The following is a 72,089-nucleotide window of genomic DNA, read 5'->3' as shown; positions in this document are numbered from 1 at the left end:
AATCAAACACTATAGAGGATGCCTTTACATAGAAGAGTAAACCCCTTGTAAAGAGGTAAAAATTATATATATATAACAAGCCAAAGAGCTTCAAAAAATAGGGACCTCAGCTCCCTTCATAAAATCATAGTAAAAATTTGAAGTAAATAGCCTCGGGCAACAGGGACCTCGACTCCATTCCTCGAAAATTCAACAAAATATTTGAAGTAGATAGCTTTGACACATAACTTCAACTCCTTCATCAACACTTCAAAGCTAAAGACTTAGCCTACTTCAGGGCTTCAGACAATGTTCACGATAGATGGTTTTGCAAATTTTTATTAAGTTATTTCATTTTTAAATCCTCATTATGTGAATATCTATGTCAGGATTTGAGGGATTATTGTGATTACTGTTAGCCTGTATGTCACATTATTGCTAGCATGCTTCATGACCCATGACATAATTTTTACTAGCATCGGTATGCATGTCAAATTACATACACTGTCATCGGGCAGATGATCTGCCATGATACATGACAGGTTTCTTGCATATTACATCTTGGAAAAATGTGATATGCCATTTATGAGTATTTGGAGGGGCAAAATGGACCCGTGCTTATTTGATTTATGTGTAGTGGACATATAGTGTTGTGTTATAGGACTGGTTTAGTCTTCCTTACAGAGGAGATACTGTTGAAATTTTGATAAAATATATGATATTTTCTAAGGCAATTCCTTTAAAGGAATAAAAGAATGTAGCAAATGATTTTTTGGTAAAATTACATTCAACTCCATTCAACATGTTATCACAAATTTTGTGATGAAATTCAATGATGCACACAATTAGATACTTGAAGATACATTTTTCTCCTATTACATGTATTTAGGGAGATACTTGTTCAGTCACAGTTAACTTACAAGTCTTGCTATGGGTAGTCAATCAATCGAAAAACAAGCGATGTTGTTTAACATAAATGGAAGATTCATTCACTTCTCAATTACTGAATTTTGTCTTGTGACTAGATTGCGGTATGCTAGTGTTGATGATGGATCCATGTTCGAGGCAAAACCTTCTCCAGTTAAGGAAAAGTATTTCAATGAATTAAAAACAATCGCAAACCATGATGTGAAAGAGTATTTCTATCACTAGATGATGGTGCTCCTGAATATGATGTGACTAAATTATAGATCATTTTTCTCATTACCAATTATTTGTTTGCCACATTGTTCGCCAATGTGGTGGATCATTATATCTTTCCACTTATTGATGATGTCGACACTCTGGAAATGTTCCCTTGGGAAAAATATCTTTTTGAATTGACATTATCGTCATTGAAGAAGGGTTTAGAGAAAAAACAAGCTACTACAGGTTGTCTGATTTTTTGATTTCCTTCCAAGTGTGATTATATGAGTGTCTACTCTGTATCGAAAAAAATGTAGCCACACGTGTGAGTAAAAAATGCCTTGACATAATGAATTGGAGTGCTCACAAACACCATTGCAGCATTATTGGATGGGAAGGTGTTTTCCAGTAAGAATGTAAGTTGTTAAATTCATTATGAATTGTCATGTAATCAAATTTAAGATATGACATATATCGAACATTTTTAAAACTCGTATCTACCAGGGTATGATAAATGATATTGACCAAACTGATCTTGAGCTCATAGTGCCTTATATTACTGGTTTGAAATATGAATTTTTAGATATATTATGACACGAAATACAATATGTTTTTGACCTATCATACATTAGTATGAAATGTAGTTTTCCGTGAATTGAACCTTGTGAATTTTCGTTATGTGAATGCAATATTATAATGTCACTATAATGTGACATGATACATAGTTTTTAATGTTAACTGAAACATGTTACTCACTATTATGTGACTTGCTATATTAATGTGACCCTAAGTATTATAATTTAAACTGTACCATTAACATGTATTTCAGATATATTTTATACCACTTTCTGTTAGATATAATGTAACCTAATTCATTTCACTGTCTAAATTGATTTAGTTTGTGTTGTATGTGTTGCACGACAGATGTGTTATACTGAAGCAACCACATCAAACACTTTTGAGCTCTGAAAATGAGGTGGGCAAAATGTAGTCGACTCTCTCCTGACACCAAGGTCATTTCATTAGCAATAATTCCATATATTAGTGTGCCACAGACAAAGGCACAAGGTGAGGATGTGCCAAAGACAAAGTTGATTCTAAAAGCCAGATGATGATTCTATGGTTCCACCACCAAAAGGACAAAAAAAAGCTATCAACTCAAGCTCTGGAGCTCAGACTCGGCCTACCCATCATTCTGACTATTCATGTGTTGAAGTAAGTAATTTCCTTGTTAACAAATTGAAGAAGCATATTGGTACAAGCCAGCTAACTATAAAATCTATTAGATCTGAGACCGATTGAAAAAGAAAATGGTTGTGGAATTAACTAAGTTTCATGTTGAGAATAAAGGGCTGAGAGATGAGATTTTGTCCATAAAGTCACATCTGACCAATATTAATGACATTGTATGTCATTTAAACAACTCTTCAAAGTTGAATGAGATCATTCGCATTTGGTTTTGAAAGATGGGATGACCAGCATTAGGTTATCTCTGAAAACTTTTGTTGATTCAACATGTGATATTTTATCTTCATTTATGGATGAGGTTCAGACAAAGTTGACTGGAAAAGGACCTTCTGATGAACATGTAAAATGATAAACACCAATAAATATTTATCATTTAAGTAAATTTCATACCATTCTTATTGAATACAATGTTGTGCACTCGAAATAGGAACAGAAAGCTAATGATATGGTTGATAGGAAAGCTAAGGGTCACGTGGAACTTGATCTTGATCCCGACATCTCCATTGATTATGATTTCCCATGTCTTTCCTTTGGTCCTAGGGTTGGCAACACAAAAAATCAGACAAATGTTGATGAAACATTTTTTGCAAAGAAAAAAGTGCAAGATCAAGTGGATGAAGTTATTGCATGCGTGTTACAGTCAACCAGAGTCAACAAGGAAGAGGTGGGATGTACAAAAACATTGTAAAATTATAATTTATACTAATTTATGATCATTTTTTATTTTAAGTTTAGGGAGTTACACCTGCTTCGACTTCTTTTGAGCTGCTCGTCAAGAGGGCACATAAGCCATCTAAAACTTTGTAGCTCCATTTGTTAATGTTCATGCACGCCATTTTGCAATTGGATCAAACTTTGATACTGGAAACATTGTTTTCTAAAACTATTTAAATGAAGTGGATCTGACATGATTTTCTTTTAAAATAATACAAGCCTCGAAACATGTATATTCAATGCATATTATAATTGTTAATGTGATTGAAAATTGTTACTGTGACCTATTATTAAATAGGGCTAAATTCAATGAGACCAATAATGTGATAAGTTCGCCATTTGTATGTGGAACAATCTCTATCCATCAAAAGACTTGGTGGCATTCGGTGATTGATTTTGATTCTTTGTTGAATAGCATGGTATGATATTGCAAACAATTTTTCACATATGGAAATATGTCACATAACTTATGCATGTTATTTTTTTAATCATGACAGCACTTGAATGCATGTTTCTATTATATAAGACAACTTGCAAAGTTGTGGTGATATTGCAAAGATGAAAACAACCACAGACTGCGTCTTTGACACGTCAATCCAAAGTTTATACCTCAATTTTGTCGAAGACCCAAGCATTGCCAATGAGAAACTTATGAAAACAATAATGGTGAAAGGTTAACGTTTAATACATCATGAAGAGATGTCTGCCCATCATTCCTACAAATCAGGCTCGTTGGATGCTAGGGCAGTTGGACATTCATAAACGTGTTCTATACATTTTCAATTCTAGTAACAAAACATACAAAGACAACATGATTCATGCAGGGATAATAACTATTGTGAAGATACTTACACACTTGTTAAAATTTGTTGGTTTGTGGATGGAAAATAGTGATGGTGGAGATGAACAATCCAGGGAACTGAATGTAAACATTGGGCTTGGTTTACTTCACTAGAATTACCTGTCTTGATTTACAACAATAACAATTTCATCTTTATTTTGTAGTTACTTATGGTTATTTTATGTAAATATTGTCAGCATGATTGTGACGTTTTTGTGATCAAGTATGCATAGTTTTTGTTACACGATGATATTGCTAAGATGTTAATGTCACTTGATATTGTGAAGTTGGAATGAAACTTGTAGCCATACTCTTCAAGAATAGACAACTAAGACAGTGTGAAAGAGACAAAACAACATCAAATGAATGAACAAAATGTTGACTAAATTGATTTTGTGGTAGATTAGTTGATGTATATTGGAAAATACACTTTGTTGACCCCAAAATATGTTGCCAACAGGTACCGGACCCACCCGCGCAACGCAAGCCTAGTCCAACATGCTAAGACACGTGGACGGTCTGAAATGGATAGATTAAGAACGTAGGAGCGGCTCAAAGGTATGGGAACACAATGTTCGAAATCTGACAAGATATTTATATAACGATTGTACAATAATTACCAATCACGATTTGTAGAATGTGTGAACACAATGTTCGAAATCTGACAAGATATTTATATAACGATTGTACAATAATTACCAATCACGATTGGTAGAATGTGTGTGAACTCGTATGTATTACAAGAGAGTGAAAGAAAAAGCGTTTGTTCTTGTATTGAATTTTGCATTAGCTTTACATGGGGTGCATGAGGGTGGAGTTATAATAATACAAGTTGAATCGTGGCCCTTGATTGGGAGTACACGTGGCCTCATCTTGTTAGTTTACATGTCAAATTCTAGGCATCACTTTTGACTACTTAGCCCGCTATATATTTATTAATTGACATAGTCGTCGCTATGCTTGACAAAACATGACACTTGTACTCCATGATGGGTGTCTCATTAATTATTCAAAGAGGATTCTTGTGTAAGACCGGATCTTTGGGGAGGAGTGATGCCAATGGTGTTCTGGAGTTCATCTTCGGCATTTGGGCCTCGGTGTCGACCACCTCGGCTAGTGCACTTTGGCCTTTAAGCAGTTCAGCCACGTAAGGGGTGTTGCTTCTGAATGTTGTTTATTCTTCATAGGCCTAAGGGCCTCGGCCACCATGCCACGTGGTTTGGCATGGGTGGGCCATGGGCTTTAGCGGGTCAGCCAAGTGTATCAACACGTAACACACTTAACTAATGATGATTTTTTCTCGTGAATGTTTTTTTTATGTTGAATTTGGTATTAATTGTTAGTCGATATTTTTCAACTTAATTGTGTATAGTAGATGAATATTTGTAATTGAGTTTTGTATTAATCATAGTACTTTACGTATTGTAAATTTGTGAATATGCTCTAACAATTATAGATGCTATCCAACTCAGAGAGTCTAAACACAACAATTAAATCATCTTCAAAATCTTCACCAACAAGTTCGGTTTGTCTATAGAACTGTAATTCATTGATATTAACAGGTCATATAAGGTCACAATTATAGAAATAATCATAGATGGTTACAAACTTTAGAAGCAAAGTAGTAGTATATAACTAAATCTATAGCCTAACAGAACCTGTAAAAAACTTGAAATGCTAAACTAAATATATTCATATACATCACAATGTAAATCTTCCAATATGTCACAATCAATATCTTATTTTACAACTCATAAATGGTAAAGTGATTGAATGAATCACTATTTTTATAATATCAGTGTAAATCATTGTAGTAAATGTTGAAAAACTATAACACGAAAATACACGTGCAATGAATCAACAATGAAAGAATTTGAAACCACAAAAAAATATTATCATATTTAACAAATTATGATATGCTGTTCGAAATCGTTTGGCTATATCTTTGCCTTCAATTTTCGGGATTTATGGTTAAATGGCAACGAGTCCTTACATGTCTTACGATTGTGACTAGATTCACCGCATATTCCACATTTCACAACTTGTGATTTCTCATGTGTTGCCTTTTTCCTCGTTTCGATAGGGCAGCTAGAACTTTTTTTATTTGGAACAAGTACAGTTATACTCTTCACATCGCTCGACAAATTCCACTCTATTTTATTACCTACTGCAATAATTATCCCTTTGTAGATATTTACATATGCATAAGTTGTGTAATAATTTGAGCAGAAATCATACACATCAAATTTTAATGTTCCAAACATTACTAGTGCCTATGGTCATGGAAGTTGATCCACCTGACAATTGCATATGCATTGAGTTACATCAGTCATGTACGATGAAGAATCATTCCACACTTCAAATAAAGTGTGACTTGCATGGGAAACTTGAAATTAAATAAACCAATAATTATTGTGAATTTGAATGGGTTATAGTTATAAACGTGACCATCATAATCTATATATTGAACATCGTATGTACCTTTCTATTTTGCACATCATGGCTCATTTCTCTCAACATCTTTTCATGCTTGGTTGCAAGCTTTGTAGAAATATCATGTATGTTGTCCTTATTCTTACAAAACTAAGATTGGATTGTTTGTCGTAACGACTCAAGAAGCGTTTCAATAGAGTAATTTTTTTGCTACCTTTGTGATTGCATTTACAAATTCAAAAATGTTCGATGTTGTAGTAGAGTATCGATTTGATAGCATGTGCAAATCTAGACCATCTTTCATATCTAATTTAGAACTACAAAATAATTTTAATTTTATCCATATTATAATAAAATACTATAACAGCACGTCACAATAAATGAAACATAGTTCATACATTAAACAAGCATGGTCACAGATAGTCACAGACACTAAATAAAGATATCATTTGATCTCTTCATTGATTTAGTCTAATTGTTGTATTCGGTATTCAAATTCATCCATTGTATACGCTCGAACAGCAGCATTGAATGCATGTGTGACATTGTGGCCTAATTTTGCGTAATGGGTCTTGAAATTTTCAAGCAAATGGTATAAAAAAATCCCATGCATTGCCTTTGGATATACGAATTCGATAGCATTTCTTATGCTATTGTGTCTGTTTGATACTATATATAATCCTTATCTCGATCCATATGCCATCTTCAACATCTCAAGAAACCATTTTCAAAACTTATCATTTTCATTGTCTTCAATCCCAAAAACTAATGTGAAGATATTTTTTGCATCTTGTTTAAAAGCCGCGAAGAGTGTACCCCTTAATGGCCATTTAAATATTGCCACCAATTACAATAACTATCCTACAATATTTTCAACCAACTGATCGATGCACCTAAAGCCATAAAAAAATATTTAGATCTATCCAAAAGACCTATTTCTATTATTGTAATTGTTTCCGTGTTCATCTGTTTTAGCAAAAAGAAATAAAAAGGTAGCAACTAAAATGATGTCGTTAGATTACCTCTAATCAATTTTTACGTCTGTTCACGTGACCTCCATATCTTCATGTAATTCACCAATACTCCATATTTATGTAACATGTCATTTTAGATATCATTTGGAGTGTATATTGTGCGTGAAAAAGTGTATTTGTACCCGATGCAGTTTGACACAGTTAAACTAGATGTTTGTCGTTGAGATCCTAAAATAATGGTCATCGAGTATGTGTGATCATTAGACATTTTCCTAATCTTAAACATTTTCATTTCTCCCAAGCGTGAAGATCTAAATATCCACTTGCAATCATTATGCGAATGCTTTATCACGTACTCTTTCTTATCCAATCTCAACACTTTATCTTTAAACTTGTTTTGTATGGCATAGAAGGCCAAGCTCATATTTAATATTTCCTTATTGCGAAAACATTTATTTCCACTACTTCTCTATCATCTACTTAAGATACTAACATCACATTTTCGTCAATGTTTCCTTTCTCAACGGTCATAACTGAGTCACAGATTTCCTCAGCTATTTGTTGTAAAGAAAATACTTTAGCTGATAACTCAAAAGAAGTAGTCGACGACTCTTGGAATTACAATGCATGTGTTGACTGCCATGAATCTGCAGTGATAACATCAATCGTGATGGCATAATTTGATACAATCCCATCCAAAAATTTTAGCTTCAAATACGTTAAAACATTATTATTGTTTAGAATTTGGATTGGAGATAAAGTAGAATCCAAAGAATACTTCAATCTCATAGCTATTTCTACATGATTAAGCCTCAATTCTGAAATAACAAGGTCAACCAATTTATCATACTTGCATGTATTATTCACTAGTATAAGTGATGTGTAACCACCGTACAACAGGCAAACGTGCAAAATTGCCATCTTTGATCACACACTGATAACATGTCACTTTTTCATTCATTAAAATAAAATATTCAGATGCAATGAAATTGATTAATACAGGCGAAATATATTCAAATACAGCTAACAAATAGTCATAGAGAATCTATTTCAATGCAATGACATTGATTACAAATTAAACCAATTCTACTAATGGTCTGTCAAGACATTTAACATATAAATTACAATCTAGTTAATTCAGTAGTCACAACTAGTCACAGCTAATAGAAACATGTATAATTGTGAATGAATCACATAAACTATCACAGATAGTTATAGATCAGCATGTTCATAACTGAAAATTGAAAATAAAAATTGCATACTATCATTGGTTAATCACACACATTAGGCAAAATGTAGCTGATTTTTAATAGCAAGTAATCTCTGATCACGATTAGAAAAATGTTTCATTATATTCGAAAACATCAATGTCTTCAAAATCATAAGCTTATATTAAGTCATTATAAACATAATTTTGAAATCATATCACAAAACTTCAATTTTTGCTTTGAAAAAATCCAATTCTTCTATAGCCGAACTTCAACTTCTTCAGAACAATGAAAATCTAAAGTACGTTGATGAGATTGTGACTTATTGATTGATTTAGCTCAAAATCGAGGATTAACAGTGAAATTTTTGTGAATTTGGAGAGTTTTCACGATCATAGAACTTCAATTTTTGTTTAGGAAAAATCCAATTCTTCCATAGCCAAGCTTCAATGTTGACAGGATTGTGACTTTATTGATTGATTGTAACTTAAAATCGAGGAATGACAGTGAAATTTTCTTGATTTTAGAGAGTTTTTAGGGAGCTTGTTGTGTAGAGAGAAAATCGTGTTTGATTGCGTGATGAAAGTGAGAAATATCTTTTAAATATGGTATATTAACTGATTTGTACGAAATCAATATATTTTAATCCAAATTTAGTGTATATTATATAATATTTATATATTTAATATTTTTAATTTATCACTTGATCACAAATCAATTTCCAACCGAAAAGTTGTACTTCGAAATTTCAGCCTCACATTGAGACTCATTTTTGACATAGCAAACGATCGAAGCAGAGAATAATATCTGAAGAAAATTTGTACTCCTTTGAGTTAGCTTTCTAACGAGTTTTGAATCACCTCAATTAGACATTGGACGAGAAAGTTATGTTAAAAATACCGTAGGACGCGCAGAAAAATTTTCCACCCGAGCCGGGCGACGTGGCGCCAATGAATCTGAATTTGACAGTAAGGGCAGCGCCGTGGTGCCGCCTATGCGGGTAAACATATTTTGATATTTTTGGATTTCTTTCTCGGCCCATTTCAACCCAAAATCGTCCAACACTTGAGGAGACTATAAATATTACCTAAAAGACCTAATTAAGAGGGGGAAAACAAGCAAGGAAAACTGGAAGCAGACGGCAAGAACACGTGATTGGAAAGAGGAGTTTAGCTGGCCAATTGCAAAAATTTGGAGACAAATCCACTGCTGGTCAATACAATTAAAGAAGAGGAAGTTAATTGAGAGAATTTGGCAACAATGGAAGAAGAAATCGAGCGGCAAAAACAAGTTTTTCTATTCCTTTTCTTCTCTATGTTCTTTCTTATTAATCTATTCATGTCAATTTTCTCAATTATGAACTAAACAATTATTCTAGGGATGATGTAGCCTACTTGAGACATGTTTGGATTCCGTTATAATTATTTCAATTGATCTTTCCTTTTTATTTATGTATGTTGTTTGTGCGCAATGCTTACAATTAACTGGCCACTAATTGACTGATTTGATGTTCTAAATTTTGGCGCTCGAGAGAGGCAAATTTAGGCGTGATCTAAGACAACATAACCTAAATTTCGTAGGTTTCGAGAGAAAGTGCGAATCTTTGAGGCTTGTTTTAATTAAGAACCACGTGCTTGATAATTTTTATATTTTTAATTCGGAATAAAGATATTGGAATTAATATATAAAAATAGATTTTATTTGGCGCTCGAGAGAGGGAAATAGAATCACTTTAGCGTTCTTGCCTATAAATTTTGGAAAGATTGATAGAAATAGTTATACGGTTGAACAATATTGTCGAATGTACGGTGAAATCATTCACTAAGTATTCATAATTTGATAAGAAACTTCATAATTTGCCCTTGTTTACTTGCATCGTTCATCTTATTTAATTTTAGTTTAGCATAAAAACATTGACTCAAAATTTGATCGTCTAAATAAAGGGAAAGCTAAAATAATTATAGTACTCAATTGATTCGAATATCAATCCTTGTGGGTTCGACATCCTAACTTCTTTACTATATTACAAAACTTGACACCGTACACTTGCGGTTTAAAAATCACGTTGCATAAATCGCGTGGCAAGTTTTTGGCGCAGTTGCTGGGAATTGATTTATTTGAATTCAATTGATATTATTACCAATTAGCTTTCATTTTACTTTAGATTTTTATTTCTATCGTAATTTTTATTTTTATTTTATTCTTTTTGTGTCTATCTTTAAGAGCTTCCTTTTCGTTAGTTTCAGTTGTTTATACGAAGGGCGAGAAATCTAGACCTACTACCTGTTGATCCTGAACCAGAAAGCACATTTTGCATTCTCAGAGGCATACAAAGAAATGAACGGGAAGCAATGGCAGAACAGGATGCTGGAGCAGCCAATGAGGATGACCAACAAAGGGCTATTCGAGACTACATAAGGCCAGTTGTCAATGACAACTATTCTGGCATCGCACGCCCAGCAACTGCTGCAAACAATTTCGAACCGAAGCCAGGACTTATACACATGGTGCAGCAGAATCAGTTTGGGGGAGCTCCAACAGAAGACCCAAATGCTCATTTGGGGTCTTTTCTGGAGATCTGTGATATAGTGAAAATGTATGGCGTTACTGAAGATGCAATCCGACTCCGCCTATTTTCCTTTTCTTTAAGAGACAAAGCCAAGACATGGTTCCAATCATTGCCGTATGGATCCATCACAAATTGGGAGGGGTTAGCGCAGAAGTTTCTTACAAAATTCTTTACACCTTCGAAGGTAGCACAATTACAGAGTGAAATTGGACAGTTTCGACAGTTAGACTTTGAACTATTCTATGAGGTATGGGAGAGATATAAAGATCTATTCAGAAGATATCCTCAGCATGGTTACCCAGATTGGTTGCAGATACAAACTTTTTACAACGGTTTGAATTGTCAAACACAGATAGTGGTAGATTCTGCAGCAGGGGGTGCATTATTATCCAAAACTCCAAATGAGGCTTATGCATTATTGGATGAGATAGCTACTAATAGCTATCAATGGACGAGTGAGCGTTCAAGTGCAAAGAAAGTTGTTGGCCTTTATGAGGTAGATCCTATTACCGCCCTTACAGCTCAAATGTCATCTCTCACTAATCAAATAGCTGCATTGACTTTACATGGATCACAAAAGAAATCAGAATCTATTACGACTACATCCACTGCATAACAAAAAGTTGAAAGTGAGAATGAACAATTTCAGTATGTAAACGATCGGAATTTCAATCAAAAGGGAAACTACTCAGGAAACAACTACTATCAAGGGTTCAATAATCAAGCGTTTGAGCGAAAGCCATCACTAGAAGATATTTTAGAAACCTTCATTTCAAAGACCAGATCGAGGTTTAACAAAGATGAGGCAAGACTTGACAGCATTGAGACACATATGACCAACTTTGGGGCTACAGTGAAGAATTTGGAGATAGCAACTGCAATACAGTCTCAACAAAAAGGACAATTTCCTAGTGACACAGAGGTTAATCCACGGGAACACTGCAATGCTATCACCCTAAGAAGTGGTAAAGTAGTTGAAGAACGCAAGCTTAGAGAGGTTGGGGTACCTACATCGAATCCCATTCTTGCAAGGGAAAAGCATACTGAAGGACAGAAAACTGAGGCATAGGCAACAAAGAAGATTTATAAGTCTTAATCAATTTCATTTCCGGACAACCCACCTATCTTGAAGCCCCCACTACCATTCCCGCAGAGGTATTTGAAGAAGGAGTTTGATGAAAAATTCGCAAAGTTTCTGGAGGTCTTCAAGAAAATCCACATCAACATTCCCTTGCAGAAACCTTGGCCTAAATGCCTAACTATGCCAAGTTCTTAAAGGAAGTAATGTCAAAGAAGAAAAAGTTTGAGGAATTTGAGACTATTAAGTTGACAGAGAAGTGTAGTGCCATACTTCAGAAGAAGCTCCCTCACAAATTGAAAGATCCGGACAGCTTCAACATCCCGTGCAATATTAGTGGTATCACATTTGATAGGGCACTATTTAACCTTGGAGCTAGCATAAACTTGATGCCCTTATTAGTGTTCAAAAATTTGAGTCTTGGAAAAGTGAATCCCACAACCTTACCTTGCAATTGGCGGACAGATCGATCACATATCCCAAAGGCATTATTGAAGATGTGTTGGTGAAGGTTGATAAGTTCATCTTTCCGATGGACTTTGTGGTATTGGACATGGAGGAGGATGAGAAAGTACCATTGATTGTCGGTCGACCATTCCTGGCTACTGGAAGAGCACTGATTGATGTGCAAGAAGGAAAGTTGACACTACGAGTTAATGAAGAGCAAATAACTTTCAACATCCATCAAGAAAAGAAAGCCTTAGAAAAAGGAAGAGTTGACACTTGCAAAATAATCCAATCGGCTGAAGTAATTGCAGGAAACGGAGAAAAAAGGGAATTATTTTATGATCCATTGGTGCAATACATGGAAATTAATTACTCAACAAGGGGTGCATCTACTGATGGTAATGACTTAGAAATGAAGAAAGCAGTGGATTTCATCTTAGCTCAAGAAGCTGACCCACCTGATAAAAAAAAGAGCTATGTAGATAGGCGTTTAAAACCTCCAAACATTGCCAAACCAAAAGAGATTTTGAAAGCCATACTAGGGTCAAAACATCCTAAGTTTGTTCACCATCTTACAATGAAGGATAATACAAAGTCAAAGATAAAGTTCAGAAACAAGAGAAATGTGTCACCTGAGGATCCACCGTAGGCGTTGCGGGTGAGTCAAGCTAGTGACTATAAAGAAGTGCTTCTTGGGAGGTAACCCAAGCGTTCTTACCTTTTCACTTATTTTATTTTATTTGTTTTGAATTATAGGAAAGTTTATTTCATTTCAGATTTTTTTTTATATAGGAATTCATCAGCCCTACCTCGTCTCCCTTAGGTCGTTGAGCAGTCTAGTTGGTTATTAGATGTTCGACTTAAGTAACACTTGTTCCATGAATTTAATATCTACATTTTGAATTTTCAGAAACTTGACATTGTGGAACAATCAAACCAATTGACGAAGAGCTGGATAAATATCAAGTTTGGGGGAGAAACTAGAAGAAGTATCAATCAAGTCTAGCATCATAGCACCAGATCATCGTTGGCAATTCAGACAATTCAGGGAAGTTTTCCTCCTTTTCTTTTAATTTTACATTGGGAACAATGTTTAGTTTAAATTTGGGGGCGTATCATAAATTTTCTAATTGATTTTCTAATTGCCTACATATTTTTTTATTTTGTGTATTTTGTATGATTTGTGTACAATTTTTTCTTTTTTTAATTTTCTTATTAGGGTGCATTGTTAAAAAAAAATAGAAAAAATCATTTTGTGTTTTGTATGCTTGTGTGAGTTAGATAGCCTTGCCGATATTGATTTGTGTAATTGAGAACATGCGTTGATTTATGGGTTATGGATAAGTTATGTGCTTGAGTTAGATTTTTGTTTATTTATGTAAAACAAAAATTATTTTTACACGTGAGTTGATTGTGGCGTTGTGCATGAGTAGGTTGATTCATGTTTATAGGTTAGATTAGAGAACTTAGATGCTAAACCCAAACAACCTTTGAACATCATATTACCTTTAAACCAAATATAGGATGTTTGGTAGATTAAGCTGTTGTAGGGAAACTTGGAGATAAATGTGGATTCCGTGTGTGCTAAATTTTGTGTGGATTGTCTGAGACTAATAGGATGAAAATTGGGTGAAAACCTTAAGTTAGAGGTCGATTTTCAAGAATTGATATTTAATAAGGGGCATTGCACTAATCATTGCATAAAAAAAAAAAGATCCCAATGAGGATAACTTTAATAACCCTCATTGTGAATCGTCTCTTTACAGCTTTTATGATTCGAGTGATTAAGTCTGTAAGGGTTTAAAATCTGGTGCCCTAAAGTCGTTTGATTTGGGAGTTATCGGTCTAAAGCTCGCTACAGAGGTCATTTAGAAAGTTTAAGGGAGTGAAGTCCACACAAAGGTGTTTAAAGAATAAATTTATATTTGAAAAAAAAAATAAGGAAAAGAAATTTGATATCACATACCCTGATTAAGCCCCGAACACTTATTTTAGAGGATTATACCTTTGATGAGAGGTTAGTAACTTGGTTGATTCTGGGAGGTTGAAGCAGTCAAATAAGGAGAATCCTCATCTGTTGATATGATGAACTGCAATAGTGAAATCTAACCAAACTTGAGCGATATAAGAAATTAGTATTAAAAAATTAACTTTAGAATACACCTTGGGAAGAGAAAAGAAAACAAGTTTGGGGGTGTGTGAATCCCACAAGCGAGGCAAGGAAATATTTAACTTTTAAGGTTGGGAATTGGGTCAATTTATTATTGTACAGCGTTGTGCTTAACTCTCTCCACACACACCCGGTGGCATTGAATAGGCAAGAATTTGACTTGTGCATTATAGCTTTGAAGTAATTCATGAATTTGACGCTATGTTTTTAATCTTGAGCTATAAAGGCAAGGTGTCTAACATAATGTGTCTTTTAAGTGATTTTGTTTGTTTTAGTTGTGCTTGTGTACTTGTTAATGATTTTCTTTAGTTTGGTATTTGCTCGAGGACAAGCAAAATATTAAGTTTGGGGGTATTTGATGAGTGCTCTACACTCATAATATTTATGTCATCTAATTTGTTATTTTGTTACTTTTGAGAGTGTTTTAGAACTTTTTATTGTGTGTTTTAATGTTGTGATGTAGGTTGATGAAATTGAAAGAAATAAGTAAAAGTTGGCGAAATTGGAGAAAATTGCCAAATTGTAAGACATCCAAAGTTCGGGGGCTAAAGCGTAAATATTGAAAAGTTGTGTTGAATCTCGTGATGAAGATCCGAGCATGCTAGGAGTCAATTTGATGAAAAAAGATGTCAAAGGGATCAAATTTAGTCAAAATATGATCACAAATCAATTTCCAACCGAAAAGTTGTACTTCGAAATTTCAGCCTCACATTGAGACTCATTTTTGACATAGCAAACGATCGAAGCGGAGAATAATATCTGATGAAAATTTTCACCCCTTTGAGTTGGCTTTCTAACGAGCTTTGAATCACCTCAATTGGACATTGGACGAGAAAGTTATATTAAAATTACCAAAAGACGCGCAGAAGAAATTTTCCACCCGAACAGGGCGCCGTGGCGCCAATGAATCTGAATTTGATAGTAAGGGTAGCGCCGTGCCACCACCTATGCGGGTAAACGTATTTTGATATTTTTGGATTTCTTTCTCAGCCCATTCCAACCCAAAATCGTACGACACTTGAGGAGACTATAAATACTACCTAAAAGACCTAATTAAGAGGGAAAAAACGAGCAAGGAAAACTGGAAGCAGCCGGCAAGAACACGTGATTGGAAAGAGGAGTTTAGCTGGCCAATTGCAAAAATTTGGAGACAAATCCACTGCTGGTCAATACAATTAAAGAAGAGGAAGTTAATTGAGAGAATTTGGCAACAATGGAAGAAGAAATCGAGCGGCAAAAACAAGTTTTTCTATTCCTTTTCTTCTCTATGTTCTTTCTTATTAATCTATTCATGTCAATTTTCTCAATTATGAACTAAACAATTATTCTAGGGATTATGTAGCCTACTTGAGACATGTTTGGATTCCGTTATAATTATTTCAATTGATCTTTTCTTTTTATTTATTTATGTTGTTTGTGCACAATGCTTACAATTAACTGGCCACTAATTGACCAATTTGATGTTCTAAATTTTGGCGCTCGAGAGAGGCAAATTTAGGCGTGATCTAAGACAACATAACCTTGATTTCGTAGGTTTCGAGAGAAAGTGTGAATCTTTGAGGCTTGTTTTAATTAAGAACCACGTGCTTGATAATTTTTATATTTTTAATTCGGAATAGAAATATTGGAATTAATATATAAAAATAGATTTTATTTGGCGCTCGAGAGAGGGAAATAGAATCACTTTAGCGTTCTTGTCTATAAATTTTGAAAAGATTGATAGAAATAGTTATATGGTTGAAAAATATTGTCGAATGTACGGTGATATCATTCCCTAGGCATTCATAATTTGATAAGAAACTTCATAATTTGCCCTCGTTTACTTGCATTGTTCATCTTATTTAGTTTTAATTTAGCATAAAAATATTGACTTAAAATTTGATCGTCTAAATAAAGGGAAAGCTAAAATAATTATAGTACTCAATTGATTCGAATATCAATCCTTGTGGGTTCGACATCCTAACTTCTTTACTATATTACAAAACTTGACACCGTACACTTGCGGTTTAAAAATCACGTTGCATAAATCGCGTGGCAACAGTCGCTCTGTAAATTTCAACGAATTCAACATGCGCGGCCACGCTACCTCATCGGGTACTGACTCCGCCATCCCTTACAGGGATAAAAAGAGCTTTGCAGATTATATACGCCCAACAGACATTGAAGGTCAAAATACTAAAGAAAAATTAATTTTTTTTTTGTGGTACAAATTACAGATATGAATATATGATACAAGTACGATGTTGGTGGAATTTGTCCATTTCAGCATGTTCTCTCACTCATTAAGTCCGTTGACCTCCGAAGTAAATATGTATATTCGTGAAAGAAGAATATATATATATATATGCACTTCGGCAGGACCTTTCAAGGCCTCGACAACACCTTTAAAGGCACATTGGCTGGCTTCTTGAGAGTCTTGGCTAAACCACTTAGGGCCTCGGTGGGTATCTTTAAAGGAACTTCGACTGGCCTATGGAGAGCCTCGGTTTGGGGCTTTTACTTGGTTGCCACTTGGACCTCCGTTAACTTCGATCAAATTCTAATGGGCCTCATCCAGATCTAATAAAAGGCCCATTATGACATGATAATTTTATAAGGATAACAATAGTACTCCCAAGTTCGAGTCGTACATTCACGTGTGGGTCGGATTTTCTTTGTATTTGCAGTTTTACGAAATTTAGTAGTTTGATTGCTTTTATTTGCTTTTCTAGGGATGTGTCATCCGCTCATTTTGTTTACTTTCTTCTTCTTTTCATTTTTAGAGTGGTCCTCTCTCAGATCTAGCTCTTCATTTGTCTTGCCTCTTCTAGGCTGATTTTTCATTTGAAGTACCTTTTGGGCTCATAATCATTGACATATCTTTTGAGCTCATATATTTTTCAAAGTGCTTCCATGGGCTGATGCCTCTTGGGCTAATTTTCATAGAAGTGCCTCTTGATTCCTACACAAATCATTATGTACAACAAATTAGTCTAACTTCAAAGCATATATAAACACCCTGACACCAAGCACCACAATGATGTGTACATATCATATATTATCCAAAAATCAGGTCACAAACACATCATATGGATCACAACAATTTGTTATATCACATATGTTCTGAATGTGTTAAGGTAATAGAAAGAAACACCAGTCACAAACTATTAAAATTAGTTCACAAATAACTTAGAATACATGTCGCAAATTTTAAAAATCAGGCTACAACACAAGATTGATGCGATAATCAGTCTACTCATACAATACAACACTTACTAGGAAAAAATGCACAACAAAACTAAAAACATAGACATCGATTTTACCTTTTTTAAAGTTTTTCTACCCAAACCTGACATCTTCACCCTCTTTCAAGTAGAATATTTTGGAACCTCGTTTTTGCTCTTTTCCTTTTCCATCTCATTCCTTTTATCTTCTACACGAGAGTTAACAACATTTTCAATATTTATAATTTTTGAAAAGAGCACGAATAAGGACGATTCACGATGAAGATTTGTGTGATAATGGCGGTGTTATCACTTGGTTCAACGACAGTGCGAGATTGAAATTTGTAAATATTGAAGGTAGTAACTTTGCAAGTTGAAGAAGATGATCGTGTGAGCCAGTATAGGGTGTGTGTTGTAGGGAGAGATTTGTTATATATTTATGGTATAAATATAAAATGTGAAAGAAATAATCAAATTAGATAAAGTGCCAAAGTGGTGGGAAATGTGACATTTGTGTGGGACGTCAGGGGTTCGAATCACTCCCCACGCAGATATTAAAATGTCTTGATTGGGGCCTTGGGCTCTTGGGCTTCCTTGACTAAAATAAATATTTTTTTCTTTATTATTTAATGGGTAAAACTAGCCTGTATTTTATGACTGTTTGTTTTTGTAACAACCCACTAACTACCATTAAAACACCCACTACTCAGTCATTAAAATTCTGCATTAACATGGTGAAGACTGTTACTACCATCTTGCCTATATAAACCCATATCTCGTTTTGGGAAAAGATACACAAAAAGAAAATAGAAAAATCATCTTGCATCAATCACTCTTTTCATATTGTGAAGTTCTTATATTTGGGTTTTTATATCTATTCTGGAGTACAATTGAGAGTTCTAGAAAAATAATTCGTGATTGCTGCACAAGTGGTTTACGATCGTTGTATTTTGGGAGTGATTGTCCACGGAGGTCGCAGCAATTATTGACGGGCAATTTCACTTTAGGACATTGTGCTGTCACGAGACTCGATCGGATGATAAATTTTATATTTCTGCATTATATTGTTCTGATCACTACTGTAACTAATTATTTTTTCCAACAATCTAAAGTGAAATTATCTTTATAATTAGTTACCATGTCTGCCATAGATATATCTGTTCCTAAGTATTCTGAAAAACCTGAGTTGTTTGATGGAAAGAATGTTAAGAGATGGTAAATGAAACTGCAATTTTATTTGACAACACTTAAAGTCGTTGATGCTATTGAATCAGATAAACCCGGTTTTACAATTGCTGATAATCCTACTGATAAGGAAACAGAGGATTTAGCTAATTGGGAACATAAGGATTATATGTGCAGAAATTATATTCTGAATTGTTTGACTTTAGATTTGTATGATATTTACTACTTGTGTAAATCTGCAAAAGAGTTATGGAATTCATTAGAAAAGAAATATGCTACAGAAGATGCTGGAACCAGGAAATTTGTTGTGGGAAAGTTTTTAGATTTTAAAATAAATGATGTCAGAACTGTGGTTAGTCAGGTTGAAGAATTGCAGATTATAATTCACGAAATTATTGCTGAAGGATATAAAATCTGTGAGGGCTTTCAAGTGTCAGCTATAATTGAAAATTGCCACCTTCTTGGAAAGAGTATAAAAATAGTTTGAAGTATAAGAGAAAAGAAATGTCCTTAGAGGATCTGATTATCGGGATTAGAATCGAGGAGGACAATAGAATGGCAGAACGTAAGGAAAGGCCAGATTTTGATACCAAGGCTAATCTTATTGAAGGAAGTTCTGGGGCTAAGAAACCAATTGGAAATTTTACAAGGGGTCAGAACTTTAAAGGCAGAAATAAGGGAAAACAATTTGTAGGAAAGAACAATCGGTCTAAACCCCAATTTAAAAATAAAATTGTTGGTGACTGTTTTGTTTGTGGTAAACCAGGTCACTTTGCAAAGGATTGTAGAAATAGGAAAGGAAAAGTTGTGAAGCATCAGGCACATGTCGTAGAGGATGGGAATTTCTCTACTATGGTGACAGAAGTGAATCTAGTAAGCAACATGACAGACTGGTGGGTAGATTCTGGAGCTACCAAGCATATTTGCTGCACGAGAGGTGCATTTTCTTCATTCACTCCCGCTAGTGTCCTTTATGTACCTGATATTAGGAAAAAATTAGTGTCTGGATCTATCTTAGTAAAAAAGGGTTTTAAAATTGTATTTGAAAGTGGTTAAGTTGTACTGTCTAAGGGTGATTCCTTTGTTGGGAAAGGGTATGCAGATGAGAGTCTGTTTAAACTCAATGTCTCTGTGATTAACAATAAAGCATCTAGCTCTTCCGTTTACTTGTTGGATTCTTATGATTTGTGGCATGCTAGACTTGGACACGTTAATAAAACTTCTATTAAAAAATTAATGACTTTGGGAAACATTCCCAAAATCGATAATTGTCCAAATTCAAAATGTGAAACATGTGTTGAATCTAAATATTCTAGAAAACCATTTCCTCGTGTTGATAGGACTACTTCGGTCTTAAGTTTGATACATTCTGATTTATGTGACTTAAAAGGATATGTTACTTGTGATGGAAATAAATATTTCTTAACTTTCATTGATGATTATTCTCGATATTGTTATATTTATCTACTTAAGAGTAAGGATGAAAGCTATTCAAAATTTATTTCTATAAAATTGAAGTAGAAAATCAGCTAGACAAAACTATTAAAGTTTTAAGATCTGATAGGGGAAGAGAATATACAGGAGATTTTGATAAATTTTGTGTTGAGAATGGTATTATTCATGAGACTACTCCACCCTATTCTCCACAATCTAATGGTGTAGCTGAAAGGAAAAATCGAACCCTTAAGGATATGGTCATATCAATGCTAAGCTCTTCTGGATTACCTTTTAACATGTGGGGGGAAGCACTTCTTACTGCATGTTATATTCTTAATAGAATTCCTAGTAAGAAAAATAATAAGTCTCCTTATGAAATGTGGAAGGGCAGAATACCTTCATATAAATATCTTAAAGTGTGGGGGTGTTTAGCTAAAGCTTCTATTCCAGCACTTAAAAGAACTAAATTTGGCCCGAAAACTGTTGATTGTGTTTTTGTAGGCTATGCTTTTCATAGTAATGCCTACAGATTTTTAGTCGTTGACTCTAAAAATAATTTGATTGAAAAGATCACAATATTTGAAACTAGAGATGCAGAATTTTTTGAAAATAGATTTCCGTTTAAAGAAAAGTCTGAAGGATCAAGCAGTTCTTTTAGTATTCCTCCTAATGTTAGAGAGGAGCCATCTGAATTAGAAGAAGCTGAAATTAGGAGAAGCAAAAGACCTAGGACCACTACTTCTTTCGGTCCTGACTTTATAAACTACTTAGTAGAGGATGATCCTAGTACCTTTGGTGAAACTATGTTTTCACCAGATTCTATATTTTGGAAGGAAGCTGTAAATAGTGAATATGATTCAATTATATCTAATAATACTTGGGAGTTAGTGGACTTACCTCAAGGATGTAAGACAATTGGGTGTAGATGGTTGTTTAAGAAAAAACTTAAACCTGATGGTTCAATTGATAAGTATAAAGAAAGACTTGTTGTTAAAGGCTATAAACAAAAGGAAGGAGTTGACTTCTTTGATACTTATTCACCCGTTACTAGGATTACCTCTATTAGGATGTTAATTGCAATTGCCTCACTGTATGATCTTATTATACATCAAATGGATGTCAAAACTGCATTTTTAAATGGAGACTTAGAAGAGGAGATTTATATGGATCAGCCTGAAGGATTTGTTGTAGAAGGCCTTGAGGATAAAGTATGTAGATTTAAAAAATCCCTTTATGGCCTTAAACAAGCTCCTAAGCAATGGCACGAAAAATTTGATACAGTTTTGACATCAAGTGGTTATGTGATAAATGAAGCAGATAAATGCATATATAACAAATTTGAAAATAATAGTGGCGTGATAATTTGCTTATATGTTGATGATATGCTGATTATGGGAACTAGTTTAGATGTGGTTAATAAAACTAAGCGATTTTTAAACAAGCACTTTGAAATGAAAGATTTGGGTGTTGCTGATGTTATTCTAGGAATCAAAATAGTAAAACATTCTGAAGGAATTATTTTGACCCAATCACATTATGTAGAAAAAGTGCTTAAGAAGTTTAATCAATACAACTGTATTCCTGCTAAAACACCTTATGATGCAAGCCGTCATTTGAGAAAACATTCAGGTCCTAGTGTTTCCGCTTTAGAGTATGCTAAAGTAATCGGCAGTCTCATGTATCTCATGAACTGTACAAGACCTGATATAGCATATGCTGTCGGTAGACTTAGTAGGTATACTAGTAATCCTAACAATGAACATTGGGATGCTCTTATTCGAGTCTTGAGGTATTTGAGATACACTCTAGACTGGGGAATACATTATACCGAATTCCGTGCTATACTTGAGGGATATTGTGATGCTAATTGGATTTCCGATACCAATGAAAGTAAATCTACAAGTGGATATGTATTTACATTAGCAGGCGGAGCTGTCTCCTGGAAATCCACTAAGCAAACCTGCATTGCTAGATCTACTATGGAATCTGAGTTCATAGCTTTAGATAAGGCAGGTGAGGAGGCTGAATGGTTAAGGAATTTTCTTATGGATGTTCCTTTGTGGTCTAAACCATTTCCAACTATTTCAATACATTGTGACAGTCAAGCAGCTATCTCAAGAGCTCAAAATTCATCCTATAATGGAAAGTCTAGACATATTCGTAGGAGGCACAATACTGTGCGTCAGCTGCTTAAGGATGAGATTATAGCTATTGACTATGTGAAGTCAAGTGATAACATTGCTGACCCACTAACCAAAGGATTGGCTAGAGAACTAATTCAACAAACATCGAGTGGGATGGGGCTAAAGCCTATTATGTATTAGATCACCTATAATGGAAACCCAACCTTGCAATTGGAGATCCCATGGTCAAGGTTCAATGGGACAACAAAGTTATTGGAGTGGTCTGTGGGGGTACTACATTGGATTTATTCCAAACCCCTCCCTATGATGCGTAGTACCAACTGTATTGATTAGAGGATGAGCTAATACTCTTAATGCTTACTATAGCTGATATTCAGTGGGGTGTTTAAATACAGTGCACCCTTGATAGTAGCACCTATTTGAGTGTGAAAGTGGGGCTGCTTCCTATGAGAATTGAGGCGAATTCTCTAGAGCACTCAAAGAAACTGGGAAAGTTTACGGCTGAAATGAACACAACCGCGAGAACTCAATGACTGTTCTAGAAATCATGTGTGTTCTATTGTCTCAGTTTGCAACTATAATTGTAGAGTTCAAGACATAGTTCATTCTACAGTTAGTAAGCTCGATAGAATATACAAAGCCAAGGTTCAAGTCGATAGACACCTAAGCCTGCATGATTTCTACCGTACTCCAGAGTAATATTTTCATTTATCTTATTTCTTTCACGTGGGGGATTGTTATATATTTATGGTATAAATATAAAATGTGAAAGAAATAATCAAATTAGATAAAGTGCCAAAGTGGTGGGAAATGTGACATTTGTGTGGGACGTCAGGGGTTCGAATCACTCCCCACGTAGATATTAAAATGTCTTGATTGGGGCCTTGGGCTCTTGGGCTTCCTTGACTAAAATAAATATTTTTTTCTTTATTATTTAATGGGTAAAACTAGCCAGTATTTTATGACTGTTTGTTTTTATAACAACCCACTAACTGCCATTAAAACACTCACTGCTCAGTTATTAAAATTCTGCATTAACATGGTGAAGACTGTTACTACCATCTTGCCTATATAAACCCATATCTCGTTTTGAGAAAAAGACACACAAAAAGAAAATAGAAAAATCATCTTGCATCAATCACTCTTTTCATATTGTGAAGTTCTTATATTCGGGTTTTTATATCTATTCTGGAGTACAATTGAGAATTCTAGAAAGACCATTCGTGATTGCTGCACAAGTGGTTTACGATCGTTGTATTCTGGGAGTGATTGTCCACGGAGGTCGCAGCAATTATTGACGAACAATTTCACTTTAGGATATCGTGCTGTCACGAGACTCGATCGGACGATAAGTTTTATATTTCTGCATTATATTATTCTGATTACTAGTGCAACTAATTATTTTTTCCAACAAGATTGTCGTGTATATAATGAAGAGAGAGAGAGAGGGAGGATAAATGTTAAAACTGACATGGGTAGTTTTGAATCTATACAATGTAGGTTTCTAGATAATTTTCTATAAATATTAAAATTGTGCCCATTAATCTTTGATAAATGCCCAAAATCACCAATCAATTCACAACAATCCGTTGCCCAAAGTCGAAGCCACAACATTTCAAAAATCACAGCCAGGGTCCAGATTCCAGACAAGCAACGAAACCTTATTCTTCTAAGTTCTACCCTACTTCGACTCTACAATTCCCGGTGTTCTCCCACCCGCCATAGTGGCCGCCACCCGCCCGCCCTCCAGTGACGGACTGCACCTCCCGCCTCAGCCCGCCGTTAAATAATTCTATTGCATTCATCTTCTTAAATGATAAAAATGGAATCTTTTGCAATTTAAAGTTTGGGAAGAGATTGATTTGAGTTATAATTTGATTATTTAATTAAGGAAATTAGATCAATTGCAATTGTATCTTGGGTCTTAAACGTGTGGACAGTGGACTAGTTGCCTGTGGTTATGCTTTTATATTCACATTTGTGTATTTTTAATTTCTCTATTATTTGTGTTATGTTTTTCTATGTTATTTGTTTGTGGTAGGGTTTTAATGCATTTAGATATAGATTGAAGAATATTAAAAATTATTTAATTAAATATTGATAGAGGACCTTGCTGTTACGGCCATTGGCTGTCGATCGTCAATGGCTGTCCTATCTGACCTTAAATTCTGGATCGGCCACTACCTATAGCTGACTATCTCTACTTGTTTGTGCATCACCATAAATTGAAATTATGATTTGAATTAAATTGTAACTTTTGGCAAATATGAGATTTGAGTATCCTGAAATGAGACCTACGAATTCCATTTTGGAATCTTGAACTGAGTAATGGAATTTGGTGCTCTAACATTGAATTTTTTAATTCTCGTGCTCAATTATGTGATACTCGAGCTTCCTTGTAGTGTGAATTTCCATGGGCATTGCTCTTTTGTTTCTTTAAATAAGTTCAATGATGGCCTCTTGTTAAGGTTTTTTCTAGTCAATAATCATATAGGTTAACGTGCCTCATAACTCTCAAACTATCATGGGTGGAACAATTATTTGAAGAAAAGTTTAGGGACGAGTTGCTATTAACCACAAAGTACCTTTAGTTTTCCTACGTTTCTTTGGTATAACATAGTTCAATTTTTCATTTGCTTTGTATGACACATTATGGCATGACCTAGTAGTTTGAGTCCTTGTGATGCATGAGTGGAACTAGACTCTTATGACTGTCAAGGTGTAACATTCCTATATTATGCTTTACCTCCACAGATTAAACTCAGGGGAGTAAAAAAGGTATTGTCAAAAGGGTATAGTTTTGTATAACACTCTATTTGACATTATTTTATATTTTCCTTATCCATAACTTATTTATCATTTGACCTCTAAAGACAACCTTGCATGCTAACTTCTCCAAAAAGATCTAAGATTTTTAAGTTCTAACAATATCACCAGAAAGCCAAACTTCAGGGGTTAGAAAGGTAAAAAAAATATCATGGGCAAAAGGGTCTAGTTATGTGAAGCATTCTATTCAGCATTCTTTTGCCTTTACCATATCCATATCTAATTTACATTTGTCTTTCTAAGGGAAACCTTGCATCTAACAAAAAGAAATCCAGTCTCATCTTTTTGAGTTCTAACAAGTGTGTGTTTTTTCACAAATTGTGTATCGTTTAATATTTAGAGGGCATGGTTGTAAGTCGTAACATCATGTGGTGATAGGACTTATATATTTATCAAGGTTTCTTCAACATCTACACATCACTAACTAGGTTTCCTCTCCTTTTAATTCAAGATAATCCTCTCTTCGAGTGTTTGATAAAAAATTGACATCTCACATATCAAAGAAAGGTGTGGTGATGTGATAGATAAAATCTATGCTTAAAGGTTCTTAAGTATAGGTTTTTGTTATAGACTGTCTTGGAATTAGAGGAACTTAATGATGAGGTGTGGAAATAACCATTGTATTTGAAAGAATTACGACTCCATGCGTATACTGATTTTTTTTTTTTTTTTAATTAGAATTTTTCTTATAGTAATAACTCATCTTGATCTATTATGCCTCGTTTGGCTAATTTTTAAATGAACAAACTTTATTTTCAACCACACACTCCAATAAATCCACAAGTACGATCCACTCATAAACCACTTATTTCTTTCTATTTATATATTAAACTGTTTGTAAATTCTTCCTAAATGAAGGCTATATATGAATGAAATGTTCTATATAATGTTAAAATACAATCATTAAGAATGTTAATTGATATAATCCAAGAAATTGATGTGAAATATAACTCAATTTTTAATGGGGTGCAACAGATATTTGCAGAAACATTTAGTAAAGATCTCCAGCTGGTCTATTCTTTGGTACACCAAGTTCCATTTCTTTGGCACTATACTCCTCGACAGAATAGAGTCTCTAATCACAAGCAAGCAAAAATGGCTGCAATCTACAGTCTCTACATCATCAGCAAATCTGGAGGTCTCATTTTCTATAAGGTAAGCTTTCCCCGAACGCACCTTCCCACACACTGACATTTCATATTCTGCAGTTTAAGTAATCAAGATAGTTGCGAAATGTTTATCAGGATTACGGTTCCTCAGGAAGAATGGACACTAATGACAGCTTGAGATTGGCGAGTCTATGGCACTCAGTGCATGCCATCTCTCAGCAGCTGTTCCCTGTATCTGGATGTTTGGGAATCGAGCTCCTCCAAGCGGACACCTTTGATCTCCATTGTTTTCAGTCGCTCACCGGTAATAAAGTTTCCTTTATTTGCCTCTTATTTTCTATTTAACATTTTTCTACACTTCCAGTAATGTTTATTGTGATTACGTTTATGATTTTTGTATTTTTGTGGGTTCTTAATTAACTTTGATAAAACTCATGTGCTCAGTAAGTGTAAGATAATTTCTTATATAAGCAACCATGATGTAGATTTTTTAAGTTAAAGAAAATCAAAGGTCTATAAGGAAAGTGGGGACAATGAAATTTCATAGGATTTTTTGAAATCTGCTCTACATGACTGATCGGTGGAAAATGACAAAGGTCTTTCTGATCTTGGGAAGCATAGCACATTGACTTCCAGATGCTAATTTTTTAACCAGTTCCTCATCAGTTGTTAAGCTGAACATCTTATATCTAAAAAAAAAAAATACTTAATGCTAACCCACAAGCTATATTCTTGTCTTTATCACTGTTTATGTTGAAGCTAAAAATGAACTTCTGGAAATATATTTACTTGATGGCCTCGTTAGGTTAGTGAGTTGTCTTTCTGATAATGAAATAGCTACTTAGCTAATTCTTAATTTGCTAAGTGAAAGGAATTATGTGACATAATGAAGTTAGCAGGAGGCTCTGACAACATGATATGTGACAATCTAATAATTAAAGGCTAGGTATATGTCCTTTGAATGCACGCATACCGTAGCACCATAAAGCTTATAACAATGTGGGAAATTGCTAGTGATAACATGTTGTTAGTCTATTGGTCAAATGAGGAAAAATCTTGGATAGTAACATCTTAATCGGATACAATAGGATCATCAAACTAGACTACATTAAATAACTGTTGATCGATGTTTAAATTTTACGCTATTGAACTAATTTGTATTCTACCCTCATTCACCCTTTTAATGCTTTTGACTTGTTTTATTTCATCATGTTAATTGATCTGTCATTCTCATCTTGTATTCTCTCCTTACACCATTATTGGTCCAAGCATCTATGGTAATTAATGTAAGCTGGATAGATTGCGTATCTTTCATTAGTTTGAAATCACCATCATTTATATTTTGGGCAAGTGAAGAACTAATCTTTCCTCTATTTTGTGTAAATTTTGACATTGGGTTTGCATATGAATATCTCCATGTGGTGATGGGACTCCAATAGAGGCTGTTTCTTAAGAATGTGATAGGAACCTAGAACAATCACGCTTCACCAAATACACTTTATGGTAATTGATGGACTTAAACAAAATTTTATTTCGCTTGCTGAACTTGATTACAAGAAGAAAAAAAGAAATGCTAACATATTGGAAAATGCCAAATAACAGTAAAAAAGGATAACAAGGATATGGACGTTTGAGAGGTCCACTTCTCTCCCAAGGGCTACCAAGTTCTGCCTGCCTTCACTGGAATTGACTCCACTATTTATAGGTTGCTCTGGTTTTAGATCATTCCCTCAACAGATTACGTAATTGTGCATGTGGCCCTTTTTCTTCCTACATTCCCTTTTCCACCCCTGCCCCTTTGTTGCGCCTTTGGTAGGTAATCTGGACTGTGGGCCTATCATTACTCCCTCCAACAAGACTTACCTTGTCCTCAAGGTGATAGGATGGAAAAATTGCTGTCTTAGCAGGTCATATGACTACTAGGTGGCTTCTAATGGTGGCCGCCCTTTCCATTGTATTAGAACATCCAAAACGTCTAATGTTGTGGCCTGTCCCCGATCTTACCCCCAGCACTGCTTCAGGTTCCACTAACATTTCCAGCTTCTCATTCAATTGACTAAGCACTTCATCCACAGCGTGCTCTACTTTCTCTGTATTGTGCAACTTCGACACATGAAAAATCGGATGGATGTTACACATAGCTGTTAGTGACAACTTATATGCAACTTGTCAAATCTTCTTTTCAACTGCAAATGGTTCATATAATCTTGGGGCTAGTTTCTCATTCTCTCGTGCAGCCAATGTTTTCCGACGTTAGGGTCTGATCTTCAAATATACTAAATCACCACTATGTAACTGGACATCCTTCCTTTTAGAGTACACTCTGCTCTTCATCTTAGCCTGAGCCTTAAGTAATTGTGCCTTCAATTCCTCCAAGACTCTATCACGTTTCACTAATTGTTGTTCCACTGTCGACACCAGGGTGGATCCTTTTTCAAACCTCAGTAAAGATAGAGGATCACGACCATATACAATCTGAAAAGGAGTCGTCTTTGATGCTGTGTGGTAAGAGGTAATATACCATATCTCTGTCCACTATAACCTGCTGAACGAAGACTTGGGTTATGTCGAAGCAAAACAATGGAGATAGGTTTCTAAGGTGTGATTCAATACCTCTGATTGTCCATCGGATTGGGGTGGTAAGCGGTACTTCGGGTGAGCTTAATACCTTGCAGTCGAAAGAGCTCTTTCCAAAAATGACTCATAAAGACCTTGTCCCTATTCGAGACTATAGAATGAGGTATCCTATGAAGTCGTACCACTTCCTTAATAAAAACACTTGCCACACTTGCTGCTATAAAAGGATGTTTGAGTTCAATAAAGTATCCATACTTGCTTAAACGGTCCACCACCACCAAAATGGTATCCATGGTTCTTGACTTCGGTAGACCCTCAATGAAGTCCATGACAATATCTTCCCAAACATGGCTCAAAATAGTTAGTGGTTGTAAAAGGCCCCCTGGTGAAAGAGCACTATACTTGTGCTGTTGGCAAACGGTACAATGGCTAACATACTGGTGGAAATCGGACTTGATCCCTTTTGATGAGGACATCACTTGTTTGAACTCTTATCTATGTCTTGGACTATTATTTATGTTTTATTTCATCGGGCTTGTATTAATGGGTTGGCCCAAGCTCCATAACCATTAGGCTTAATTTTATTATTTATATGTTTGTATTGCTTTTCCAAAGACGGTTAATGATTGATGAATTGAGTTGTGGTTTGCTACCACTGTCTTCTTCCTTTCGAGTCTCCTCTCCCCTCTCCAATTTCTCCCACTCTCTTCTTCTCTGGCTTTGTCGTCTTCTTCTTCTCTAGTTGACTTGTTTTGCTACCCATGTTCTGCTTCTTCTGCTGGTTACTTCAACTTCTGATTATCTTATAACATTTTAAGTTGGAGAATTCTCAATCCATTCTACATCGAAGTGGTATCAGAGCTAAAACTTGGATTCCATCATTAAAATGGCTGATTAATCTGCATCTTAGTACACATGCAACTCCCAGCATCATCCTCTCCAGTCTCCAAACCCGCTACTGCAAAACCTATTCACCATCTCTGCCTTCCCAGTCATGTGTTACACCACAACGCAGCCAACAAATCCAACAAAACTCAATAATCCCCGTGCCCAACCCATATCACCTAAATTACATCCAAACAAAACACGAAGGTAATCATTCTTTCCCATACAGTTAACCTACAACACACAGTTAACCCACTACATATACACGTAAAACCAAAATTATAGCCAAACAATTAACCCATAAACCCACCACCTTAAACTGACCCAGTTAATACCTTCTACTGGAAGCATCTTCATCTCCTGCATGTTCTACCATTACACCAAATCCATTGTTGCAACACCTTGAAATATCCACACCGCGATCGCCACCACAACGCGTGACATTCAAGGGACCAATCGTCGGTCGCTCCTAAATCAGTGAACCCAAGCAGTCAACTCTCTTCTTCGCCGACCTCCACTGTCGCCACATCCCACGCTGCCATCTTCGTCCAACAGTGGATTCCAGATTTTCGGTTATTTTGATTTCAGCCTCTATTAATTTTAGGCCTTAGTTGTATTTGGGTTGTGGTAATGTTGGGCCATGTATTATGTAAGAGAAATGTATATTTTTGGTCTTAATTTTTACCCTATTTTGTTTTATATGGAAGCGTAATTTGATTTCATAAATTAAAAAGGGGGGGGGGGGGGGGGGGGGGGGNNTTAAAAAATAAAAAAGGGGGGGGGGGGAGAGAGAGAGAGAGAGAGAGAGAGAGAGAAATGTGAAAAAAAGAAGAAGATATTTTTTAATCATTATTTGCAGGTGCCTCATTTATTTTGGTTGATTGACACATTGTCTCAACGGGCGTACTCTTATTTTGGCTGATTGACACAACGCCACAACAAGTGAAAGAGAAGTTACTACTATTATTTATTATTGGTTTATATTACTGTTTCGTTTAAAATTGTATCAATATTTTAGTGTACTGCTGTTATTCCAGTTTTTACCTAAACTCATGCAATTGGATCCATTAACTTCGTTAAATTCTACTTTTACCTCACTTATTTTACATGATTAGGTTTTGACTAGTATTTGACCATTACTTTGCTATTTTACATATACCAGTAGTATTAGCTTGCCGTATTTGGATTTATTTAATCCCAAAATTTAAAATTAAAAAAAGGGTTCAAGTTGTTATTTTTCGTTACTTGCACTTATTGTTTATTGATTTTTCTATTGTATGTCATTTAGCTGCTAATACAGTGCATGCATGGTGGTTGACTGGTCGTCATCACTTCTAGTCTCAATGCCTAAACATGGACGTTCACAATTTAATGCACTCACCCGATAAATAGCGCCTATTCAAACCCAGATAACTGCTACTCTTGAAGAGAGTAAGACCCTCTATGCTAATTTGAACAGTTTTAAGCAAATCCCTCATTCGATCGACATTGATAATTTTGAAGTATCCTATAATAGACACTATTGTCATCAACGAGGAGATCGAAAACATTTTCGATACGATTGTAGTGATAGGGATCAAGTTCATAGGCGAGAACGAGCCTATGACCATCACAGTACTCATTCTCTTCCTCGTCATAAAGAGAGTTTTTTTAGAGACATTAAATTAGACACTCCTACTTTTTATGGTTGCTTAGATTTTGAAGTTTTTACTTAATAGACTGCCCTTAATCAAGGAAATCAGTTAAAGACTGAGTACATTGCTCAATTTGAGAAATTTCGGATGAAATGTTATGTCATTGAGGATGAGGCCTCTCTCTCAAGTGTTGAAATGTTCAGACAGGGTCTAAGTGAGGATCTTAGGCATAAGCTTTTCCTTCAAGATATCACTACTCTTGATGACGCTTACTTTTTTGTTCGAGATTTTGAGTTATTGATTAGTATTCCATATGAAAAGTGCGATCACTATCATTGACCCATCTCATTAGTGCCACTTCATCTTAAGTCTATCATAGAGGCGTCCTTGTCTAATGTTCCTCCCATTTGGGAAAATAAGTGTAAAAGTCGTGATATTTCTAGGCTGCCTTTTTCATATAGAAGTTGTATTTACAATCATCATTTTGTTTCACCGGTGCCACTTCCCTCTGTTAAGTCCCTTGTACAACCTCCCTCGTCTGATGTTCTTCCTATTGAGGAAAATAAGGATAAAGGTCTTGAAATTCCAATGTCTTCTTCTCATTTGCACTGTTTCAATTGTAAGGACTTTGACCATATTTCTTCCAAATGCTCTAATCGAGCCTTAGTCATTGATGCACGGAAGAATGTAATAGATGAGCTATTAGCAGATCTAGTTTATGAACCTAAACGTGAAGATTCTGATGACTTGGATGATAGTGATGACATATCCTTAGGTGGTATCCAGACTCCTCTAGAGAATCTAGATATTATACTCTTTCTTCTGACACCTCTCTCTCAAGTGTTGTATGTAGTATCATTAATCAACGTAAAGGTGCTGATCAGTTGCATAATCATGTCATATTCAAGGAAAATCTTGGGAATTGGGATTTGATCCTCCCACATGTTGAAATTGCATATATCAATTTTGTGAATCGATCTCTAGGTTTGAGTCCCTTTAAAGTTAGTCATGATTATAAGCCTAGGAGACCGTTAGGCCTTATTCCCATGTCCCCGATGCTAGTGTGTCGATGTTAGCTGAAGCATTTGTACGTCATCTTCATGTCTTGTATATTGAGATCAATAAATGATTTGAAGCAAGTAATGTATCATATAAACTTCAAATTGATTTGCATAAACGAAATTTTGAATTTAATATTGGGGATTATGTTATATTGCAAACCTGTAGTGTTGGTCCTTATGAAATTTTAAAGCATATTGGTTCAAATACATGTGTCATTGATCTTTTATCACATTTTGGCCACTACTCTATTTTATTGGTTAAGGACATTTTTGCTTATAAAAGCTATTTTAACCCTTTCTGATCATTTTCTAATCTCGACATGGGAATTCCTACATTGAATCTTTTGCTATTTTTACTCCAGTATCACCTATCACAACACACAAAGATAAGATTGATGTTATTTTAGATGATAGGATTGTTTTGACCAACGATTGAAAGATTCAGTGTTTTCTTGTTTGTTGGGTGATCGACTTGATTCTGATGGTACATGGATCCCCAGAAAGAGACTTCAACAGCATGATCCAGATTCATTGGAACCTTATAGGAGTTAGCAAAATCTTCCTTTGCCCAGTTCATCTTGGTCAGATCATATACTTGGAGATAATTTGCAAATGATGTTCTCATCATTTATTGACTTCTAATATTTGGTTCGTAAAAAAGATCGCCCATGTGGTAGTGCAACTACTCGACATAGCCGAGTTTTTCTCCCACCAAGGAGAGTTGATAAGGACATCATTTGTTTGGACTCTTATCTATGTTTTAGACTATTATTTATGTTTTATTTCATTGGGCTTGTATTAATTGGCTAGCCCAAGCCCCATTACTATTAGGCTTATGATAAACTTTCCATAAAGTTCATTTACCAGTGAAGTCACAAGAAAGGTGTGTAAAGGAGTTGGGAAGGAATATTGGCTATTAGATCTGTTGAGCAAGAGTTGTTATGCTTAGGTCATTATGATGGGGTCATTTTTGTTTAGAAGTCTATAAATAGGGAATGATAGGCGTCGAATAATTCATTCAAAGAAGTAGAAATATGAGTCATTAAGAGAGGGGGTAGCTCTTGAAACTTGCCTTGTTATTTTCTTCTTTTTCAGTCGTTGAGTTTGTTATTTCATTTCAATTCAATAAAATTACTCTTAATTCAAATTCTGCGGGTTTCAATTCAGTGTTTACCAGATTATAATTCATTCGAGCAATTCAATTTCATTTTGATTCAACAGGTTCTACCAAATTGGTATTAGAGCATCTGAAATTTTAGGAAGCGGATGCCGATGACAAGGATGGATAACCGAATCGAAGTGTTGGAGAACACGATAACCCAGATTCAACCCTTGGGTACCTTCGTAATCAAGTTGAAAGGGCACATGGAACACTTAAACGCGAGATTGGGGATAGAGTTGGGTAAAATGAATGAGAAGCTGGAAGTCAGTCTCCCATTGGGCAAGAAAGAGCTGAGTGAAGGGCTGGAAGCACTAAGGAAGATGTTCAAGAAAATGGCACCACAGTCCTCCGTGGTGACAAGGAAAGGAAGTAGGATGAAATCGACCGGTCCTATAGAGGAAGATATTATATCAGAGGCCGTATTACCAGAGAAGGTAGTTGCTCCAACTGTTGAAGGAAATTACCGTAAATTGGAACTACCCCTGTTTAATGGGGTTGATCCAGACTCCTTGATATTCAGAGCTGAAAGGTACTTCAGTATGAGCAAGCTTATTGATGCGGAGAGGGCAGTTGCAATTGGGATATGCATGGAAGGAAGTGCCCTATCCTGGTTCCTGTGGAAAGATGGGAGGCAGCCCATTTGCAGTTGGATAGAGCTCAAACAATGGTTGTTGGAGAGATTTTGGGATACCCAATATAGAACACTACATCAATGATTCCTGGCGATCCGGCAGACAAGGACAGTTGTAGAGTATAGAGAGAAATTTGAAGTAATGTTGGCTCCTAAGAAAAATGTACTCCTCTAAAAAATGTAAGTTAGGATACTTTGGAGGGGGGTTTCATCAATAAGCTAGGAGAGGAAGTACAAGCCGAAGTGTTGATGGTGAAACTGAAAGTTCTCTCGTAAATCATGGACATGGCGTAGAGGGTAGAGGATACAAACAACTGAACCAACAGGGTGAGGGACAGAGAGAGACTAAGAGTTAGGAGTGTGACTACAAATCCCGCAAGGATCGAGCAGCAGATTGTTCCTTGGAACATAACGAAGGGGATGGACGTACATGAAAAAAGAGGAACCAATTTGAGAAACACAACTATGGGATTCACAAAACTATCCCAGGACGAGATCCAAGCCAAAAAGGAAAAGGGACTATTTTCGATGTGATGAGAAGTTCCATCCTATGCATAAGTATCGCAATAGGAAGCTACAAATGTTGCTAGTTGATGATGACGAGGCAGAAGGGGAGCGGCTGGAGGATACCACAGATTATGAGCTGGATGGTGTAGAGTTATCCATGAACTCATGGGTCAGGTCTCCGTGGTTCGATTGACCTCACCTAGGACCATGAAGGTAAGGGGTACAATGGAAGGGCAGGAAGTAGTAGTGTTAATAGACTCAGCTGCCATGCACAATTTCATGTCATGGGACTTGATTAGGAAGCTCAACCTGCCAATAACGGAGACCAATGGATACCGGGTGTAGGTGGGCATTGGTATGGCTATAAAGGGGAGAGGAAAATGTCGAGGAGTGGTATTATATATGCAGTTCGTGGTTGTTGTAGAGGATTATTTACCAATAGAGCTGGGCAGTTCAGACATAATACTGGGAATGCAGTGGCTTAGTACCTTGGGCACAGTTCAAGTTAACTGGAAGTTGTTGGAGATAAAAATACCCTTAGGTGATAATACAGTTACCTTAAAAGGGGAAGAAGGGCTAAGCAAATCTCTGGTTTCACTAAAGTCCACGATCAAAATTCTACAAAAGGAGGGAGAATGAATGATAGTGGAGCTGTGTTTGGTGCAGATAGATGGACAAGAAGTTGGGGATGACAATCCGCAACCCATCCAGGAATTAATTAGAGTACAGGGAGGTCCTCGAGTCACCAGTAGGATTACCTCCCGTGCGAGGTCACGAGCATGCAATTACACTAAAAGGTTGGAAGCCAACCCATTAATGTTCGATAATAAGTGTGTTTTTGCACACTTATTTAGGTCACAAACATGACTTAAAAACGAGCAAAATGATTGAATTGTGACTTAATCTTGTACATTTGTGAATTGTAGGAAACAATGATGAACATGGTGAAATTCAAGAGAAAAGACGCGAAAAAGGACTAAAGTGACACAAAGTGAAAGCTCAGGGACCAAAAGTGCAAATATCCAAAAGTTGATCCGATGAACAAGTCGAGAAATCGATTAGGCCAATTACCAATTGACGATATCGTGGGGTGATGAAATGAAAAGAATGAAGAGAAGATGCTAAGAAGTGAAGGATGCAAGTGGGAGGACCAAAACACACTTATACCATAGTTGATAGTACTATGCGACCACATGTGGTCGCATCGTACCATACCGAAACCAAAGAGGCTTGAAAAGTTTACTCTATGCGACCGCATAGAATTGCTCTATGCGGTCACATAGAGCAAATATTGAGGAAAAATTTAGTTTCCTTTTTCTTCCGAAATCTTATGGAAACAACAATTTTAGGGTCCTATAAATACAAAAACTCGACCAGAACATAGGAGACGTCATTTTTACATGTTTTTGGGAGATTTTGAAGGAGAAACGAGAGAGAGAGAACAAGAGAACAACATCGCGCCAAGTGAAGATCGAATTGAAAATTGATTCGGATGATGTCGTTTCTTCAAATATTTTTAAGTTTTGTTCTTTTTAGCATGTTAGGCTAGATTTATCACTATTAGGAGATCGATGAACCTTGTAATACTATGTTTAATTGTTGTTTTGAATTTTTGACGTATGTGAACACAAATTTCGGAATTGATTGATTTATTTCGTTTTTATTTTCATATAATTATTGTGCACGTAATTATATGATTGTGGTGACCTGTTTTATGCATTTGAAAGAAGGGAAATAGGTTCGACATAGTATAAATCATCATAGGGTCCGATAGAGGATAGAAATATACATCTACGCCTTGTGTGAATCATTGGATATTCGTGAATTTATAATGCATGTCGGTATATTAGGATTCGTCATAGAAATATAGTCGAATTATATATTGGGATAGGTTTTGGCATTGCTCGAGAGAGATTGCTAAATTGAAATAGGAATATCGATTCATCTTTTGTGGAATTGTGTGTCAAATTTGTATAATTGACAATTGAACGGGTATTGCTTGGGGATTCGTAATTCTAGTGTGTTAGAACATCCATTAATTCTATAAAATTCTAGTTAAATTGCATCCAATTTATTTTGAACTTAGTATAATCCTTCGTCCATAATTGCATCAACGATTACATTTTGTTAGTTAAAGTACAAAATTGCAATTTGGTTGTCGTGTTTCGGTTAAGGTCATATTAGATTAATTCGAACTAATTCAATTCTCGTGGAATCGATACTTGGACTTATAGTCCATTTTACTACTTGTTAACGAATTGTATACTTGCGATGGATTTAAAATCGGAATAAACAATTTCTCGAACAAGTTTTTGGCGCCGTTGCCGGGGATTGAAATTTAGTTTTAATTTTATCTTTTGTGACACTAATTCGAACTTATCTAGATTAGTATTAGTTAACTTACTAGGTTTAGTTTATTATTACTTCAATTTAATTTTGTATTGATTTTGCAATTTCAGGGCTTGTATACAAGGAGCACCTGATCAAGATTTGGTTCCCATAGATCCAGAGATCAAACGCACATTCTGTTTAGGCAAAGAGAAGCAAAAGCGGCACAACAAATGGCTAACGAGAAAATTCGACCGATAATTCCACTCAACGAAGGCATGACAGTTGAAGATGATGGGAATATAGTACTCGGGGACTTCATGGCTTCGTTGGTGGTCCAAAGTCAATCTAGCATTGTGTATCCTCCATTTGGGCAACCGAACTTCCAACTGAAAACAAATGTGATTCAACTATTTCAGAATGGGCATCAATACCACGGGATGGCTAGTGAGAATCCACGTACACACATATCCCGATTTCTGGATATGTGCCAACACTTCAGGTACCAGGGTATCTCGGACGATGCTATAAGACTGTGGTTGTTTCCACACACCTTGCGGGATAAGACACTTGAATGGCTGGATTTGCTTTCCGTCGCAAGCATCACCACCTGGAACGAGCTAGCCTACAAATTCTGCACCAAGTTCTTCTCGCCAGCAAAGGTAGCCAAAATGCGGCATGATATCTCTATTTTCAACCAAGGTGAGTCCGAATCATTTGAAGAGGCATGGAATCGTTTCAAGAATATGTTGAGGAAGTGCCCGTAACATGGTTTTGACTAGAAGACACAGATCTAATTTTTCTACGCTGGACTACTTCCATCCTTCAAGAGCATGGTGGATTCCTCATCTGACGGGTCTATCTCCACGAGAACAATTGATGGAGCATGGGAGCTATTTGAGAGAATGGCAACAACTTCAGCCATGTGGTCTACAAACGAGTGGTTCAGAAGAGATCGCCGGGGGTTTATGAAGTAGATACTTATTCCGCACTATCTGCAAAGATAGACTCTTTATTCCATAAAGTTGAGAGCATTTCACAGATCGCCACTACTAAACAAGTTAAGAAGCCGAGTTGTGAAGAATGTGAAGCAGACCACAATACTGTTAATTGTCCAATTCTCGCACAAGGGGTCGAACATACAAATTTTATGCAATGGGGTCAACGCCAATAGAAAAACCCACATTCGAAAACCTTCAATTAAGAATGGAGAAAACACCCAAACTTCTCGTGGAGCAATCAAAATTAAAGCAGACCACAAGGTCAATATCAGCAGCAGGATAAAAAGCCACCATTGGAAGAGATGTTTGAAAAGTTCATGGTAACAACCAATCAGTATATGGAAGCCAACAATCAGTTTATGCGAAAGAAAGATGCAACTCTTCAAGACCAGAGTGCAGCAATAAAAAATTTGGAGACACAAATGGGACAGATGACAATCTCCATTACGGGTAGAGCACCAAGAAATCTGCCCAGCAACACTGAAATCAACCCTAAGGAGCACGCAAAGGCTATAACAACCAGAAGTAGAGTACAACTATCGGAGATACATGTCAAAAGATCGGTAGCTAGCAAGGAATCAGCACCAACGTCGGATGACGAAATTGTGGAACAAACTGAACAAACAACAGGGAATGTGGTCAAGGAGAATTCCAATACATCACGAGATGCCATTCCTATCAACCCTCATGAGCCTCCTATTCCGTTTCCGCAGAGATTGAAAAAGCAAAAAGTGGATCAGCAATACAGTAAATTTCTTGAAGTCTTCAAGAAACTACACATCAACATTTCATTTGCTGAAACACTTGTTCAGATGCCAAGTTATGCAAAATTCTTGAAGGATATCCTCTCCAACAAGCAAAAGATAGAAGAACACGAAACAATGATGCTAACTGAGGAGTGTAGTGCCAGAATCTAGAGAAAGTTGCCTCCAAAACTAAAGGATCCAGGGAGTTTTACTGCACCTTGCACTATTGGGAATTATCATTTTGATAAAGCATTGTGTGATATAGGTGCAAGTATTAATTTGATGCCTCTCTCTGTTTTCAGGAAACTCGACTTGGGAGAAACTAAAACCACAACGGTTACATTACAGTTAGCAGATTGATCCCTTACACATCCAAGATGGATCATTGAAGACGTATTGGTAAAAGTGGAGAAGTTCATATTTCCAGCCTATTTTCTTATCTTGGATATGGAGGAAGATAAGGATGTTCTACTTATATTGGGGCGACGTTTCTTAGCTACTGGAAGAGCAATTGTTGATGTTCAGAAAGGGCAACTTATATTGAGGCTTGGCGAAGAGCAAATCTCGTTCAACGTGTTCAAGGCAATGAAATTCCTGACTGAGTCAGACAGCTATTTCCAGATCGATGTAATTGATAGAATAATTCAAGATATATTTCGGCTACATCATCCTTCTGATGCTTACGAGGTGTGCATTGCACATTTTCAATCCACCCACACTGATTCGAGTGAGATTGAAACATGTGCACGATTTTTGAAAACTAATCCGCCATACATGCGCAGACGTTACTTCGAAGAGCTGGGAACCAGGACTACACAGTCAGTGCCATCTATTCAGCAACCTCCCAAATTGGAACTTAAGCAACTGCCACCAACACTTGAGATATGCTTACTTGGGGAAATCTTCTACATTTTCGGTTATTATTTCGAGTACTGTCAGTGAGGTGGAGGAAGAGAAACTACTTCGGGTCCTAAGGGAAAATAAAACAGCCATTAGATGGCCGATTGTAGATATCAAGGAGATCAGTCCGTCGTTATGCATGCACAAAATACTCATGGAGGAAAAATTCAAACTAAGCATTGATGGTCAGCGGAGATTGAATCCACACATGAAGGAAGTGGTTAGGGTTGAGGTATTGAAGTTGCTTGATGCAGGCATCATCTATCCAATATCAGATGGTGCTTGGATCAGTGCAGTACAAGTTGTTCCAAAGAAAGGGGGTATGATAGTGATAGAAAATGAGAAAAATGAGTTGATTCTTACACGGACTGTGACTGGATGGAGAGTTTGCATCGATTACCGTAAACTAAACGCTGTTACTCGAAAGAATCACTTCCCACTACCGTTCATTGATCAGATGCTGGAGAGACTAGCAAGACATTCACATTATTGTTTTCTGGATGGATATTCCGAGTATAATCAGATTCCAGTAGCACTTGACGATCAGGAGAAGACAACTTTCACTTGCCCCTACGGTACCTTTGCATACCATTTGATTTATGTAACGCTCCTGCAACTTTTTAGCGTTGCATGATGGCTATTTTCTCAGGTGCGCTTGAGCCTCCATAATTACAGATGCCTCAACGTGTATTTTTTTACTTTCTGTTTTTTTTTTCATTGACTCTTAGTACAATAATTTAATTTCATTTAATCAACTTAATTTTTTTAATATTCTTAAAATAAAAATACATAAAATAATGGAGGCTTACTCTTTCTCCATTTTTACATGTTACAACCATGCTTCTCTATTTCTCCACACTATCTCTTTCACCATTTTCTCATGCTATCAACCATGTATCTTTAGAAAGTTTATTTTTGAGCACATAAGTAAGTTTTAATAAAAACATTATTTATATATATATACGTAAAAGGTATATAATAACCATTTGGATGACCAAAAAATAATATCAATCAAAATGTTTACGAACCGTTTAAATAATAATTTATTGAGGGGGTTAATTTAAGAGCAAAAGTGTGAATTTCATAAATATATTATTGAAAATATGTTAAAAGAAAAATAAATTTTAAAAAATGAAGACCAAACATTTTAACAAATAAATATATTTATTTTTCGAGAAATGAGTTTCTATTACCATTTTATTTTTATTATTATTTAAATGGTAATACGGAGGCTTGATCTCTCCATAACAAGAGACTTGATCTCTTATAAAAAGCCTCCGTATTACGGAGGAAAATCCTCCGTGATACGGATGGTTGATCTTATGGAGAGATCAAGTCTCCATAATAAATTTGGAGAGGTTCCTTTGATATATATATATTTTTATTTAAATGATATTTTATTTATAGATCATCTATTTAACATATAAGTTAATATTTAATTTTAAAAATAAAATATATTTAAATATTTACTCCAAAATTTTAAGTTAATATATTGTTAAGTTACAAGTAATTTTTACAATTATAATTTTTTTTTTCGCTTTAAGCGAATTTTTTTTTTACATATATTTATGGAATTTACACTTTTGTTCTTAAATTAACCCCCTCAATAAATTATTATTTAAACGGTTCGTAAACATTTTGATTGATATTATTTTTTGATCATCCAATGGTTACTATATACTTTTTACGTACATATATAAAAATAATGTTTTTATTTATTAACAAATGAATATATTTATTTTTTGAGAAATGAGTTTTTATTATCATTTCATTTTTATCATGAAATGATCATGATTCTAATCTTAATATTTTAGATTGTACTTCAAAAATACATAATCTATCAAATATAATTTTTAAAATTAATCTTAATGTTTTATGATTTTTTTTTGTTTTTTGGAAAGTGAAAAATAATAATACTAAAAAATAATTAAAGTTTTATAATATAATTTTTTATGGTATTATAATATTATAAAAATATAATAAAAATATATATTATATTATTATAATTTTATAATAATAATATAATTAAAATTTTAATAATTTTAATATTAAAATTATTAAAATTTTATAAAATAAAAAATAATTAAATTTTTACATAATACCTCCGTGTAACGAAGGCTCATGCTTGAGCCTCCATAACAATTATGGAGGCTCGAGTATCAGTCTCCATTATTACTTTACTAAAAAAAAAAATCGTAAAAACATATTACTTTATAAAAATTAATTTTAATAATTATATTTGATAGATTATGTAATTTTGAAGCACAATCTAGCATATTAAGATTAGAATCATTTCATGATAAAAATATAATTAAAATTTTAATATTAAAATTATTATTATTTTTTAAATTTTTTAAAAAAAATTAATTTTATTATATATATATATATTTATATATTTATTTATTTATTTATTATTATTATTTTTTAAATTGTTGGCCTCCATAATTACGGAGGCTCTAGTATGAGCCTCTGCCAGGCGATTTATGCAACGTGATTTTATACCGTAAGTGTACAGTGTCAAGTTTTGTAATATAATAATAGAGTAAAGAGTGTTGAACCCACATGGATTATAATTTAAATTTCATTAAGTACTATAATTGTGCAATTTCTATTTTATTTAGACAAATGTATGATTAAATTGATTAAATGTTTTATAAGTGAATGATATAAACTAATCTAACGTGAATTGGATGTGACAAAATTGGGGAATATAAATTATCAAATGACAAGGCATAAGGATTGATTTCACCTAACTTTCAATTATGATTCAACGAATTCAAATTATTACAATTAATTTTCCCATATTTAAAAGCAAGAATCCTAATGTATTTCTAACCCCCTCTCTCGAGCACCGATTAGAAATTAACCCTAGATCCCAATTCTAACATCTCTGTTCAAAATTGAAAATCAAGAATTTATAAAAGTCCCGATTCTTTCATGGAGTAAGCTTCATAGATTTTACACTTTTTCTCGAAACCCATAAAACCTATGTTGTGTCAATATTATGATCACGCCTAAATTCCCCTTTCTCGAGTGTCGGAATTGACTAGCATCTATTCATTCAATCATTGATCAATTAATTGAAAGTATTAAAATCATGACATAATTAAATATATGTGGAAAAATCAAAGAAATAATTATAAAATCATCAAACCATAATCTCGATTCAGCTACATAAAACCCCTAGATAATTTGTTTAGTTCATGATGTAATAAATGAAAATCATACAAATTATAATAAACAATATAAGGAAAATGATAAAAAAAACTAGTCTTTTGGATAAATCTTCAATCTTCTTCCTTGATGTTGTTCTTCCTTCTTTTTTGTGTCTTTAATTTTGGCCTCCTTGAAATTGAGTGGTTGAAACCTTCAATCTTGCCTCCCTTCCATCCTTCTTGAAAATAGGATTTTTTTAATGGTATTTATGGTATCTTGAAATTAATGGACGAATTAGGGTTGGGTTAGACCAAGAAAAGATTCCATAAATATAAAATCCCGTTTTTCCGCATAGGCGGCGCCACGGCTTCTTGAAAATAGGATTTTTTTAATGGTATTTATGGTATCTTGAAATTAATGGACGAATTAGGGTTGGGTTAGACCAAGAAAAGATTCCATAAATATAAAATCCCTTTTTTCCGCACAGGCGGCGCCACGGCTCCCAAGATGGGCGCCACGACGCCACGTTCACTGTTGTTTTCAGCATCGTAGCGCCCACTTCGGGTGGAAAAGATAGTTTTTGACTCCTTCAATATTTTTGCCATAACTTCTTCATCCGATGTTCGATTGAGATGATTCAAGATGCGTTGGAAAGGTAACTCAAAGGGCTATAACTTTTCTTCAAACATCATTTCCCAATTCGATCGTTTGCTATGTCAGAAATAGGTCTCAATGTGAGACCAAAACTCCGACGCGTAACTTTTCGGTTGGAAAATGATTTGTGATCATAGTTTGACTAAATTTGATCCCTTTGACACCTTCCTTCGTCCAATTGACTCCTAGCGCTCTCGGATCTTCATCGTGAGTTTCGACACGACTTTTGATTAATTACATTTTAGTCCTCGAACTTTGGATCTCTTACATTTTGGTCATTTCATCCAATTTCGCTAACTTTTGCCTATTTCCTTCCTTTGGCCTTTTTTAGCTCTTGTTTTCTCCACTTCCATCAATTTACAAAACAACACTAAAATCACTTGTTAGCACTTCTAAAATACTCTCCAAGATAGCACAATCTTGAAATTAATGGCATAATATATTGAGTGTAAATTACTCATTAGCCTCCGTAATAATGGAGGCTTATGTTGAGGCCTCTGTTATTACGGAGGCTAATGATTGAACCTCCATAACATTACTTTACTAAAAAAAAAAATTCATAAAAACATATTACTTTATAAAAATTAATTTTAAAAATTATATTTGATAGATTATGTAATTTTGAAGCACAATCTAACATATTAAGATTAGAATCATTTCACGATAAAAATGAAATGGTAATAAAAATTTATTTTTGGAAAAATAAATATATTCATTTGTTAACATGTTTGGTCTTCATTTTTTTAAAATTTATTTTTCTTCAAACATATTTTTAATAATATATTTATGGAATTCACACTTTCGCTTTTGAATTAGTGTGGAGAAATAGAGAGGCATGACTGTAGCGTGTAAAAATGGAGAAAGAGTAAAAATGGTTCTATGACATAATCCTGCACGCTGCATAAATTGAGGAAAAGGAACAAAGTAACTGTATCAAACACGTAAGATAAACGACATCGTTGCTTTCTCTAAAAAAAAAAGCCACAGTGAGACAAAATGGAAGAATCTGCTATTCTTTCTACAGTAGTGAAACATTGTCCTTTTTATGTAGTAGTGATTTTAAGTTGGAGAATTTTCAATCCATTCTACATCACCTTCCCAGTAGACATATGATGCAATACGTTTATAAGTTTTCAGAAACCCAAATTGCCAGTCTATCTTGTTGTCATATCGTTCTTGCAATATCAATGGAATCAATTTCGAAACTCTTGGAAGCAACAGTCTCCCCTTAAACAGCAACTGACCGTTCACCAGTGCATAACTAGAGGGGTTCCAAGTGATATCTTGGATGTAGTACCTTCACTTTTGAACAGCAAAAATGATAGCCAGTAATTCTCGTTTATATGCCGATTTGACCTTCCACTTTGGGTTCAGTGCATGGCTAAAATATGTAATCGAGTGTTGATCTTGCATCAATACCGTCCCTAACCCAAACCTTGAGGCATTAGTTTCTATAATGAAAGGTTTATTCAAATCATGAAGGGCCATAACGGGTATAGTAGACATTGCTACTTTCAGTATGTTGAAGGTTTGCTCTGCTTCCCCACCCTAGAAAAAGTTGTCCTTCCGTAGTCGTTCCGTTAGTGGCCATGTCAACTTGCCATAGTCCTTAACAAAACAACTGTAGTACCCCGTAAATCTCGAAAAACCCCGTAACTCCCACAATGAACTGGGACTTGGCCAATCCACCATGGCTTGAACTTTTGACTTGTCTGCAGCCACCTCATGGTGTGAAATAATATGCCCTAAACACTCCACCTCTGACTGACCAAAACTACATTTTTTCTTGTTGGCATATAACTCATGTTGGAATGGTACTTGCAATACCTTTCTCAAATGTCTCACATGCTCCCCTACATTGCGGTTGAATACTAAGATGTCATTGAAGAACACCAAAATGAAACGCCTTAACTCCTTCTTGAACAACTCATTCATGAGTGACTGTCATGTAGTCGGAGCATTTGTAAGATCAAACTACATCACAAGAAACTCATAGTGCACTTAATGTGTTCTGAAAGTTGTCTTACAAATATCTTTGGGCTTGACCGTATTTGATGTTACCATGCCTTTAAATCTAGTTTCGAGAAGATCGTCGCCCCATGTAACTCATCCAGTAATTCATCAATTATAGGGATAGGAAACTTATCCGGCACTGTCACTTTATTTACTGCTCGATAATCTACACTAAATTTCCACTTGCCATCCTTTTTCTTTACCAACAAGACGGGGCTAGAAAAAGGACTGGTGCTAAGTCCGATAATTCCAGTTGCCAACATCTCTCAGACCAACTTCTCTATTTCGTTTTTCTAAATATGGGGGTAGCAATAGGGCCTCACATTGAAAGGAGCTGTTCCCGACTAAACAGTAATGGTGTGATCTCGATCGCGCTGTGGTGGCAACCCTCTAAGTTCTTCAAAAACTGTATTAAACTCGTCCAGTACCTGCTCAATTCTAGTAGGCATCTCCTGCTACCTTTCTCTCTGGTCAACGTTCAAACTGCCTAGTTCGAGGAGTACTCCTCCTCTCTCATTTTTGAATGCCTTCATCATAGCTTTCAATGTGACCAGAGTTTTACTAAGGCTCGGGTCCCCTTGCAAGGTCATTGTAGTCCCTCCAATTTGGAATTTCATCATGAGTGACCTCCAGTCGATCTTCGTTTAACCTAGAGTTGATTGCCATTTCATCCCCAAAATCACGTCGGAGCTCACTAGATCCAAAGGTAGAAATCCTCTATCATCTCCATATTTTGAAGTGATAATTGTACTCCCTTACACACCCTCGCTCCTTGCACCGCCAACCCAGTACCCATTATAACCCAATATCCCAGTGCCTTTGTTCCTGGCAAACACAATTTTCTTACTAGGTCCATTGATATAAAGTTATAACTAGCCCTACAGTCGATTAACACCACCACTTCCTCCTTCAAAAATTTTCCCTTAACTTTCATAGTATGAGGCGCTGTGAGCCCTACTACAGAGTTCATCGACAACTCTACTAACTCATCGACCAACAACTTCTCCTCCTCAATCGCCTCTTCTGTGGGCTCTTCCGCCATCCCATCATCTTGCCGTTCCTCATCACAAACCAGCAGACCTGTAATTTTCGATTATTGCACTTGTGTCTAATAGAGTACTTCTCATCACAGCAGAAGCATAACCCCTTTTCCTTCTTGGCCTTTAACTCGGACTCACTAAGCCTCTTGAAGAATGGGTTTGCTGCACTGGTTGACGTGGAGGAACAGGTTGTCGTCGGCTTGGGATTTGAGCTTTGGGGAAAAATCATGTTACCCTGTTGTGACGATAGGAACCAATTGGTGCTGGGATTTGATTTACTCTTAATGGTCCTGGGCTGGAGGGCCTATTTTTTTCTTCTATTCTTTGGGACAATTCCATTATTTGGTCCAACCCTTTAGGCTGCATCACCCTATTTCGGCCCTAATTTTCGGGCTTAGCCTATTTATGAAGTGGCCTTCCAATATAGCCTCCGAGATATCTCCAATCGGGGCGGCCAAAGTTTCAAACGCCACTCGGTACGCTGCCACTGAGCCTTCTTGACAAAGAGAAATCGTTCCTCTAGGGTTCCCTCCATAACCTAAACCGAGCTCGCATCAGGACCTTGAGCTCATCCCATCTGCACACCACTCCTCTTCTGCTCCCATTGGTACCAAGCCAGTGCTCCGTCTTTGAAACACAGATCTGCTGTCTCTAATTTCTCCTCATCTGTAACTGGTTCACAGCGAAATAGTGCTCTGCCCCGAAAATTCATTCATTTAGGTATTTCCCTGTGAACACCGGCATCTCCATCTTTCTCCCTTTAGTTTCTAGTCCTTAGTTCCCACTGGCAGAACCTCTTATTTCCCTACTACTCTTCTCTAGGCCAAGTGAATTCTCAGAGTGTATAGTGTACTCTGAATCTCTCCCTCCATCTTGTCCCTTTCCCTTTCCCTTTCTCTCTTTCAACTTCCTCCCACTTCGTTCTCATGAAGGTGAATTGCTTTGAAATGATTGCCATGTTTTTCTCCATGTTTTGTACCCTCTGCAATTCCTCCTGCGTTCGTTCAATTCCATGTTGCATTCCCTCCAGCTGCTCCTGTAGTTGCTGCTGGGTTCCTTCTAAACTCCCCACCCCATTTGCCAAATTTACCATCGGGACTGATCGGCTCTAATACCAGTTTATAGAAACCTGGAACAATCACACTTTACCAAATACACTCTATAGTAATTGATGGACTTAAAACAGAATTTTAAAATTTTGCTTGCTGAACTTGATTACAAGAAAAAAAATGATATGCTAACAGATTGGAAAATGCCAAATAACAGTGAAAAGTGTTAGATATTTTTCATCATTTTATATGTATTTATTTTTGTTTTGCGAATGATTTGCCGCCCCGATTAGTATTTGCCGCTGCGCAACGGGAATCAGGTCGCGGGGGTCGAGGGGGCAACGCCCCCGAAAGTGAATTTTATTTTCAGAAGTCATTGAATAGGTGCATCTGTTCGTTTTTTAACAGTCACCTCTAGTAGATGTATGCAAGGATTTCAAGAGACACACCTATTCAAACGGTTGCCTCAATTTCTATAAATCCTGGGCGAATTCTCGTTTGCAAAGCACATTAAAAAATTTATTCTTCTTTCTTTCTCTTGTCATCAATCAGTTATTTTTGAGTGTCTTCTTGGTTTGATCAAATAGTCACAATTTAAATCAAACGACTTCATTGTATCCTGAGAGAGATTTTCTATCATACCCCAGTTGTGACTTTGTTGGATAGGGGAGAAACATCTCTTAAAAGATAACGTTTTTTCGTGCCTTGGAGTTCATTAAGTATTCAGATTTCCCTACATTTTTCTCAACAAAAAGGAATAACAAGGATATTGACGTTCGAGAGGTCCACTTCTCTCCCAAGGGCTACCAAATTCTTCTTGCCTTCACTGGGATCGACTCCCCTTATTTATAGGTTGCTCTGCTTCTAGATCATTCCCTCAACAGACTATGTAACTGTGCATGTGGCCTTCTTTCTTCATGCATTCCCTTTTCTATCCCTACCCCCTTGTTGCGCCTTTGGTAGGTAATCTGGACTGTGGGCCTATCCGACTGGTGCCTAGTTGGCATTTATACTCTTTGGGCTTTTGAGAGCATAGGTCCAAGGAGCTAAATTCTGGATTACTATTATTTTTTTGATGATTCACTATCCTCGTTGTCTGACATAAACTTAAGCAAAATATTAATTTTGTGATTACTGAAGTCTAAAGTGCGGGCAAGTATCCTTGCTTGTGTCCCAGGGAGAGGATTTTGATTGTCTCAAGTGATCTACACTAGGTATTGGAATAATTGTAGTTGCATAAAGAGCAAGTCGAAAGAGTTATTGGCTTGACTTCATTACTGATAGTAATTGGCACCCTGGTTAATGATTCTTATGAACCAATAAAAAGATGAAATAGAAGACTTACTCTTTGAGAAACTAGAAAATGAGATGAGAACTATACTGAAAATATATGTGAACAAAATGGATTAGAAATTGGTTTATAGAGGTTGAGGGAGTTGAAGAAATTAAAGACAGTGTGTGGTTATTCTACAGTCCCGTTCAATTTTGTTGCATGCCTTTTTCTTTTTTCTTTAAAAAAATATTGGCCCAAGTGCACCCACTACATTTTACACCCCTAATTGCATTTGTCAGATGATCCAAGAACAAGACAGATTTGGATTATACTACTAATCTACAGGTCTCTATCAAATTATTACATTTTCTGGAACTGATATAGTACTGCATGATATTTCTGTTGATGGAATCGTTTTCTTCATTGGGTTTAAGAGTAGAATATTTTATTGTGTGAATATGTGTTTAAGAATAAGTATGTTGAAAAAAGAGTTTGATTATAATGGTTGTCAAACAAGTCCGGAATTGGATAGTTCTCTTTAGCTTCCAGCGAATTTAAGTTTAGTGACTGAAGATATTTGTTAATAGATATAATTACTCACATTGTAACACAAATCTAACATCTGAAGTTATTCATTACTTTATTATAGGTACCAAATTCTTTGTGGTGTGTGAGCCTGGAACACTTCATATGGAGGCTCTCTTAAAACACATACAAGTTATACATTGATTATGTTTTAAAGAACCCTTTCTATGAGATGGAGATGCCAATTCGTTGTGAGCTGTTTGACGTAAATTTGGCACAGGCAGTACAAAAGGATCGGGTGGCATTCCTTGGAAGATGAATTGCTCAACCATATATCCTGACAGTCAAGTAATCATTTTACATTTGTTGAGTACATTCGTGTCATATATTTCTTTAATTTTATGTTCCATTTACATGAATCTTGAAAACAAAACTAATTTTGATGTACGAGCACGAGCACGAGCACGAGGCATGAGTTGTGGATGCAGGGACAGTGATATTAGTAGAAAGGTTACGTCATTTAGTACTATAGAACGTACACCAAATTCTTCATAGCCAAGTAAGAAAAAGTCAAAATTGATAAAGTGAATTAGAAAATAGGTAAATCTGATAAGGTGAACAAAATCCTTTTTCAGTCAAACGTTGTTGGTTGCTGGTGAACTTCGACCTTAAGAATTCGAATATAATTTTATGTAAACTTAAGTTATTTTAATCCATATTAATTAGATATAATAATAATTAAACATCTAAGAACCCAGAATATTATGTTATTGAAACAATGAATATGTCTGTAAAATTATGTAATTGGTTCCCATAATTTCTAGAGTAATTTTATCTAGTACTACTAGTATTACAACATCAGCTTAGATGACACTAACATTAAATGAAAAGTACAACTATGTAATTCACATAATTTTATCTTTTATTGAGCATATAATTTAGTGTCATTTAGACTAGTGTGAGATCAATTTTTTACTTTGCCACCCACGGTGCCACATATAAGTCACACGGGAAGCACCCACCTTGTTTGTTCGAGCCACATAGAGCTTCATTTGAACCATGATTGTGCTTCTAGAATCAAATAGCCTTGTCAAGGTGCATGAGCATCTAACTTGAGCTATGACCGATATGCTAAGTGTATGAAGCCTCATTAGTGTCATCTCCAAAAGAGGAGCAACATTCGAATATCCCTATGGTGAGGAGCCCACTGCCATGTGTATGAATAAAATGTTAAAAGTAAACAGTATTAGTACGTAATAATGATTGAATCAATGAAGGTCAACTCATGTCCATTGACTTTATCTTATAAGTAATGCTATTCATGGTGAAAGATTATTGGTAGTCGCCCTATGTGGTATATACATGACAGTTTATTATTTGATGTTCCATTCATTCCCTAGTCAATTTTGTCCATTCATTTCTTCCATGCTCAAATTATACTTTTATTAATGAATTTATCATCTAACTGCAAACGATTGTCAAGCCTTTTATTGAAATTATACCCTTTGTATGCTAACAATTTCAAAGTGAGCAACATATATGTAGACATGAAAGAGACAAGTTAACTATTGAGAGTCTGGTCGATTGGATTTCGGAGGTCGAAATATTGTGTCAGTGAGAATCAGACACAAAAACTCATGAGTGGAAGTGAGTACAAACCCAAAAAACCTAGAACGATTATCCTGGCCCTGTCCTAACAAGGGGCTGCCCCGGGCCCATAGACGAGGGGACGCCATGCATCGTCCAACTTAGAAAGTAATGTGATTGAAAACAAAGGAATTAATTTATGCTAATCCGAAGGGACACTGTACAAAGTCACCAAAACAAGTTTCAAAATAATTTCTTATATATATATACACGGTAGACTGCTCCATTGATAAGATATATATATATATATAGAAGAGAAAGGTAGAATGACAAAGTTGTCCAATATCAAAAGCACAATCAGGTTCACGAGGGGGAACGGGGGGGGGGGGGGGGGGGGGGGGGGGGATAATACCTGGGACTATCAAACAAAGGTCCCACAGCGCTGACAACAGCCTAATCGGAATTCTAAAGATTTATGAGAGAATAAAATTTGGTGTAAAAATAGAAATAAAAATTATGTTATTAATGTGGTTAAGAGACTTGGACATAAGTTAATTTATGGAGAAGATAAACGAAAAGTAGAAGATGAGGGCTCGTTTGATTTGTATTTCAATTTACAGTTTTGAGATTATTTTCAGTTTTCGTTTCGACAGTTTGTTTTAAGATTATTGAAAATGCAGTTGATTTGAAATTTTTGAAAAATTGTTTTTCAAAATAGAAAACTGAAAAGTACATTTGGTTTGTAATATTGAGAAATTATTTGATAACATTTTCTATTAATTTGATTATTCTGTAAAATTTTAAAAAAATTTGTGCTAATATATTATCAATTAATATATACGTTTTAGAGTTGATGAATTTTACAATATTTTTTCTTTTTACAGATGTAAAATACAAACAAATAACTAATTTAGTGAATATACAAATTAATGACGTGATCTTAAATTTTTTCCGTTCTCATTTAAATAAATTTTCTATTTAAATAACCAATATAATTATTATCTTTTTGAAATTTCTATATTTTTTAGATTTTTCTAAATATTTTTTCCTTTTTTTTATAATTATATATATATATTTTTAGTAATTTGTATATGTTTTAGAATTTTATTTAAATGCTTATTACCCTTCTCTTAAGTATTTTTGGTGTTTTTGAAAACATTGAAAACGTCAAGAAGATGTTTTGAGCTATATTTTATAAGTTTAATCTTATTTTCGAAAATTCATTTTCCAAAAACTAGACCAATAAATTTTAAAAAATTTAAAACTAAAAACAACAAACCAAACACACTAAGCGTTTGAATGAGAACGAAATAGTATAAAATTTAAAAGCTATGTAAAGTTGATGTTTAGTATTAGTAATACTAGCTAACATCTAAGTTGACGTTTAGCGTTAGTAATACTGGCTAACATTACTCTCCTTACGGACCATCCCGTTGTATGGCTGAAAATTTCTGCTTGTGGGAGGATTGACTAAGAGAAACTATAGGAAAATGGCAAGTCAACTCGACAATGAGAATCATATGTCAAATGGAAATTGCAATAGGGGCAATAAGTCAAAACCACCTAACCAAGAAATAGTGCATGGGACACTTGGAACATGTTTTATTGGTGAATGTTTGATGGTATCTCATCCCATGTGTGAAAATAGAGGATATCTGAGTATTGTAGTTATCTAATTTCAACGTAATATACACGTCTTTGGATTTTTTTCGTGAACTCCCTCTGTCGTTAAAGTCAAAAAGTAAAGATGCAAAGTGATAATTTTCCTTTATAATTCTCTCTCTTGACTATTAATGTCAAATGTAAAGTTTGTGACAGTTTCTTGTCATTAATGTAGTGACTATCAAGATCGAATTTATTAAATAATATTAGTATTTGCTATATGAATCATACGAACTCTTTTCGAAAGTGTTAATTAACACACAAAGATGATGCATTCTTAGGATTTCAATTTATGTGACATTTAAACAAATGAGTTTTCAGTTTACGTAGCATTGATGTCTAATGAATTGACGATCAAGTGTAAAATTCGTATCCAATGCGTTCCATCAAGTTTTCGCCTACATGTCTTATTAAATTAAGAAAAAGATAATAAAACAAAGTGGAAGTGAAAGAAAATCTAATAGTCTAAAAATAGAAACATAATTAGGGGGTGTTTGAGCCACATTATTTTGGTAAGAATGTATTATTGAATAATGTATTGATGGAAAATGTGTGGTTAAAAAATAAGAAAAAGTTTTTGATCTGCGTGTAATATTATTTTATTGAAGATGTATGGTTGAAATGATGTCAAATCACTAGTTAAGAATGTATTTTTTTGGAATAATGTGACTCAAACAGACCCTTAATTGAATTGCTGTGAAGCATGTCTAACAGTACCCGTACATCTAGAAGTCCATCAAGACATTTTTTCTTCTTAGAGATTGTTTTTAAAAACTATTTATTTTGCTTATGCTGTAAAATCTATGAGTAATTCGTTGTTCCATTAGAGATGTTTTAAGATAAAGAAAAGCTTCACCACCATGCATTTTTGTTTCCACTGAATTTATTTGCACGTTTCACCCCCTCAAATTAAACCCGATGCTTAGACAATTTATTCGATTTTGGTTGATTTTCTTTTTTGGCATTTATCGGTATTATTTACACATAAGGCTTCATTTTTAGATACATCAACAAAATCATTACTTCCAAACAAATACATAATTTTAGTGATAACCAGGAGAGTTTTGATCTTTCATAAACATTTACGAAATTTGTTTCTTGTTCTCCATTTGATGGGTCATGGTTTGTGGATGGCTTAGCTCGAACCATGAGACCCACGATCGGCAAAAAGGCTGAAGCAAATCTTGATTGTGATCATAAGCCGAGTTCAACTCTACCCTAGCTCGTGGGTGGAAGGACCGAGCTGACTTAGCTTAGCCTAGTGCAGTGACAAATTTCTTTAATGTCTGAGAATTGAAAGAATCAAACAAATAAATGGTAGTACGCCCAAACAAATGAAAAAAAGAGAGAAGAAGTATTTAAATTTTAAAAACTGAAATTACCAGCGGACTACATGTAAAATATCAGCAAAAACATAGCCTCCAACAACAAAGAACTAACCATATCGAAATTGAACAGACCATTTACTTGCAGAAAATCAAAGAAATAGATTATCATTTCCTATGCTTGCTAATATACACGCATGTTTTCATGATCCAGAAAACATGCAGGGAGACGTGATTTGCAAGAAACTTATTACTTTGCAGAAGATGCCTGTAAAGATTCTGCGTTTGATGCCTCAGAAAACATGCAGGGAAACGTGATTTGAAAGAAAATTTTAAATTTGCAGACGATGCCTGTAAAGATTCTGCGTTTGACGGCTCCTGATCGAACTGGAGTAATAAAAGGGTATGTTTTGAATTTGCTGCTACTCTCAGAAAATGTAGTGTTGGGGTAGTCAGAACTGATCAACTCCTTGGCCTTGAAATCCATCCCATTCTGCTCCATATCTAAGGGGGATTATCAACTCCTTCGTCACTCTGTGTGTTTGAGATAGAGAGAAAGAAATAAATAGTTTGAATGATTCTGTATTCCAAGAAGCCAAATGTTTCGATATATATATAGACGAGAGATGAATATTTGTACGAAGAAAATTTGATGTGAAAAGATCGGTAGCCCTGTAATATTCATGGAAATTACTTGCGTATATATTTTAACGGAACTCGTGGACAAATTTAGGAGAGAGAATGAAATGACATGTCCCCTTGACGACTTAAACATACATATATTCTATTTAGTGCTTGTTTCGTAAAGATTTGCGCAAATTTTATCAACTTTTATTTAAGTACAATTTCAATTTCAATATATTTTTATAAGATTCACAACTTTTATCAATTTTATAAACACATTACAAGTTTTAGCCAATTTTAATAAAAGTTGATCAAATGTATGGATAAAAATGAATCCGATGAAATATATAATTAAAGATAAAGTTTGGCTATCTTATAATCTAAAAAAGTTGTGTAAAATCGAGACTCAATTTTCATTGAAGTTGTCGTGATGAAAGTAGAGGAAAATGAAGAGAAATGATGTCTTGACTTATTAAAGAGTCCTATGGGTTCAGATCTACTTTTAGATTGAGTCAGGTGACAAGAAATAAATGAAGGGTCCACCTCCTTTGGGACCACCAAGAAATTGAGAGACGATTGTTAAAGGCGTATTAGAAAATGAACTAAAGACAAAAGTACAAGATTGTTGTTCTAAGAATTTAATTTTCAATCTCCCCGGTTTCCTTCTCATGATGTGTTGTGTTTGGTCCAAATCATAAGCATAAGCATTTATTGTTATTTTATGGCTGCAAGTTTATGTAATCTGATTTTTGTTTCTCTAATAGATGAAATATACTAGAATAATTTGTGTATGATGACAAAAGAAACTTGAACATCGTAATGTGGTGTGCTTGTGTTAAGAGTATGACTAAAATAAGAGTCTTTTAAAGAGACAGATTCGACTTGAATCAGGAGAATATTAATCTAGTGTTTAAGGAAACTAAGTTAAATAAGGAAACAAAATCATGTTGAAATTGAGTCTTTTAATTGTAATATATTTTTTGAGTTTTAGGGTTCTTCTAGGGTTGGCCTATAAATATGAGACTTATATGGTCAGTTTGTAGAGAATAACATAGAATTAGTATTGCTAGTCTATCTTGTATTCTCCATATTGTTGAATTAATAAATATCGTTCTTCTTCGTTTATCCTTTGTGTTCTTTCTTTACAAATTTAATCTTGTGTTTTCGTGGTGTGATTTGGTATACTTCAATATTGTCATTAAATCCCGTTCTTTATAATCCGATTTGAAAATAAGGTGTGTTATTGGAGGTTCCGCGCCCAACAGCTTGTACTATTGTACAATTTTTTGTTCCTTTATATTTTTAATAAATATATGTTCTGATTTGGGTTATGTTCTTATAAATATTTAAGGCATTTATTTGTTGAGAATTCAGGTGAACAAAATCGATGGGAATCCATGATCCGTTTTCGCCATTTACATTCTTCTCTTTTATCATTTGATTAAGTCAACGTCTGTTACGTGTAATTTAGGTTGAGACTTAGTATTAGGGATGCTAAATATTGTTACTCTTTTTAAGAGTCCTATGTGAGAGAAAACTTGCAATTAGTCAAAAAAGGACCTACCCGACCTCTATAAGGAGTAATGACCAAGAAATACTGTGATATATCATTGGTGTTTGCGTGGTTCGGGTTAGATTGATTTTGAACTCAATTTGAAATAGAAATCGATTTGGTTGATTCAGGTAAATTTCAGTTCAAATCGATCCAATTCAGTTGTTAAAAGTCTATATATATATGTATATATTTGCTTGAGTAGTATGTATTAATAATATATATATTATATAAATGTTAAATGGTCAATTTTTTAAAAATCATCCTATATTCGATAGTTACCAACAAACATTTACATGAAAATGAAAAAAAGGCCACAATCTAAATTTGGAGTTTAAAATAAATAATTATAATCCTTGCTTTTCTTTTCCTCTAGAATTTAAAGTTTTGTTAGAAAAAGCATAGACGTCAAACAAATTATTTGAGAAAGATTTATATCTGTGTTTTCATTATTTTATTTTTTAAATTTAAAAATGAAAAAAAAAACATAAAGAAAAATTCATTAGAGGGCTGGTTTTGTTAATTAACGAGTTGGTTGCTTAAACCGCAACCAATTTGATCTGACTTTTGAATGGTTAAAAATTAATTGAATAAACCCATTTTTGGTTTGAACCAACCTGATTCGATTTGATTTTATCAAATTTTCAATATTTTTGCTCACCCCTAGACTTTGGTATCTCATCCGTCCCATTTGTTAGAATAGAAGAAATTTATCAATATTAATGATTACATTGAAAAAACGCGTCCATAGATTCTTTTGTAAACTCTCTCAACCGTGTAAGGCAGAAAATTAAGATACAAAGTGATTATTTTCCTTTATAATCCTATTTCATGACTAAAATAAAATGTCAAACGCGGTGTTTGTGACAGTTTCTTATCATTAAAGTTGTCAACCGTCTAGATCAAAACGTGATATCCGGGCTACATATGATTGGATTGAAAAAGCTCATATGTATTTGATGACAAACTTTGATAAATAATATACGATTGAGGTTCATTAAACTGAAAAAATGCATTTTAAAATAGTCAATTAATGAAAAATATGTGGTTGAAAAATAAGAAAAAAGTTTTTAATTTGCTGTAATATTATTTTATTAAAGAACGTGTAGTTGAAAGGAAGAGATAGAATAATATATTTTGGGAAAAATAGGAATCAAACAAGCTCGAAATATAAGAATTAAAATTTAGTATTTATTTTTTAAGTATATTGAACAAATTCTTAGTCTTTTTCCGTTTTCTTGAATTATATTTTCAGATAATGAAAAAGTTTATAAAATAACATTAGTATTTGATATATGAATTATATGATCATACAAACTATTTTTCAAGTGTTAATTAACATACTATGTGGATTGCAATATATGTGACATTTTAATAAATGTACTCTCAATAAACGTGACATTGATGTCTAATGAATAGACAGTCAGGTTAAAATTGGCATCAAATGCATTATATCTAAATTTCTATCTCTGTTTCTTTTATTAACATTAAAATAAAGATAATAAATAAAGTGGGAGTGAAAGAAAAAACTTATATTCAAAAAAAGAAACCAAATTAATTAAATTGCGAAGAAGCATGTCTAACTAACAATGCATGTTCATCTAGGTGTCCACCGAGACAAATTTTTATTTTTATTTTTATTTTTTCTAGTTTTTTAATTTTTTGGAGAGATTATGTTTAAACACTATCTATATTTACATACGTAGTAATTTTTTAAAGCAATGCACAGCTGCATTGGAAATGTTCTAAGACTAACGCTGATGCAATTTTCTTTCTAATGTATTTATTTGCATGTTTCATCGTCTAAAATTAAACCGTGCTTTAGTCGGGTACCTTCTGCACCTATTCCTTCGACTGAAATTGACGAAGATGATGCCGAAATAATGAATTTATTTCAAGGTATTAACATATTTAGATATGATGTAACTGCAATGTGTTCATCTAGTGCCACGTCGTCTACATTTGCATCTCATCAAACATTAACCGCAACTCAAAATGCGACGCCTGCCGAATTAATTGATTACTTCAATCATAATATGCCAACAGACAGAACGATTAAAAAAGTTTAGAAGAAGTAATTGAATTATAGTGAAAGTATGAAAGACGTTGGCCAATTGTTTCTGCAATTGTGAAAGATTTGCTGACACCTCCAGTTAACATTGTTGTTTCGGAGTCTTCTTTTAGTACAGGTAAAAGGATTTTGATCGATATCAGAAGCTGACTGAAAGAAAATGTTTTTGAAGCGTTAATATGCGTTAAGGACTGGTGGGACGCTTATTTTCAATTGCAAGATAAATACGCTGAAATTATATGTCGTTAGGTAATTGATATTTAATTTAATTATATTAATCAAAATTTTCTTATTTTTGATCGTTAAATTTAATTTTCTTTAAAAAATTTTACACGTTACAACAAGTTGTTCATGTAAAACTTTTAACTCTGCATACTTAAAATTGATATAACCGGTCCCAAACCCGGATAAAAGAGGAGGATTTACATTTTATCTACTTTAAAAAGAAATCGAAAAAAAATGTATTTTTTGTAAATGTATTTCAAAAAACAATTCGTTTTCATTACATAAATATTTTATGCTTTATAAAAAATTATTACAATATTATAGAAAAAAAGTGTCTTCATTAAATTAACTGTATTTTTTTAATACTTTTTATTTTTTTAAAAAGTGTATTCATTACATTATTTGTGTTTTCTGTATTTAATAAAAAATGACGAGTTCGCGACCCAAAGCTCGGCTCGGCCCACGAGCTCGTACTAGCCGAGCTCGTGAGGCTTGGCTTGGCCCATTGATATCACTAGAGAAAAGGAAGAATGAGTAACTGGATGATGGCATCCATTGACTACGATGGTGACACTACGAAGCAGCAGAATCTCCTTGTCGCGACCATGACACTTTTGCTGTTGTTTTTGTCCCAACGCCTGCTGCGTGTTGCGTGTGGGTGAGTCTTGCTGCACGACTTCTCCTCTTTTCCTTAGCGCCGACATTAAACTAAAAAAATTCTAGGTTTTTTGGAAAACGGGGTGAACGTGGAGACGGAGGCTCCAATTGTAAATAGTTAAGTTTCAAGCCCTCGATTGCAATTATCTTTCAAAGGTTAAATTTGCAAGTTTTTAAAGGAGGGTCTTTCAACAATTTGGAAAATTCGGAGGCTCTATTTGTAATTTTAAACTGGGGGTCATATTGCAAATTTCAAAATGGTCTTGAATTTAAATTTGAAAAGGGGTTTTAAATTGGATTTTTAAAAGGTTTGACCCTAAAATTTCAATTTTGACCTAATTTAAATTTTATTTGAAATTGACCCATTTAAAATTATATTAAAAAATTGATTGATGATTTTTACATTTTCATTAAAATGTTTATATATTTAAATGTTGCTATTATTTGTCCGTTTAAAGTTCACTTTTCCATATATATTGAAATTTTGTTGCCAATTTTGTCTTTCAATCACCTGAATTTTGTTTTTCATCAATTGATGATTATGATTTGTTGTATAATTATTATTTTGTGATTGAATCTTTCATAGGCTTTTGAGAAGATCATTATTTTTCACTAAGAGAAACATTTTGAAATAAAATGAGTGGTAGCTACCAAAGTGGCACATTCATTGTTATTTATTTGGTTTTCAATATAAAAAAGGGGCGTTAGCATTGCAATTTTGAATTATTGCATAGTATCTTGTTCAAATGTGTTGGTATTTCGAAAATCAATGTAATTTTGTTAAGTAGCTTCATCATGTGTTTTAAGAGTACCTTATAGTATATTGTATTGTCAATCCAAAGATGACTTTTATAATGATGCATCTAGGCTTTTACTGTAATAAGATTCATATGATTTTGATTTTAATTACGGATTATCTAATTAATAGCTCACGTTAATTCGATGGATATTTTATCATCCGTTGACTTCATGCGTCATGTTTGAAGATATTAAATATGATATTTTATGTTTCTACAATTTATAATGCATTATCTCTTTCGAGTCAATTGTCTGCTATTGAAACCTTGACTAAGAATTATTATGTGAGATGTAAACGAGGCATAGAAATAAAACTTGGTCTTTAGGGCTTGGATTTTGCAATGTAGAAGGATCTCTTGAAATCCACAGATAAGAGCATTCTTGAGTATGTGGCTGGGTATGAAAAGTGGGAAAATGCCAACAAACTTTGTTTGAAGATTATTAAGCGCTCTATATCTGATTCCATTATGGGTGCTGTTCTAGACAGTGAAAATGCTCTAGGAAAGAAATTTGTCGAGTCTTATAAAGCTGAAACTAGAAATTTGATGGACAAATTGGTGAATATGAGATATAATGGTACAAGTAGTGTTAGGGAGCACGTTATGAAGATGATAAATATATCATCTAAATTAAAGGCTCTTGATATTCCCATTATAGAACATTTCCTAGTCCATCGTGTTTTAAATAACCTTCTTAGTTAGTTTAATCAGTTTAAGGTTGCATACAATGCTCAGAGGGATAAATGAGATTTAAATGACCTTATTGTAGTTTGTGCCCAAGAGGAGTTTAGGATGTGGCGTAAGGCTATTGAAACTAGGGATGACAACGAGCCGAGACGAGTCGGCTCACGAGCTGAAAATCAAGGTTCGAGCTCGGCTCAAGCTTTTTGAAGACAATCCTTTTTTGCCCGAGCCGAGCAAAAGCTAGGCCAAGAAATCGAGGCTCGGGCCTTACCGAGCCAAAACGGGCTGAGCCGAGCCGGCTCAATTTTTTCCCCTTTTTTTTTTCTCTCCCTTTAAAAGGTAGTAGCTAGCTGCCTTTTTACGCTATAACTGGTTTTTTTTCCGATCCGGCTAGCGAGCTACACGGGTCGGCTCAAGCTTTTTGCGGGTCGGGCAACGGGCGACTCGAGCCCTCGAGCCTTTTTGCCATCCTTAGTTGAAACTGTGCAATTAGCTTTTCAGCCATCACAAAAGCAAGAGGTCTTTGCATAACCATAAATCTAAGTTTCGTAATGGCAATTAGTCACACCGAAATCAGTAGAATACAAATTTTGAAAGGTCGACTTCTAGTGGTCCCAAAGGAATTATAAAGAAAAATGATCAATGCAAGTTTGCAAATAGGAGGGTCATTGGCAAAAAGACTGTTTTAAGTTTAAAACTTGGTTAGAAAAAAAGAAGAATTCTGCAGGTATTTCCTTGGCCTTAGTTTGCTTTTAGTCTTTTTTTAGATGTACTTTTGAATTCTTGGTGGTTAAACTCGGGAGCTAGTATTCATATTGCGAATTCTTTGCAGGGTTCACAAGCAAACAAAGACCAAGTAAGAATGAAGTGAGCTTGTGTGTTAGAAATTGAGTTCAAGTGAAGATTGAATTTATAAGAAAAATAAAGTTGTTCTTGGAGTCTAGTATTTATATAGCTTTGAAAATACAGTTTTTGTACCGTAAATGAGACGAAATTTAATTTCTATATCCAAACTTGATGCTTGTGGTTTTTCCTTTAATTTTGATAATGGGATGGTTAAGTTGTTTAATAATTCTCGTTTGATTGTGAATGGCCTTTTATGTAATGGTTTATATAAATTGTCTTTGGCTCCTTTTGATGGAGTATCGTGTGTTACCAATGTATAAAAAAAGGACTCTAATTCGTGAATCGTCTTCTATGTTGTGGCATAAGCGGTTGTGTCACATTTCAATGGATAGAATAGAAAGATTGGTAAAAGTTGAGATACTTTCCTCCTTAGACTTCTCTGATTTTGACACGTGTGGATTGTGTAAGGGAAAAGCTAATTAAGTCTACAAGGAAAGGTTCCACTAGTAGGTATTTTGGACTTGATACATACTGAAATTAGTGAACCTTTGCCTTCCATCATATGTGGGAACACATATTTCATAACTTTTGTAGATGATTTCTCATGATATTGATAAGTTTACCCGATTAATAATAAATCCCGTGCACTTGACAAATTCAAGATTTTCAAAATGGAAATAGAGAAACAATGTGAAAAAAGTATCAAAATTGTAATATCTGACTGTAGTGGTGAGTACTATGGAAAGTATGACGAGTCTGGTCAAAACTTGAGTGATTTTGTAAAGGTTTTACAAGAGTGTGGAATAGTGTTTAATACACCATGCCAGGGACACCTGAACAGAATGTCATTTCTGAAAAACATAATAGACTCTGAAAGATTTGGTTATGAGCATAATAGGTAGAACAAATTTGCTAGAATATCTATAGGATGAAGCCTTAAAAATTGCTATGTATATTTTGACTTGAATTCCAAGTAAAGCTGTTGCAAAGATACCTTTCGAATTATGTCATAATGTAAGCCAATTTGGCTCATTTCAAAGTTTGGGGGATGTCTAGCCAAGGTTAGGATTTATAATCCTTTTGAAAAAAAATTAGGCTCGAAATCCACTCCTGATTATCTTATTGGGTACTTGGACAGATCAAAAGGATATAAGTTCTATTGTCTAAATCGTGGTACTAGAATTGTTGAGTACAGCACTGCAAAATTTCTGGAGAATGATTTTGGTGATAGTATGAGTTCTACATTGAGAGAACTTTTTGTTGAACCAAATCAAGTTGTTGTACCAGTTTGTATTATACAGGAAAAAGTTGGTTCTCAACCAGTTGAAGTTGTTAATAAAGAACCAAGGAATCAAAAGGAACTTCCAATTTCTCCAAGAAGTTAGGAGATCGCAAAGAGAAAGGAGGTCTGTATTGCTAAATGATTACATTAGCTATCTAATGGAGAGCGATTTTATTATTGAGCCTATTGTTTATCTTGTTACTTATAATCCATCATTGATAAGTCCTGAGGCAGATAAATGGATAAATGCTACGGAAGATGAAATGAGTTCTATGGAACAGAATAGAATTTAGGAACTTCCTCCAGATGCTAAAGCTATAGATATAAGTTGATTTTCAAAAGCAAATTGGATTTGAAAGGAAATTTTGAATGAAAGAAAGCAAAATTAGTTGCAAAAGGGTTTACTTAGCGAAAAGAAATCGATTATATTGAAACCTTTTCACCTGTTTCATCGAAAGATTCTTTTCAATTTATTATGGTACTTGTGGTATACTATAATTTGGAACTTCATCAGATGGATGTTAAGATAGTATTTTTGAATGGAGAACTTTCTGAAAAGGTTTACCTGAGACAACTTGAATGCTTTGTTGTTAAGGAAAAAGAAAACTTGATATGCAAGTTAAATAAATCATGGCCTCAAGAAAGCATCTCAACAGTGGAATTTAAAGTTTGATGAGATTGTAACTTCCCTTGGTGTCAAGGACCGCAGCTTTACTTAGTCCATTGACACTATCACAGCCATAGTTTGCCCAACTTCGGCCGCACATTGTAAATATTACTTCAAGTTTAAGTTGTAATTTTTTTTCATTGTAATAGTTATTTCAATTGTAAAATAGCTTTGATATTAGTAAATGTTTAGTATGATTCCTCGTCTTTTAAACGTCTACTCTTGTCACTTAAGATTTTTGTTCAGAATGCTATTATAGGGGATATTAGTCATTCAAAAATTTTTCAAGCTCACTGGTGTTCGTCCCCTACACCAGCAATTTTAATTTTCTGCTTTCGTTAATTGTAATGTTCAATTTTCATCAATAAATGTTCAATTTACTTTCAATGTATTCAAATTCTCTATTGTAACTTTTCTACAAAATTGTAATCAAATTTTCTTTCGTCCCGACGCGACCGAGAAAAGGTGGAAGGTAGTCTAGTGGAGTAGATTACTGTCGTACAGTGTCCCTTTTTGTGTTAAGAAGAAAGGCACCCTGTGAAAGTTGGTATCAGAGCTGTGGCTCACGACCCTCGATAAGAAAGCTATGGATCCAATTACATCCCACACCACTGAAGTGGTAGAGCCTCAAAAGAAGGGTACTACTAAATAGTGCGTGTATGTGCTTGATGAGACAACTCCTAGGTTGTGCTTTACTTTGGAAGGTCTCGAGGAAAAAGTCAAGATGGCCAAATCTGAGATTCATGGATTACACATCCAACTAGATGCAAGCCAAAGGGCTTGCGCAGCAATGACTGAAGCTGCTGCAATCATTCCTGATCTGCAGGATGAAATGGAAGCGCTGAGAGCTCAATTACGGGTACTCCAACGTGCGGTGGGTAATGGGCAAGTTCCCGTACCTAATTATGCTCCTAGACTCAGAATTCCTGAACCGTGTACCTATGGAGGGGCACGTGATGCAAAAGAAGTCGAAAACTTCTTGTTTGATATGGAACAGTAGTTTCTCGCAGCTTCGATCGAGGACGAAGCTAGAAAGGTAACTATAGCTACCATGTATGTGGGTGGAGATGAAAAACTATGGTGGCGAACCAAATATCCTGATATTCAGGCCCATAGGGTTCGAATAGATTCTTGGGATCTCCTCAAGGAAGCGATCAGATCGTAGTTTTTCCCGGAAAAATGTCAAGTATCACACTCGACGGGCACTTTGAGACCTGAAACACACAAGCTCTATCAGGGAGTATGTGAAATCTTTTTCAGGACATATGCTGAATATTTGAGATATGTCGGAAAAGGATAGGCTCTTTACCTTTATGGAAGGGTTGAAACCATGGACACGCACGGAACTTCAAAGACAGAAAGTTACCAATTTGAGCATGGACATGGGAGCTGCTGAATGCTTGAGCGACTACCAAACAGAATCTAGAAAAGATCGACCTTCGGGGAGTAATCAAGCAATTGGAGGTGGTAACAGATCTTACAGACCGAGTTCGAACCCAAATGGGGGAGAGAGTTACTCTCAGAATAGAGAAGGAGCCTATCAAAGCACCCCTGGCTTTCAGGGAAACTATCATAATAACCGTCAAGGAAATTTTAACGGCAGCAATAGTAACAACTGGAACAAAGGAAAAGCAACGGAGGGCCGAACTGATGCCACTCTCAAATTGAAGTGCTTTTTATGTGAAGGACCTCATCGGGTGTCGGAGTGTCCTCAGAAGCGGATGGTGAATGCATATTGTTAGTTAGTAAGTCGCGGGTCGAGTTCAAAGAAAGAGGCCCCACAGGCTAATTGTCATAGCGAGATCGACTCCGAAGAGGATGAGGGCGTAGTTGGGGCATTTTCATATCGGTGCAACACACTGTCGCATCTATTGCTCAAAAAGACGATGTCCCATCGAAAGAGGTAAAGATGGAAAAAGCGAAGGCTCGAATTTGTAGGGTCAAAGGCTTAATGTACATTGATGCAAAAATCAATGAGAAGCCAATTAAGGCTATGGTGGATACTGGTGCTACCCACAACTACCTTGCATGTACCGAAATAGAGCGGCTCTGACTTGTTCTGGAAAAGGGTAGTGGAAAAGTCATAGCAATCAACTCCGCTGCTCAACCAATAGCTGGAGTAGTGAAATCGGTATTGATCAAAACAGGTCCTTTCAAGGAAAGGACAAATTTATCTGCAGTTCAGATGGATGATTTCAAGCTACTTCGCCCGATTCGTTAATGATGATAGGTAATAAGCCGTGTGTCATCCCTACACAGGTTGGGAGGATGGGCGAGAAGAGTATCTTAGCCATGCAATTTAGCAAGGGTTTTAAGAGAAATGAACCTTCTTTTTTGTTCACTCTTTGATTAGAAGAGATCGAAGAGGCGAATGGTCTCATTCCAAAACTCATTAAAAGGCTTATTAAAGAATTTGAGGACATCATGCCGGACGAATTACCAAAGAAATTGCCACCAAGGAGGACGATTGATTATGAGATTGAACTTATTCCAGGCGCCAAACCTCCTGCTAGGGCACCATACCGTATGTCTCAGCCTGAGCTTGAAGAGTTTAGGAAGCAATTGGGAGAAATGTTGGAGAGTGGAATCATTGTGCTGGTGAAGTCGCCATATGGAACTCCTGCATTGTTTTAGAAAAAGGTCGATGGTTCTCTTAGGATGTGCTGCACTATCGAGCCTTCAACAAGATTACTGTAAAGAATAGCTATCCTATCCTACTGATTTACTTCGATCAACTAAGTCGGGCGAAGTACTACACAAAAATTGATTTTAGGTCCGGATACTGGCAAGTTCGGATCAAGGAGGGAGACGAAGCAAAGACTACGGTGGTAACCAGATATGGAGCCTTTGAATTTAAAGTGATGCCTTTTGGTTTGACAAATGCTCCAGCGACATTTTGTACTATGATGAATCAGGTACTTCATAGGTTCTTAGATGATTTTTTTGTAGTGTACTTGGATGACATAGTAATCTACAGCGAGACATTGAAGGAACATGTCCAGCATGTGAGGCAAGTTTTTAATCGGCTACGAGAAAATGAACTCTATGCCAAGCCGTCTAAATGCTCATTTGCTCAGACATCTATCAGTTTCTTGGGTCACATCATTGAACAAGGTAAAATCAACATGGATTCGAAGAAGGTTACAGCCATTAAAGATTGGCAACCACCAAAAATCGTACATGATGTACGTTCATTTCTTGGGTTATGCAATTACTATTGAAGATTTGTGAAAGGCTACTTAGAAATTGCACTGCCACTTACCGAATTGACAAAGAAGGATAAGGATTGGGATTGGTCAACTCAATGTCAAACTGCTTTTGAAAGGTTGAAGAAGTCCATGTTGACGAACCCGATTTTAGCCTTACCGAATATAACTAAACCATTTGAAGTTCATACAGATGCTTCAGATTTTGCACTTGGTAGAGTCCTCATGCAAGAAGGACATCCGGTAGCATATGAGAGCCGGAAGTTAAACTAGACAGAACGTCGTTACTCGGCACACGAAAAAGGATTGTTGGCAGTAGTCCATTGTCTCAGAGGATGTCGTTACTATCTGCTTGGGTCTCCATTTATTGTAAAGACAGATAACACTACAGTTAGTCACTTCATGTCCCAACCAAAACTATCGAGCAAATAGGCTCGTTGGCAGGAATTCATTTCAGAGTTCAATTTTATGTTAGAGTATCGTCCCGGCTCTAGTAATCATGTTGTTGATACTCTTAGTCGACGGGCTAATTTGGTTGCCATCTGCTTCGTAGCTGCTCTTTCAGGAAGCGCCGTCTCCACGAACACTAGAGACCAAATTCGGGCACTTTTGGAGAAGGACCTGACTACCCAATATTTGGTCGACCTCATCAAGCAGGGTAAAACTTGACAGTTTTGGCTCGATGGGAAAGTAGTGAAGACAAAGGGAGACCGCCTATATATTCCTAAGGTCGGAGATATGAGGAAATCACTAATTACAGAATGTCATGACACAATTTGGGCAGGACATCCCGGAGAGGAACGCACTTGTGCACTACTGCAACGTGTATACTACTGGCCTCAAATGCTGGACGACATTGCAACATAAGTAAAAACTTGTCTTATTTATCAGCAAGATAAGACAGATCATCAGAAAAAGACGGGCTTGCTGGAGCCCCTTTCCGTCCCAACATAGCCATTCGAAAGTGTATCGATGGACTACATTATTGGGTTGTCAAAAGTTGAGGATTTTGGCACTATCATCGTCGTGGTGGACCGTCTATCAAAATATGCAACTTTCATTGTAGCGCCTAAGTATGTATCCGTGGAAGAGACAACTCAACTCTTCTTCAAACATATTGTCAAATACTGGGGACTGCCTAAGGACATTGTCAGTGATCGAGATCCTTGTTTCACTGGCATATTTTAGACTGAGTTGTTCAAACTTCTTAGTTCAACTTTGAGCATGAGTTCTAGTTTTCACCCACAATTTGACGGACAGACGGAGCGCTTCAATTCTATGCTAGAAGAATATTTTCGGCACTTTATCTCTACTTCGTAGAAAAACTGGGTAAAACTTTTGGATGCAGCTCAGATTTGCTTTAATGCCCAAAAGAGCTCTTCCACCAATAAGAGTCCTTTTGAGATTGATACTGGCCAGCAACCACTGCTCCCTCATACAGTGGACATCGAACGAAGTACCAAGTCCCCTCAAGCAAAGAACTTTTCTGGAGAGTGGAACGAAATATTGAAATTGCTCGGAGTAATCTTGAGAAAGCTCAAAAACGGTATAAAAAGGTTGCAGATCTAAAGTGCCGTTTCATTGAATTCAATGTTGGAGATCTGGTAATGGTTAAACTTCCCGACATAAATGTTTACAAACCAATAAGAGGGAAGGACTCAAGATTGTCACCAAAATACATTGGACCATTACCCATCGTGAAGAGGATTGGAAGAGTTGCATACGGAGTTGAACTCCCTTCATGGTGTAATATCCACAAAGTTCTTCATGTTAGTGTGTTGAAGCCATACTTTGTGGATAAGGAGGACGCATCTAGAAATGAGCCAAAGCGACCTGTGTTTGAACTGAAGAAAGCTGGAAAGAAAGTTGCTGAAACTATTCTTGACCATTGAATCACTCGAGCTTCTAGAAAAGATCATCAGGAGTATTTGGTCAAATGGATTGGATGCAGCAACGAGGAGAATACTTGGAAAAGAGAAAAAGATCTCGGAGCCTTCAAATCATTAATTGAAGCATATCATACATTGATGGCATCGAGGACGTCGCCAAAACAAATGGGGGAGAATGTCAAGGATCGCAGCTTTACTTAGCCCCTTGACACTATCATAGCCGTAGTTTGCCCAACTTAAGCCACACATTGTAAATATTACTTCAAGTTTGAGTTGTAATTTTCTTTTCATTGTAATAGTTATTTCAGATGTAAAATAACTCTGATATTAGTAAACGTTTAGTATGATTTCTCGTCTTTTAAACGTATACTCTCGTCACTTAGGTTTTTGTTCAGAATGCTATTATAGGGGGTATTAGTCATTCAAAAATCTTTCAAACTCACTGGTGTCCACCCCCTGCACCAAAAATTGTAATTTTCTACTTTCGTCAATTGTAATGTTCAGTTTTCATCAATCAATGTTCAATTTACTTTCAATGTATTCAAATTCTCTATTGTAAGCTTTCTACAAAATTGTAATCAAATTTTCTTTCATCTCGACGCGACCAAGAAAAGACAGAAGGTAGTCTAGTGAAGCAGTCTACTGCCGCACAGTGTCCCTTTCTGTGCAAAGAAGAAAGACACCCCGTGAAAGTTTTGTCAAAAATAGAGTTGATCAATGCATTTATCTCGAAATCAGTGGGAGAAATTTTATTTTTCTTGTCTTGTATATTGATGATATTTTGTTTACTAGCAGTGACTAAAGGTTACTTCATGAGAAAAAAAATTGTTGTTTGACAATTTTGAGATGAAAGATCTTGGAGAAGCTTTTTATGTTCTTGGCATTAAAATATATCATGATAGAAATCATGGCTTATTAATGTATACGATGTGTTTTAGAAAGGTTCAATATGCAGAATTGTGCACCTGATGATGTACTTATCATAAAATGGGATAAATTTAATAAAGCTCGGTGTTCAAGAAATGAGCTATAAAGGGAATCTATGAAGATAATACCATATGCTAATACTGTGGGGAGCTTAATGTATGCTCAAGTTTGCACTATACGAGATATAGCGTACGCAGTTTGTGTCCTTAGTAGGTTTCAGTCAAATCAAGGAAAAGAGCATTGGAAAGCAGCTAAAAAAGTTATAACATACTTGAAAAAAAATGAAGGTTATATGCTTACATTTCAGCGTTCAAATCACCTTAAAGTGGTAGGGTACTCAGATTCTGATTATACTGGATGTAAAGATGATTTGCAATCAACCTCAGGTTATATTTTCATGTTAGCTGATGGTGCTATCTCTTGGAAAAGTGTTAAACAGACTCTAGTGACATTTCTACTATGCAAGCTGAATTTATGGCATGTTATGGGGCTATAATCCAATCCGTTTAGTTAAGAAATTTCATTTCTGGATTGAAAGTTGTTGATTCCATTTCGAGGTCAATCACTATCTATTGTTATAATAGCTCAGCAGTGTTTTTTTTTTTTTTTAAATTTTGGTGGGTCAAAGTATACTGAAGTCAAATATTTGATGGGTAAAGACAGTCAAGGAAGGGCAGATGAATAGAGAGCATATCAATACAGAGACGATGATTGCAGATCTTTGATTAAGAGACTCGTTCCAAATATTTTTAAGACACATGTTAATATGGGTATTGTAGAAATCTTTGATGTTTTGGGTTTGTGGGAGTTATATATGTGTAAAAGGACTACGTTTTGGCTTGATCCCTTTACAGGGTTTGCCGGCAACCCATATGTTTTTGGATACAATATTTTTTCAATAATAAAATACATTTTCCCCTATCCATGAATTATTTTTAGCATACTTTTGGTTATTTATTTTTTATTGTGACATTATTATGATTTCAAGATATGACAGATAAATACATAATACGAGTCTCTTTTAGAGAAATGTGGCTTTATTTTGATTGGAAGCATTGTAAGAACCGATATGAATTAGCACAGTTTTTATCACATTTGGTGTTAAGTTCATACCACATACTACTACATTGGTTGGAGGATGGGGATCCGTGTCGATAAGAATGTTGGCATTGTAGTTGTGGAGTGGTCTTACATCGTTTAATTGATGTAACGACTTCTATGCTCGGTGTTAACATTCTTATTGCACCGAATCATATTGTGTAAGGTGTCATTGGTAAATACGGGCTTCCCTAAATTTTGCTCAAATACATTAAGTGATCAATTTGATTGTTTTACACCTTAGGGTTATATGTTATATAGTGTGGTAATTTTAAGTATGTGAGCCGAAAATACATATAAACCCTAATTAGAGTTTAAATCATAATGGGACGGCTCAACAATTTCTTATATAAAGGTTAGCTCCCCTTTCCTTTTCATATTATTTTATTAGCTTGCCACATTGATGGCTAATACTTTTTGAAGAGTAAGGAGGGAAAGATGTAGCTATTAATATTTGTACGATATCTTCCGCAGGTATGGATTTGAACTATCAATTTATTATATGTGATTTTTGTTTCTTAGCATGATTACTATTAAATTTAACGTCTTGGAAAAAGAAACAGATAGTTTAAATGAAAAAAAGCCAAATGTTTCAGTATATATAGACGGGAGATGAATATTTGTATGAAGACAATTTAATATGAAAGATCGGTGGCCATGTGATTTCATGGAAATTGCTTGCGTATAATTTTAACGAAACTCTTGCACAAATTTAGGAGATAGAGAATGAAAAGATATGTCCCTTCGACAACTTAGACATACACATATTCTATTTAGTGCTTGTTTCATAAAGATTTGCCCAAATTTTATCAACTTTTATTTAGGTCCAATTTCAATTTTAATATATTTAATAAGTCCACAACTTTTATCAACTTTATAAACACACATTTCAAGTTTTAGTCAATTTTAATAAAATTTGATCAAATCTACGGATAAAAATGAGTCCAATAAAATATATAATTAAAAATAAAGTTTTATCATCTTATAATCTAAAAGAATTGTGTAAAATCGAGACTCAATTTTCATTGATGTCAGTCGTGACAAAAGAACTAGAGGAAAATGAAGAGACATGATGTGTTGACTAATTAAAGAGTCCTGTGGATTCAGATTTACTTCTAGATAGAGTCGGTTGATAAGAAATAAATGAAGGGGCCACCT

General features: G+C 35.1%; 1 protein-coding gene and 1 pseudogene across 1 annotated transcript; both read left to right on the top strand.

The window, feature by feature from the left end:
- Positions 1 to 24,235: 24,235 nt before the first annotated feature.
- On the top strand, positions 24,236 to 50,319 carry LOC111378795 (annotated as a pseudogene).
- A 15,715-nt stretch (positions 50,320 to 66,034) lies between these two features.
- Positions 66,035 to 66,445, top strand: LOC111378776. The gene is made up of 2 exons (XM_023002012.1): positions 66,035 to 66,092; positions 66,165 to 66,445. Exons 1-2 carry the CDS (start codon positions 66,035 to 66,037, stop codon positions 66,443 to 66,445), a joined length of 339 nt encoding a protein of 112 aa, XP_022857780.1.
- The last annotated feature ends 5,644 nt before the right edge of the window (positions 66,446 to 72,089 follow it).

Source organism: Olea europaea, unplaced genomic scaffold, assembly GCF_002742605.1.
Source record: "Olea europaea var. sylvestris unplaced genomic scaffold, O_europaea_v1 scaffold187, whole genome shotgun sequence".
Lineage (NCBI taxonomy): Eukaryota > Viridiplantae > Streptophyta > Magnoliopsida > Lamiales > Oleaceae > Olea > Olea europaea.
Note: the sequence above shows the minus strand (reverse complement) of the source record. Positions and strands in the feature narration are given on the sequence as shown.

What these genes read in the sequence shown, in the direction of transcription:
- LOC111378776 (XM_023002012.1), top strand. Translation starts at nt 66,035, where the DNA reads ATGATAGGTAATAAGCCGTGTGTCATCCCTACACAGGTTGGGAGGATG. An exon ending in TGGGAGGATGGGCGAGAAGA is followed by an intron (nt 66,093 to 66,164) that starts GTATCTTAGCCA and finishes CTCTTTGATTAG; the next exon opens with AAGAGATCGAAGAGGCGAAT.